Source organism: Narcine bancroftii, chromosome 4 (genome assembly GCF_036971445.1).
Source record: "Narcine bancroftii isolate sNarBan1 chromosome 4, sNarBan1.hap1, whole genome shotgun sequence".
NCBI lineage: Eukaryota > Metazoa > Chordata > Chondrichthyes > Torpediniformes > Narcinidae > Narcine > Narcine bancroftii.
Genome location: NC_091472.1, coordinates 157,354,222 through 157,426,310, shown reverse-complemented (window position 1 = coordinate 157,426,310; position 72,089 = coordinate 157,354,222).

The window sequence follows — 72,089 nt, the reverse complement described above, 5'->3', positions numbered from 1 at the left end:
CAGTGGCAGGGAATCAGACGCGGGGAATCAGAGTCGGGGAATCAGAGGCAGGGAATCAGACACGGGGAATCAGAGGCGGGGAATCAGAGATGGGGAATCAGAGGCGGGGAATCAGAGGCAGGGAATCGGATGCCGGGAATCAGAGGCGGGAAATCAGAGCTGGGGAATTAGAGGCGGGGAATCAGAGTTGGGGAATCAGAGGCGGCGAAGCAGATATGGGGAAATAGAGGCGGGGAATCAGATATGGGGAATCAGAGGCAGGGAATCAGATATGGGGAATCAGAGGCTGGGAATCAGAGGGGGGGAAACAGAGGCGGGGAATAAGATATGGGGAATCAGAGGTGGGGAATCAGGGACGGGGAATCAGTGGCAGGGAATCAGAGGCGGGGAATCAGAGGCGGGGAATCAGAGGCAGGGAATCAGACACGGGGAATCAGAGGTGGGGAATCAGAGATGGGGAATCAGAGGCGGGGAATCAGAGGCAGGGAATCAGACGCGGGGAATCAGAGGCGGGGAATCAGAGCTGGGGAATCAGAGGCGGGGTATCAGAGGCAGGGAATCAGACGCGGGGAATCAGAGGCGGGGAATCAGAGCTGGGGAATCAGAGGTGGGGAATCAGAGTCGGGGAATCAGAGGCAGGGAATCGGATGTGCGGAATAAGAAATGGGGAATCAGAGGTGGGGAATCAGAGGCGGTGAATCAGAGATGGGGAATCAGAGGCGGGGAATCTGAGTCAGCAAATCTGACACGGGGATTCAGAGGCTGGGAATCAGACGGGGGGAATCAAAGGCGGGGAATCAGAGCTGGTGAATCAGAGGCAGGGAATCAGAGTTGGGGATTCAGAGGCGGGGAATCAGATATGGGGAAACAGAGGCGGGGAATCAGAGGCGGGCAAACAGAGGCGGGGAATTAGATATGGGGAATCAGAGGTGGGGAATCAGAGGTGGTGAATCAGAGATGGGGAATCACAGGCGGGGAATCAGAGGCAGGGAATAGAACGCGGGGAATCAGAGGCAGGGAATCAGAGCTGGGGAATCAGAGGCGGGGAATCAGATATGGGGAAACAGAGGCGGGGAATCAGAGGCGGGGAAACAGAGGCGGGGAATCAGACATGGGCAATCGGATGCGGGGAATCAGAGGCGGGGAATCAGAGCTGGGGAATCAGAGGCGGGGAATCAGAGTTGGGGAATCAGAGGTGGGGATTCAGATATGGGGAATCAGAGGTGGCGAATCAAAGGCGGTGAATCAGAGATGGGGAATCAGAGGCGGGGAGTCAGAGGCAGGGAATCAGATGCGGGGATTCAGAGGCGGGGAATCAGAGCTGGCGAATCAGAGGCGGGGAATCAGAGGTGGGCAATGAGAGCCGGGGAATCAGATAAGGGGAATCAGAGGCGGGGAATCAGAGGCGGGGAAACAGAGGCGGGGATTCAGATATGGGGAATCAGAGGTGGGGAATCAGAGGTTGTGAATCAGAGATGGGGAATCAAGGCGGGGAATCAGAGGCAGGGAATCAGACGCGGGGAATCAGAGGCGGGGATTCAGAGCTGGGGAATCAGAGGCGGGGAATCAGATTTGGGGAATCAGAGGCAGTGAATCAGATATGGGACTCCAGAGGCGGGGAATCAGAGGCGGGGAAACAGAGGCGGGGAATCAGATATGGGGAATCAGAGGTGGGGAATCAGGGGCAGGGAATCAGTGGCAGGGAATCAGAGGCGGGGAATCAGAGGCGGGGAATCAGAGGCAGGGAATCAGACACGGGGAATCAGAGGCGGGGAATCAGAGATGGGGAATCAGAGGCGGGGAATCAGAGGCAGGGAATCGGACGCCGGGAATCAGAGGCGGGGAATCAGAGCTGGGGAATCAGAGGCGGGGAATCAGAGTTCGGGAATCAGAGGCGGGGAATCAGATATGGGGAAATAGAGGCGGGGAATCAGATATGGGGAATCAGAGGTGTGGAATCAGAGGTTGGGAATCAGAGGCAGGGAATCAGAGGCGGGGAAACAGAGGCGGGGAATCAGATATGGGGAATCAGAGGTGGCGAATCAAAGGCGGTGAAACAGAGATGGGGAATCAGGGCAGGGAATCAGAGGCAGGGAATCAGAGCTGGGGAATCAGAGGCGGGGAATCAGATATGGGGAAACAGAGGCGGGGAATCAGAGGCGGGGAAACAGAGGCGGGGAATCAGACATGGGGAATCGGATGCGGGGAATCAGAGGTGGGGAATCAGAGCTGGGGAATCAGAGGCGGGGAATCAGAGTTGGGGCATCAGAGCTGGGGAATTAGATATGGGGAAACAGAGGCGGGGAATCAGAGGCGGGGAAACAGAGGCGGGGAATCAGATATGGGGAATCAGAGGTGGGGAATCAGAGGCAGGGAATCAGATGTGCGGAATCAGAGATGGGGAATCAAAGGCGGTGAATCAGAGATGGGGAAACAGAGGCGGGGAATCAGAGGCGGGTAAACAGAGGTGGGGAATCACATATGGGGAATCAGAGGCGGGGAATCAGAGGCGGGGAAACAGAGGCGGGGAATCAGACATGGGCAATCGGATGCGGGGAATCAGAGGCGGGGAATCAGAGCTGGGGAATCAGAGGCGGGGAATCAGAGTTGGGGAATCAGAGGTGGGGATTCAGATATGGGGAATCAGAGGTGGCGAATCAAAGGCGGTGAATCAGAGATGGGGAATCAGAGGCGGGGAGTCAGAGGCAGGGAATCAGATGCGGGGATTCAGAGGCGGGGAATCAGAGCTGGCGAATCAGAGGCGGGGAATCAGAGGTGGGCAATGAGAGCCGGGGAATCAGATATGGGGAATCAGAGGCGGGGAATCAGAGGCGGGGAAACAGAGGCGGGGATTCAGATATGGGGAATCAGAGGTGGGGAATCAGAGGTTGTGAATCAGAGATGGGGAATCAAGGCGGGGAATCAGAGGCAGGGAATCAGACGCGGGGAATCAGAGGCGGGGATTCAGAGCTGGGGAATCAGAGGCGGGGAATCAGATTTGGGGAATCAGAGGCAGTGAATCAGATATGGGGAATCAGAGGCGGGGAATCAGAGGCGGGGAAACAGAGGCGGGGAATCAGATATGGGGAATCAGAGGTGGGGAATCAGGGGCAGGGAATCAGTGGCAGGGAATCAGAGGCGGGGAATCAGAGGCGGGGAATCAGAGGCAGGGAATCAGACACGGGGAATCAGAGGCGGGGAATCAGAGATGGGGAATCAGAGGCGGGGAATCAGAGGCAGGGAATCGGACGCCGGGAATCAGAGGCGGGGAATCAGAGCTGGGGAATCAGAGGCGGGGAATCAGAGTTGGGGAATCAGAGGCGGGGAATCAGATATGGGGAAATAGAGGCGGGGAATCAGATATGGGGAATCAGAGGTGTGGAATCAGAGGTTGGGAATCAGAGGCAGGGAATCAGAGGCGGGGAAACAGAGGCGGGGAATCAGATATGGGGAATCAGAGGTGGCGAATCAAAGGCGGTGAAACAGAGATGGGGAATCAGGGCAGGGAATCAGAGGCAGGGAATCAGAGCTGGGGAAACAGAGGCGGGGAATAAGATATGGGGAATCAGAGGTGGGGAATCAGGGGCGGGGAATCAGTGGCAGGGAATCAGAGCTGGGGAATCACAGGTGGGGAATCAGAGCTGGGGAAACAGAGGCGGGGAATCAGATATGGGGAATCAGAGGTGGGGAATCAGGGGCTGGGAATCAGTGGCAGGGAATCAGAGGCCGGGAATAAAAGGCGGGGAATCAGAGCTGGGGAATCAGAGGCGGGGAATCAGAGTTGGGGAATCAGAGGAGGGGAATCAGATATGGGGAAACAGAGGCCGGGATTCAGAGGCAGGGAAAGAGAGGCGGGGAATCAGATATGGGGAATCAGAGGTGGGGAATTAGAGGTTGCGAATCAGAGGCGGGGAATCAGAGGCGGGGAATCAGAAGCAGGGAATCGGATGTGCGGAATCAGAGATGGGGAATCAGAGGTGGGGATTCAGAGGTGGTGAATCAGAGAAGGGGAATCAGAGGCGGGGAATCAGAGGCCGGGAAACAGAGGCGGGGAATCAGAGGCGGGGAATCAGAGGTGGGGAATCAGGGGCAGGGAATCAGTGGCAGGGAATCAGACGCGGGGAATCAGAGGCGGGGAATCAGAGGCAGGGAATCAGACATGGGGAATCAGAGGCGGGGAATCAGAGATGGGGAATCAGAGGCGGGGAATCAGAGGCAGGGAATCGGATGCCGGAAATCAGAGGCGTGAATTCAGAGCTGGGGAATCAGAGGCGGGGAATCAGAGTTGGGGAATCAGAGGCGGCGAAGCAGATATGGGAAAATAGAGGCGGGGAATCAGATATGGGGAATCAGAGGCGGGGAATCAGATATGGGGAATCAGAGGCTGGGAATCAGAGGGGGGAAACAGAGGCGGGGAATAAGATATGGGGAATCAGAGGTGGGGAATCAGGGGCGGGTAATCAGTGGCAGGGAATCAGAGGCGGGGAATCAGAGGCGGGGATTCAGAGGCAGGGAATTAGACACGGGGAATCAGAGGTGGGGAATCAGAGATGGTGAATCAGAGGCGGGGATTCAGAGGCAGGGAATCAGACGCGGGGAATCAGAGGCGGGGAATCAGAGCTGGGGAATCAGAGGTGGGGAATCAGAGTCGGGGAATCAGAGGCAGGGAATCGGATGTACGGAATCAGAGATGGGGAATCAGAGGTGTGGAATCAGAGGCGGTGAATCAGAGATGGGGAATCAGAGGCGGGGAATCAGAGGCAGGAAATCAGACACGGGGATTCAGAGGCTGGGAATCAGACAGGGGGAATCATAGGCGGGGAATCAGAGCTGGTGAATCAGAGGCAGGGAATCAGAGTTGGGGATTCAGAGGCGGGGAATCAGATATGGGGAAACAGAGGCGGGGAATCAGATGCGGGCAAACAAAGGCGGGGAATTAGATATGGGGAATCAGAGGTGGGGAATCAGAGGTGGTGAATCAGAGATGGGGAATCACAGGCGGGGAATCAGAGGCAGGGAATAGAACGCGGGGAATCAGAGGCAGGGAATCAGAGCTGGGGTATCAGAGGCGGGGAATCAGATATGGGGAAACAGAGGCGGGGAATCAGAGGCGGGGAAACAGAGGCGGGGAATCAGACATGGGGAATCGAATGCGGGGAATCAGAGCTGGGGAATCAGAGCTGGGGAATCAGAGGCGGGGAATCAGAGTTGGGGCATCAGAGGTGGGGAATTAGATATGGGGAAACAGAGGCGAGGAATCAGAACGGGGAAACAGAGGCGGGGAATCAGATATGGGGAATCAGAGGTGGGGAATCAGAGGCAGGGAATCAGATGTGCCGAATCAGAGATGGGGAATCAGAGGCCGGGAATCAGAGGTGGTGAATCAGAGATGGGGAATCAGAGGCGGTGAATCAGAGGCAGGGAATCAGACGCGGGGAATCAGAGGTGGGCAATCAGAGGCGGGGAATCAGATATGGGGAATCAGAGGCGGGGAATCAGAGGCGGGGAAACAGAGGCGAGGAATCAGATATGGGGAATCAGAGGTGGGGCATCAGAGGTTGTGAATCACAGATGGGGAATCAGAGGCGGGGAATCAGAGGCAGGGAATCAGACGCGGGGAATCAGAGGCGGGGATTCAGAGCTGGGGAATCAGAGGCGGGGAATCAGAGTTTGGGAATCAGAGGCGGGGAATCAGATATGGGGAATCAGAGGCAGGGAATCAGAGGCGGGAAAACGGAGGCGGGGAATCAGATATGGGGAATCAGAGGTGGGGAATCAGGCGCAGGGAATCAGTGGCAGGGAATCAGACGCGGGGATTCAGAGGCGGGGAATCAGAGGCGGGCAAACAGAGGCGGGGAATTAGATATGGGGAATCAGAGGTGGGGAATCAGAGGTGGTGAATCAGAGATGGGGAATCACAGGCGGGGAATCAGAGGCAGGGAATAGAACGCGGGGAATCAGAGGCAGGGAATCAGAGCTGGGGAATCAGAGGCGGGGAATCAGATATGGGGAAACAGAGGCGGGGAATCAGAGGCGGGGAAACAGAGGCGGGGAATCAGACATGGGGAATCGGATGCGGGGAATCAGAGGTGGGGAATCAGAGCTGGGGAATCAGAGGCGGGGAATCAGAGTTGGGGCATCAGAGCTGGGGAATTAGATATGGGGAAACAGAGGCGGGGAATCAGAGGCGGGGAAACAGAGGCGGGGAATCAGATATGGGGAATCAGAGGTGGGGAATCAGAGGCAGGGAATCAGATGTGCGGAATCAGAGATGGGGAATCAAAGGCGGTGAATCAGAGATGGGGAAACAGAGGCGGGGAATCAGAGGCGGGTAAACAGAGGTGGGGAATCACATATGGGGAATCAGAGGCGGGGAATCAGAGGCGGGGAAACAGAGGCGGGGAATCAGACATGGGCAATCGGATGCGGGGAATCAGAGGCGGGGAATCAGAGCTGGGGAATCAGAGGCGGGGAATCAGAGTTGGGGAATCAGAGGTGGGGATTCAGATATGGGGAATCAGAGGTGGCGAATCAAAGGCGGTGAATCAGAGATGGGGAATCAGAGGCGGGGAGTCAGAGGCAGGGAATCAGATGCGGGGATTCAGAGGCGGGGAATCAGAGCTGGCGAATCAGAGGCGGGGAATCAGAGGTGGGCAATGAGAGCCGGGGAATCAGATATGGGGAATCAGAGGCGGGGAATCAGAGGCGGGGAAACAGAGGCGGGGATTCAGATATGGGGAATCAGAGGTGGGGAATCAGAGGTTGTGAATCAGAGATGGGGAATCAAGGCGGGGAATCAGAGGCAGGGAATCAGACGCGGGGAATCAGAGGCGGGGATTCAGAGCTGGGGAATCAGAGGCGGGGAATCAGATTTGGGGAATCAGAGGCAGTGAATCAGATATGGGGAATCAGAGGCGGGGAATCAGAGGCGGGGAAACAGAGGCGGGGAATCAGATATGGGGAATCAGAGGTGGGGAATCAGGGGCAGGGAATCAGTGGCAGGGAATCAGAGGCGGGGAATCAGAGGCGGGGAATCAGAGGCAGGGAATCAGACACGGGGAATCAGAGGCGGGGAATCAGAGATGGGGAATCAGAGGCGGGGAATCAGAGGCAGGGAATCGGACGCCGGGAATCAGAGGCGGGGAATCAGAGCTGGGGAATCAGAGGCGGGGAATCAGAGTTGGGGAATCAGAGGCGGGGAATCAGATATGGGGAAATAGAGGCGGGGAATCAGATATGGGGAATCAGAGGTGTGGAATCAGAGGTTGGGAATCAGAGGCAGGGAATCAGAGGCGGGGAAACAGAGGCGGGGAATCAGATATGGGGAATCAGAGGTGGCGAATCAAAGGCGGTGAAACAGAGATGGGGAATCAGGGCAGGGAATCAGAGGCAGGGAATCAGAGCTGGGGAAACAGAGGCGGGGAATAAGATATGGGGAATCAGAGGTGGGGAATCAGGGGCGGGGAATCAGTGGCAGGGAATCAGAGCTGGGGAATCACAGGTGGGGAATCAGAGCTGGGGAAACAGAGGCGGGGAATCAGATATGGGGAATCAGAGGTGGGGAATCAGGGGCTGGGAATCAGTGGCAGGGAATCAGAGGCCGGGAATAAAAGGCGGGGAATCAGAGCTGGGGAATCAGAGGCGGGGAATCAGAGTTGGGGAATCAGAGGAGGGGAATCAGATATGGGGAAACAGAGGCCGGGATTCAGAGGCAGGGAAAGAGAGGCGGGGAATCAGATATGGGGAATCAGAGGTGGGGAATTAGAGGTTGCGAATCAGAGGCGGGGAATCAGAGGCGGGGAATCAGAAGCAGGGAATCGGATGTGCGGAATCAGAGATGGGGAATCAGAGGTGGGGATTCAGAGGTGGTGAATCAGAGAAGGGGAATCAGAGGCGGGGAATCAGAGGCCGGGAAACAGAGGCGGGGAATCAGAGGCGGGGAATCAGAGGTGGGGAATCAGGGGCAGGGAATCAGTGGCAGGGAATCAGACGCGGGGAATCAGAGGCGGGGAATCAGAGGCAGGGAATCAGACATGGGGAATCAGAGGCGGGGAATCAGAGATGGGGAATCAGAGGCGGGGAATCAGAGGCAGGGAATCGGATGCCGGAAATCAGAGGCGTGAATTCAGAGCTGGGGAATCAGAGGCGGGGAATCAGAGTTGGGGAATCAGAGGCGGCGAAGCAGATATGGGAAAATAGAGGCGGGGAATCAGATATGGGGAATCAGAGGCGGGGAATCAGATATGGGGAATCAGAGGCTGGGAATCAGAGGGGGGAAACAGAGGCGGGGAATAAGATATGGGGAATCAGAGGTGGGGAATCAGGGGCGGGTAATCAGTGGCAGGGAATCAGAGGCGGGGAATCAGAGGCGGGGATTCAGAGGCAGGGAATTAGACACGGGGAATCAGAGGTGGGGAATCAGAGATGGTGAATCAGAGGCGGGGATTCAGAGGCAGGGAATCAGACGCGGGGAATCAGAGGCGGGGAATCAGAGCTGGGGAATCAGAGGTGGGGAATCAGAGTCGGGGAATCAGAGGCAGGGAATCGGATGTACGGAATCAGAGATGGGGAATCAGAGGTGTGGAATCAGAGGCGGTGAATCAGAGATGGGGAATCAGAGGCGGGGAATCAGAGGCAGGAAATCAGACACGGGGATTCAGAGGCTGGGAATCAGACAGGGGGAATCATAGGCGGGGAATCAGAGCTGGTGAATCAGAGGCAGGGAATCAGAGTTGGGGATTCAGAGGCGGGGAATCAGATATGGGGAAACAGAGGCGGGGAATCAGATGCGGGCAAACAAAGGCGGGGAATAAGATATGGGGAATCAGAGGTGGGGAATCAGAGGTGGTGAATCAGAGATGGGGAATCACAGGCGGGGAATCAGAGGCAGGGAATAGAACGCGGGGAATCAGAGGCAGGGAATCAGAGCTGGGGTATCAGAGGCGGGGAATCAGATATGGGGAAACAGAGGCGGGGAATCAGAGGCGGGGAAACAGAGGCGGGGAATCAGACATGGGGAATCGAATGCGGGGAATCAGAGCTGGGGAATCAGAGCTGGGGAATCAGAGGCGGGGAATCAGAGTTGGGGCATCAGAGGTGGGGAATTAGATATGGGGAAACAGAGGCGAGGAATCAGAACGGGGAAACAGAGGCGGGGAATCAGATATGGGGAATCAGAGGTGGGGAATCAGAGGCAGGGAATCAGATGTGCGGAATCAGAGATGGGGAATCAGAGGCAGGGAATCAGAATCAGAAGCGGGGAATTAGAGGCTGGGAATCAGAGGCCGGGAATCAGATGCTGGGAATAAGAGGCCGGGAATCAGAGGTGGGGAATCAGAGTCCGGGAATCAGAGATGGGGATTCAGAGGCGGGGAATGAGATATGGAGAATCAGAGGCGGGGAATCAGGGGCGGGGAATCAGTGGCAGGGAATCAGAGCTGGGGAATCACAGGTGGGGAATCAGAGCTGGGGAAACAGAGGCGGGGAATCAGATATGGGGAATCAGAGGTGGGGAATCAGGGGCGGGGAATCAGTGGCAGGGAATCAGAGGCCGGGAATAAAAGGCGGTGTATCAGAGCTGGGGAATCAGAGGCGGGGAATCAGAGTTGGGGAATCAGAGGAGGGGAATCAGATATTGGGAAACAGAGGCCGGGATTCAGAGGCAGGGAAACAGAGGCGGGGAATCAGATATGGGGAATCAGAGGTGGGGAATTAGAGGTTGCGAATCAGAGGCGGGGAATCAGAGGCGGCGAATCAGAGGCAGGGAATCGGACGTGCGGAATCAGAGATGGGGAATCAGAGGTGGGGATTCAGAGGTGGTGAATCAGAGAAGGGGAATCAGAGGCGGGGAATCAGAGGCGGGGAAACAGAGGCGGGGAATCAGAGGCGGGGAATCAGAGGTGGGGAATCAGGGGCAGGGAATCAGTGGCAGGGAATCAGACGCGGGGAATCAGAGGCGGGGAATCAGAGGCAGGGAATCAGACACGGGGAATCAGAGGCGGGGAATCAGAGATGGGGAATCAGAGGCGGGGAATCAGAGGCAGGGAATCGGATGCCGGAAATCAGAGGCGTGAAATCAGAGCTGGGGAATCAGAGGCGGAGAATCAGAGTTGGGGAATCAGATGCGGCGAAGCAGATATGGGGAAATAGAGGCGGGGAATCAGATATGGGGAATCAGAGGCGGGGAATCAGATATGGGGAATCAGAGGCTGGGAATCAGAGGGGGGAAACAGAGGCGGGGAATAAGATATGGGGAATCAGAGGTGGGGAATCAGGGGCGGGTAATCAGTGGCAGGGAATCAGAGGCGGGGAATCAGAGGCGGGGATTCAGAGGCAGGGAATCAGACACGGGGAATCAGAGGTGGGGAATCAGAGGCAGGGAATCAGACGTGGGGAATCAGAGTCGGGGAATCAGAGCTGGGGAATCAGAGGTGGGGAATCAGAGTCGGGGAATCAGAGGCAGGGAATCGGTTGTGCGGAATCAGAGATGGGGAATCAGAGGTGGGGAATCAGAGGCGGTGAATCAGAGATGGGGAATCAGAGGCGGGGAATCAGAGGCAGGAAATCAGACACGGGGATTCAGAGGCTGGGAATCAGACGGGGGGAATCAAAGGCGGGGAATCAGAGCTGGTGAATCAGAGGCAGGGAATCAGAGTTGGGGATTCAGAGGCGGGGAATCAGATATGGGGAAACAGAGGCGGGGAATCAGAGGCGGGCAAACAGAGGCGGGGAATTAGATATGGGGAATCAGAGGTGGGGAATCAGAGGTGGTGAATCAGAGATGGGGAATCACAGGCGGGGAATCAGAGGCAGGGAATAGAACGCGGGGAATCAGAGGCAGGGAATCAGAGCTGGGGAATCAGAGGCGGGGAATCAGATATGGGGAAACAGAGGCGGGGAATCAGAGGCGGGGAAACAGAGGCGGGGAATCAGACATGGGGAATCGGATGCGGGGAATCAGAGGTGGGGAATCAGAGCTGGGGAATCAGAGGCGGGGAATCAGAGTTGGGGCATCAGAGGTGGGGAATTAGATATGGGGAAACAGAGGCGGGGAATCAGAACGGGGAAACAGAGGCGGGGAATCAGATATGGGGAATCAGAGGTGGGGAATCAGAGGCAGGGAATCAGATGTGCGGAATCAGAGATGGGGAATCAGAGGCAGCGAATCAGAATCAGAAGCGGGGAATTAGAGGCCGGGAATCAGAGGCCGGGAATCAGATGCTGGGAATAAGAGGCCGGGAATCAGAGGTGGGGAATCAGAGTCCGGGAATCAGAGATGGGGATTCAGAGGCGGGGAATGAGATATGGAGAATCAGAGGCGGGGAATCAGAGGCGGGGAAACAGAGGTGGGGAATCAGATATGGGGAATCAGAGGCGGGGAAACAGAGGCAGGGAATCAGATATGTGGAATCAGAGGCGGGGAATCAGAGGTGGGGAACCATAGGCAGGGAATCGGATGTGCCGAATCAGAGATGGGGAATCAGAGGCCGGGAATCAGAGGTGGTGAATCAGAGATGGGGAATCAGAGGCGGTGAATCAGAGGCAGGGAATCAGACGCGGGGAATCAGAGGTGGGCAATCAGAGGCGGGGAATCAGATATGGGGAATCAGAGGCGGGGAATCAGAGGCGGGGAAACAGAGGCGAGGAATCAGATATGGGGAATCAGAGGTGGGGCATCAGAGGTTGTGAATCACAGATGGGGAATCAGAGGCGGGGAATCAGAGGCAGGGAATCAGACGCGGGGAATCAGAGGCGGGGATTCAGAGCTGGGGAATCAGAGGCGGGGAATCAGAGTTTGGGAATCAGAGGCGGGGAATCAGATATGGGGAATCAGAGGCAGGGAATCAGAGGCGGGAAAACGGAGGCGGGGAATCAGATATGGGGAATCAGAGGTGGGGAATCAGGCGCAGGGAATCAGTGGCAGGGAATCAGACGCGGGGATTCAGAGGCGGGGAATCAGAGGCGGGCAAACAGAGGCGGGGAATTAGATATGGGGAATCAGAGGTGGGGAATCAGAGGTGGTGAATCAGAGATGGGGAATCACAGGCGGGGAATCAGAGGCAGGGAATAGAACGCGGGGAATCAGAGGCAGGGAATCAGAGCTGGGGAATCAGAGGCGGGGAATCAGATATGGGGAAACAGAGGCGGGGAATCAGAGGCGGGGAAACAGAGGCGGGGAATCAGACATGGGGAATCGGATGCGGGGAATCAGAGGTGGGGAATCAGAGCTGGGGAATCAGAGGCGGGGAATCAGAGTTGGGGCATCAGAGCTGGGGAATTAGATATGGGGAAACAGAGGCGGGGAATCAGAGGCGGGGAAACAGAGGCGGGGAATCAGATATGGGGAATCAGAGGTGGGGAATCAGAGGCAGGGAATCAGATGTGCGGAATCAGAGATGGGGAATCAAAGGCGGTGAATCAGAGATGGGGAAACAGAGGCGGGGAATCAGAGGCGGGTAAACAGAGGTGGGGAATCACATATGGGGAATCAGAGGCGGGGAAACAGAGGCAGGGAATCCGATATGGGGAATCAGAGGCGGGGAATCAGAGGTGGGGAATCATAGGCAGGGAATCGGATGTGCGGAATCAGAGATGGGAATCAGAGGCCGGGAATCAGAGGTGGTGAATCAGAGATGGGGAATCAGAGGCGGTGAATCAGAGGTGCACAATCAGAGGCGGGGAATCAGATATGGGGAATCAGAGGCGGGGAATCAGAGGCGGGGAAACAGAGGCGGGGAATCAGATATGGGGAATCAGAGGTGGGGCATCAGAGGTTGTGAATCACAGATGGGGAATCAGAGGCGGGGAATAAGAGGCAGGGAATCAGACGCGGGGAATCAGAGCCAGGGATTCAGAGCTGCGGAATCAGAGGCGGGGAATCAGAGTTGGGGAATCAGAGGCGGGGAATCAGATATGGGGAATCAGAGGCAGGGAATCAGAGGCGGGAAAACAGAGGCGGGGAATCAGATATGGGGAATCAGAGGTGGGGAATCAGAGGTGGTGAATCAGAGATGGGGAATCAGAGGCGGGGAATCAGAGGCAGGGAATCAGACGTGGGGAATCAGAGTCGGGGAATCAGAGCTGGGGAATCAGAGGTGGGGAATCAGAGTCGGGGAATCAGAGGCAGGGAATCGGATGTGCGGAATCAGAGATGGGGAATCAGAGGTGGGGAATCAGAGGCGGTGAATCAGAGATGGGGAATCAGAGGCGGGGAATCAGAGGCAGGAAATCAGACACGGGGATTCAGAGGCTGGGAATCAGATGGGGGGAATCAAAGGCGGGGAATCAGAGCTGGTGAATCAGAGGCAGGGAATCAGAGTTGGGGATTCAGAGGCGGGGAATCAGATATGGGGAAACAGAGGCGGGGAATCAGAGGCGGGCAAACAGAGGCGGGGAATTAGATATGGGGAATCAGAGGTGGGGAATCAGAGGTGGTGAATCAGAGATGGGGAATCACAGGCGGGGAATCAGAGGCAGGGAATAGAACGCGGGGAATCAGAGGCAGGGAATCAGAGCTGGGGAATCAGAGGCGGGGAATCAGATATGGGGAAACAGAGGCGGGGAATCAGAGGCGGGGAAACAGAGGCGGGGAATCAGACATGGGGAATCGGATGCGGGGAATCAGAGGTGGGGAATCAGAGCTGGGGAATCAGAGGCGGGGAATCAGAGTTGGGGCATCAGAGGTGGGGAATTAGATATGGGGAAACAGAGGCGGGGAATCAGAACGGGGAAACAGAGGCGGGGAATCAGATATGGGGAATCAGAGGTGGGGAATCAGAGGCAGGGAATCAGATGTGCGGAATCAGAGATGGGGAATCAGAGGCAGCGAATCAGAATCAGAAGCGGGGAATTAGAGGCCGGGAATCAGAGGCCGGGAATCAGATGCTGGGAATAAGAGGCCGGTAATCAGAGGTGGGGAATCAGAGTCCGGGAATCAGAGATGGGGATTCAGAGGCGGGGAATGAGATATGGAGAATCAGGGGCGGGGAATCAGAGGCGGGGAAACAGAGGTGGGGAATCAGATATGGGGAATCAGAGGCGGGGAAACAGAGGCAGGGAATCAGATATGGGGAATCAGAGGCGGGGAATCAGAGGTGGGGAACCATAGGCAGGGAATCGGATGTGCCGAATCAGAGATGGGGAATCAGAGGCCGGGAATCAGAGGTGGTGAATCAGAGATGGGGAATCAGAGGCGGTGAATCAGAGGCAGGGAATCAGACGCGGGGAATCAGAGGTGGGCAATCAGAGGCGGGGAATCAGATATGGGGAATCAGAGGCGGGGAATCAGAGGCGGGGAAACAGAGGCGAGGAATCAGATATGGGGAATCAGAGGTGGGGCATCAGAGGTTGTGAATCACAGATGGGGAATCAGAGGCGGGGAATCAGAGGCAGGGAATCAGACGCGGGGAATCAGAGGCTGGGATTCAGAGCTGGGGAATCAGAGGCGGGGAATCAGAGTTTGGGAATCAGAGGCGGGGAATCAGTTATGGGGAATCAGAGGAAGGGAATCAGAGGCGGGAAAACGGAGGCGGGGAATCAGATATGGGGAATCAGAGGTGGGGAATCAGGCGCAGGGAATCAGTGGCAGGGAATCAGACGCGGGGATTCAGAGGCGGGGAATCAGAGGCGGGCAAACAGAGGCGGGGAATTAGATATGGGGAATCAGAGGTGGGGAATCAGAGGTGGTGAATCAGAGATGGGGAATCACAGGCGGGGAATCAGAGGCAGGGAATAAAACGCGGGGAATCAGAGGCAGGGAATCAGAGCTGGGGAATCAGAGGCGGGGAATCAGATATGGGGAAACAGAGGCGGGGAATCAGAGGCGGGGAAACAGAGGCGGGGAATCAGACATGGGGAATCGGATGCGGGGAATCAGAGGTGGGGAATCAGAGCTGGGGAATCAGAGGCGGGGAATCAGAGTTGGGGCATCAGAGCTGGGGAATTAGATATGGGGAAACAGAGGCGGGGAATCAGAGGCGGGGAAACAGAGGCGGGGAATCAGATATGGGGAATCAGAGGTGGGGAATCAGAGGCAGGGAATCAGATGTGCGGAATCAGAGATGGGGAATCAAAGGCGGTGAATCAGAGATGGGGAAACAGAGGCGGGGAATCAGAGGCGGGTAAACAGAGGTGGGGAATCACATATGGGGAATCAGAGGCGGGGAAACAGAGGCAGGGAATCCGATATGGGGAATCAGAGGCGGGGAATCAGAGGTGGGGAATCATAGGCAGGGAATCGGATGTGCGGAATCAGAGATGGGAATCAGAGGCCGGGAATCAGAGGTGGTGAATCAGAGATGGGGAATCAGAGGCGGTGAATCAGAGGTGCACAATCAGAGGCGGGGAATCAGATATGGGGAATCAGAGGCGGGGAATCAGAGGCGGGGAAACAGAGGCGGGGAATCAGATATGGGGAATCAGAGGTGGGGCATCAGAGGTTGTGAATCACAGATGGGGAATCAGAGGCGGGGAATAAGAGGCAGGGAATCAGACGCGGGGAATCAGAGCCAGGGATTCAGAGCTGCGGAATCAGAGGCGGGGAATCAGAGTTGGGGAATCAGAGGCGGGGAATCAGATATGGGGAATCAGAGGCAGGGAATCAGAGGCGGGAAAACAGACACGGGGATTCAGAGGCTGGGAATCAGACGGGGGGAATCAAAGGCGGGGAATCAGAGCTGGTGAATCAGAGGCAGGGAATCAGAGTTGGGGATTCAGAGGCGGGGAATCAGATATGGGGAAACAGAGGCGGGGAATCAGAGGCGGGCAAACAGAGGCGGTGAATTAGATATGGGGAATCAGAGGTGGGGAATCAGAGGTGGTGAATCAGAGATGGGGAATCACAGGCGGGGAATCAGAGGCAGGAATAGAACGCGGGGAATCAGAGGCAGGGAATCAGAGCTGGGGAATCAGAGGCGGGGAATCAGATATGGGGAAACAGAGGCGGGGAATCAGAGGCGGGGAAGCAGAGGCGGGGAATGAGACATGGGGAATTGGATGCGGGGAATCAGAGGTGGGGAATCAGAGCTGGGGAATCAGAGGCGGGGAATAAGAGTTGGGGCATCAGAGGTGGGGAATTAGATATGGGGAAACAGAGGCGGGGAATCAGAACGGGGAAACAGAGGCGGGGAATCAGATATGGGGAATCAGAGGTGGGGAATCAGAGGCAGGGAATCAGATGTGCGGAATCAGAGATGGGGAATCAGAGGCAGGGAATCAGAATCGGAAGCGGGGAATTAGAGGCCGGGAATAAGAGGCCGGGAATCAGAGGTGGGGAATCAGAGTCCGGGAATCAGAGATGGGGATTCAGAGGCGGGGAATGAGATATGGAGAATCAGAGGCGGGGAATCAGAGGCGGGGAAACAGAGGTGGGGAATCAGATATGGGGAATCAGAGGTGGCGAATCACAGGCGGTGAATCAGAGATGGGGAAACAGAGGCGGGGAATCAGAGGCGGGGAAACAGAGGTGGGGAATCACATATGGGGAATCAGAGGCGGGGAAACAGAGGCAGGGAATCAGATATGGGGAATGAGAGGCGGGGAATCAGAGGTGGGGAACCATAGGCAGGGAATCAGATGTGCGGAATCAGAGATGGGGAATCAGAGGCCGGGAATCAGAGGTGGTGAATCAGAGATGGGGAATCAGAGGCGGTGAATCAGAGGCAGGGAATCAGACGCGGGGAATAAGAGGTGGGCAATCAGAGGCGGGGAATCAGATATGGGGAATCAGAGGCGGGGAATCAGAGTCGGGGAAACAGAGGCGGGGAATCAGATATGGGGAATCAGAGGTGGGGCATCAGAGGTTGTGAATCACAGATGGGGAATCAGAGGCGGGGAATCAGAGGCAGGGAATCAGACGCGGGGAATCAGAGGCGGGGATTCAGAGCTGGGGAATCAGAGGCGGGGAATCAGAGTTGGGGAATCAGAGGCGGGGAATCAGATATGGGGAATCAGAGGCAGGGAATCAGAGGCGGGAAAACGGAGGCGGGGAATCAGATATGGGGAATCAGAGGTGGGGAATCAGGCGCAGGGAATCAGTGGCAGGGAATCAGACGCGGGGATTCAGAGGCGGGGAATCAGAGGCGGGCAAACAGAGGCGGGGAATTAGATATGGGGAATCAGAGGTGGGGAATCAGAGGTGGTGAATCAGAGATGGGGAATCACAGGCGGGGAATCAGAGGCAGGGAATAGAACGCGGGGAATCAGAGGCAGGGAATCAGAGCTGGGGAATCAGAGGCGGGAAATCAGATATGGGGAAACAGAGGCGGGGAATCAGAGGCGGGGAAACAGAGGCGGGGAATCAGACATGGGGAATCGGATGCGGGGAATCAGAGGTGGGGAATCAGAGCTGGGGAATCAGAGGCGGGGAATCAGAGTTGGGGCATCAGAGCTGGGGAATTAGATATGGGGAAACAGAGGCGGGGAATAAGAGGCAGGGAAACAGAGGCGGGGAATCAGATATGGGGAATCAGAGGTGGGGAATCAGAGGCAGGGAATCAGATGTGCGGAATCAGAAATGGGGAATCAAAGGCGGTGAATCAGAGATGGGGAAACAGAGGCGGGGAATCAGAGGCGGGTAAACAGAGGTGGGGAATCACATATGGGGAATCAGAGGCGGGGAAACAGAGGCAGGGAATCCGATATGGGGAATCAGAGGCGGGGAATCAGAGGTGGGGAATCATAGGCAGGGAATCGGATGTGCTGAATCAGAGATGGGAATCAGAGGCCGGGAATCAGAGGTGGTGAATCAGAGATGGGGAATCAGAGGCGGTGAATCAGAGGTGCACAATCAGAGGCGGGGAATCAGATATGGGGAATCAGAGGCGGGGAATCAGAGGCGGGGAAACAGAGGCGGGGAATCAGATATGGGGAATCAGAGGTGGGGCATCAGAGGTTGTGAATCTCAGATGGGGAATCAGAGGCGGGGAATAAGAGGGAGGGAATCAGACGCGGGGAATCAGAGCCAGGGATTCAGAGCTGGGGAATCAGAGGCGGGGAATCAGAGTTGGGGAATCAGAGGCGGGGAATCAGATATGGGGAATCAGAGGCAGGGAATCAGAGGCGGGAAAACAGAGGCGGGGAATCAGATATGGGGAATCAGAGGTGGGGAATCAGGGGCAGGGAATCAGTGGCAGGGAATCAGACGCGGGGAATCAGAGGCGGGGAATTAGAGGCAGGGAATCAGACACGGGGAATCAGAGGCGGGGAATCAGAGATGGGGAATCAGAGGCGGGGAATCAGAGGCAGGGAATCGGATGCCGGGAATCAGAGGCGGGAAATCAGAGCTGGGGAATCAGAGGCGGGGAATCAGAGTTGGGGAATCAGAGGCGGCGAAGCAGATATGGGGAAATAGAGGCGGGGAATCAGATATGGGGAATCAGAGGCAGGGAATCAGATATGGGGAATCAGAGGCTGGGAATCAGAGGGGGGGGGAACAGAGGCGGGGAATAAGATATGGGGAATCAGAGGTGGGGAATCAGGGGCGGGGAATCAGTGGCAGGGAATCAGAGGCGGGGAATCAGAGGCGGGGAATCAGAGGCAGGGAATCAGACACGGGGAATCAGAGGTGGGGAATCAGAGATGGGGAATCAGAGGCGGGGAATCAGAGGCAGGGAATCAGACGCGGGGAATCAGAGGCGGGGAATAAGAGCTGGGGAATCAGAGGTGGGGAATCAGAGTCGGGGAATCAGAGGCAGGGAATCGGATGTGCGGAATCAGAAATGGGGAATCAGAGGTGGGGAATCAGAGGCGGTGAATCAGAGATGGGGAATCAGAGGCGGGGAATCAGAGGCAGGAAATCAGACACGGGGATTCAGAGGCTGGGAATCAGACGGGGGGAATCAAAGGCGGGAAATCAGAGCTGGTGAATCAGAGGCAGGGAATCAGAGTTGGGGATTCAGAGGCGGGGAATCAGATATGGGGAAACAGTGGCGGGGAATCAGAGGCGGGCAAACAGAGGCGGGGAATTAGATATGGGGAATCAGAGGTGGGGAATCAGAGGTGGTGAATCAGAGATGGGGAATCACAGGCGGGGAATCAGAGGCAGGGAATGGAACGCGGGGAATCAGAGGCAGGGAATCAGAGCTGGGGAATCAGAGGCGGGGAATCAGAGGCGGGGAAACAGAGGCGGGGAATCAGACATGGGGAATCGGATGCAGGGAATCAGAGGTGGGGAATCAGAGCTGGGGAATCAGAGGCGGGGAATCAGAGTTGGGGCATCAGAGGTGGGGAATTAGATATGGGGAAACAGAGGCGGGGAATCAGAGGCGGGGAAACAGAGGCGGGGAATCAGATATGGGGAATCAGAGGTGGGGAATCAGAGGCAGGGAATCAGATGTGCGGAATCAGAGATGGGGAATCAGAGGCAGGGAATCAGAATCAGAAGCGGGGAATCAGAGGCCGGGAATCAGAGGCCGGGAATCAAATGCTGGGAATAAGAGGCCGGGAATCAGACGTGGGAATCAGAGTCCGGGAATCAGAGATGGGGATTCAAAGGCGGGGAATGAGATATGGAGAATCAGAGGCGGGGAATCAGAGGCGGGGAAACAGAGGTGGGGAATCAGATATGGGGAATCAGAGGTGGCGAATCAAAGGCGGTGAATCAGAGATGGGGAATCAGAGGCGGGGAATCAGAGGCAGGGAATCAGATGCGGGGAATCAGAGGCAGGGAATCAGAGCTGGCGAATCAGAGGCGGGGTGTCAGAGGTGGGCAATCAGAGCCGGGGAATCAGATATGTGGAATCAGAGGCGGGGAATCAGAGGCGGGGAAACAGAGGCGGGGAATCAGATATGGGGAATCAGAGGTGGGGAATCAGAGGTTGTAAATCAGAGCTGGGGAATCAGAGGCGGGGAATCAGAGTTGGGGAATCAGAGGCAGGGAATCAGATATGGGGAATCAGAGGCGGGGAATCAGAGGCGGGGAAACAGAGGCGGGGAATCAGATATGGGGAATCAGAAGTGGGGAATCAGGGGCAGGGAATCAGTGGCAGGGAATCAGAGGCGGGGAATCAGAGGCGGGGAATCAGAGGCAGGGAATCAGACATGGGGAATCAGAGGCGGGGAATCAGAGATGGGGAATCAGAGGCGGGGAATCAGAGGCAGGGAATCGGACGCCGGGAATCAGAGGCGGGGAATCAGAGCTGGGGAATCAGAGGCGGGGAATCAGAGTTGGGGAATCAGAGGCGGGGAATCAGAAATGGGGAAATAGAGGCGGGGAATCAGATATGGGGAATGAGAGGTGTGGAATCAGAGGTTGGGAATCAGAGGCAGGGAATCAGAGGCGGGGAAACAGAGGCGGGGAATCAGATATGGGGAATCAGAGGTGGCGAATCAAAGGCGGTGAAACAGAAATGGGGAATCAGGGCAGGGAATCAGAGGCAGGGAATCAGAGCTGGGGAAACAGAGGCGGGGAATCAGATATGGGGAATCAGAGGTGGGGAATCAGAGCTGGGGAAACAGAGGCGGGGAATCAGATATGGGGAATCAGAGGTGGGGAATCAGGGGCGGGGAATCAGTGGCAGGGAATCAGAGGCCGGGAATCAGAGGCAGGGAAACGGATGTGCGGAATCAGAGATGGGGAATCAGAGGTGGGGATTCAGAGGTGGTGAATCAGAGAAGGGGAATCAGAGGCAGGGAATCAGACGCAGGGAATCAGAGGCGGGGAATCATAGCTGGCGAATTAGAGGAGGGGAATCAAAGTTGGGGAATCAGAGGTGGGGAATCAGATATGGGGAAACAGAGGTGGGGAATCAGAGGCGGGGAAACAGAGGCGGGGAATCATAGGCGGGGAATCAGAGATGGGGAATCAGAGGCGGGGAATCAGAGGCAGGGAATCGGATGCCGGAAATCAGAGGCGGGAAATCAGAGCTGGGGAATCAGAGGCGGGGAATCAGAGTTGGGGAATCAGAGGCGGCGAAGCAGATATGGGGAAAATGAGGCGGGGAATCAGATATGGGGAATCAGAGGCGGGGAATCATATATGGGGAATCAGAGGCTGGGAATCAGAGCGGGGGAAACAGAGGCGGGGAATAAGATATGGGGAATCAGAGGTGGGGAATCAGTGGTGGGGAATCAGTGGCAGGGAATCAGAGGCGGGGAATCAGAGGCGGGGATTCAGAGGCAGGGAATCAGACACGGGGAATCAGAGGTGGGGAATCAGAGATGGGGAATCAGAGGCGGGGAATCAGAGGCAGGGAATCAGACGCGTGGAATCAGAGGCGGGGAATCAGAGCTGGGGAATCAGAGGTGGGGAATCAGAGTCGGGGAATCAGAGGCAGGGAATCGGATGTGCGGAATCAGAGATGGGGAATCAGAGGTGGGGAATCAGAGGCGGTGAATCAGAGATGGGGAATCAGAGGCGGGGAATCAGAGGCAGGAAATCAGACACGGGGATTCAGAGGCTGGGAATCAGACGGGGGGAATCAAAGGCGGGGAATCAGAGCTGGTGAATCAGAGGCAGGGAATCAGAGTTGGGGATTCAGAGGCGGGGAATCAGATATGGGGAAACAGAGGCGGGGAATCAGAGGCGGGCAAACAGAGGCGGGGAATTAGATATGGGGAATCAGAGGTGGGGAATCAGAGGTGGTGAATCAGAGATGGGGAATCACAGGCGGGGAATCAGAGGCAGGGAATAGAACGCGGGGAATCAGAGGCAGGGAATCAGAGCTGGGGAATCAGAGGCGGGGAATCAGATATGGGGAAACAGAGGCGGGGAATCAGAGGCGGGGAAACAGAGTCAGGGAATCAGACATGGGGAATCGGATGCGGGGAATCAGAGGTGGGGAATCAGAGCTGGGGAATCAGAGGCGGGGAATCAGAGTTGGGGCATCAGAGGTGGGGAATTAGATATGGGGAAACAGAGGCGGGGAATCAGAGGCGGGGAAACAGAGGCGGGGAATCAGATATGGGGAATCAGAGGTGGGGAATCAGAGGCAGGGAATCAGATGTGCGGAATCAGAGATGGGGAATCAGAGGCAGGGAATCAGAATCAGAAGCGGGGAATTAGAGGCCGGGAATCAGAGGCCGGGAATCAGATGCTTGGAATAAGAGGCCGGGAATCAGAGGTGGGGAATCAGAGTCCGGGATTCAGAGATGGGGATTCAGAGGCGGGGAATGAGATATGGAGAATCAGAGGCGGGGAAACAGAGGTGGGGAATCAGATATGGGGAATCAGAGGTGGCGAATCAAAGGCGGTGAATCAGAGATGGGGAAACAGAGGCGGGGAATCAGAGGCGTGGAAACAGAGGTGGGGAATCACATATGGGGAATCAGAGGCGGGGAAACAGAGGCAGGGAATCAGATATGGGGAATCAGAGGCGGGGAATCAGAGGTGGGGAATCATAGGCAGGGAATCGGATGTGCGGAATCAGAGATGGGGAATCAGAGGCCGGGAATCAGAGGTGGTGAACCAGAGATGGGGAATCACAGGCGGTGAATCAGAGGCAGGGAATCAGACGCGGGGAATTAGAGGTGGGCAATCAGAGGCGGGGAATCAGATATGGGGAATCAGAGGCGGGGCATCAGAGGTTGTGAATCACAGATGGGGAATCAGAGGCGGGGAATCAGAGGCAGGGAATCAGACGCGGGGAATCAGAGGCGGGGATTCAGAGCTGGGGAATCAGAGGCGGGGAATCAGAGTTGGGGAATCAGAGGCGGGGAATCAGATATGGGGAATCAGAGGCAGGGAATCAGAGGCAGGAAAACAGAGGCGGGGAATCAGATATGGGGAATCAGAGGTGGGGAATCAGGGGCAGGGAATCAGTGGCAGGGAATCAGACGCGGGGAATCAGAGTCGGGGAATCAGAGGCAGGGAATCAGACACGGGGAATCAGAGGCGGGGAATCAGAGATGGGGAATCAGAGGCGGGGAATCAGAGGCAGGGAATCGGATGCCGGGAATCAGAGGCGGGAAATCAGAGCTGGGGAATTAGAGGCGGGGAATCAGAGTTGGGGAATCAGAGGTGGCGAAGCAGATATGGGGAAATAGAGGCGGGGAATCAGATATGGGGAATCAGAGGCAGGGAATCAGATATGGGGAATCAGAGGCTGGGAATCAGAGGGGGGGAAACAGAGGCGGGGAATAAGATATGGGGAATCAGAGGTGGGGAATCAGGGACGGGGAATCAGTGGCAGGGAATCAGAGGCGGGGAATCAGAGGCGGGGAATCAGAGGCAGGGAATCAGACACGGGGAATCAGAGATGGGGAATCAGAGGCGGGGAATCAGAGGCAGGGAATCAGACGCGGGGAATCAGAGGCGGGGAATCAGAGCTGGGGAATCAGAGGCGGGGAATCAGAGGCAGGGAATCAGACGCGGGGAATCAGAGGCGGGGAATCAGAGCTGGGGAATCAGAGGTGGGGAATCAGAGTCGGGGAATCAGAGGCAGGGAATCGGATGTGCGGAATAAGAAATGGGGAATCAGAGGTGGGGAATCAGAGGCGGTGAATCAGAGATGGGGAATCAGAGGCGGGGAATCTGAGGCAGCAAATCTGACACGGGGATTCAGAGGCTGGGAATCAGACGGGGGGAATCAAAGGCGGGGAATCAGAGCTGGTGAATCAGAGGCAGGGAATCAGAGTTGGGGATTCAGAGGCGGGGAATCAGATATGGGGAAACAGAGGCGGGGAATCAGAGGCGGGCAAACAGAGGCGGGGAATTAGATATGGGGAATCAGAGGTGGGGAATCAGAGGTGGTGAATCAGAGATGGGGAATCACAGGCGGGGAATCAGAGGCAGGGAATAGAACGCGGGGAATCAGAGGCAGGGAATCAGAGCTGGGGAATCAGAGGCGGGGAATCAGATATGGGGAAACAGAGGCGGGGAATCAGAGGCGGGGAATCAGAGGCGGGGAATCAGACATGGGCAATCGGATGCGGGGAATCAGAGGCGGGGAATCAGAGCTGGGGAATCAGAGGCGGGGAATCAGAGTTGGGGAATCAGAGGTGGGGATTCAGATATGGGGAATCAGAGGTGGCGAATCAAAGGCGGTGAATCAGAGATGGGGAATCAGAGGCGGGGAGTCAGAGGCAGGGAATCAGATGCGGGGATTCAGAGGCGGGGAATCAGAGCTGGCGAATCAGAGGCGGGGAATCAGAGGTGGGCAATGAGAGCCGGGGAATCAGATATGGGGAATCAGAGGCGGGGAATCAGAGGCGGGGAAACAGAGGCGGGGATTCAGATATGGGGAATCAGAGGTGGGGAATCAGAGGTTGTGAATCAGAGATGGGGAATCAAGGCGGGGAATCAGAGGCAGGGAATCAGACGCGGGGAATCAGAGGCGGGGATTCAGAGCTGGGGAATCAGAGGCGGGGAATCAGATTTGGGGAATCAGATGCAGTGAATCAGATATGGGGAATCAGAGGCGGGGAATCAGAGGCGGGGAAACAGAGGCGGGGAATCAGATATGGGGAATCAGAGGTGGGGAATCAGGGGCAGGGAATCAGTGGCAGGGAATCAGAGGCGGGGAATCAGAGGCGGGGAATCAGAGGCAGGGAATCAGACACGGGGAATCAGAGGTGGGGAATCAGAGATGGGGAATCAGAGGCGGGGAATCAGAGGCAGGGAATCGGACGCCGGGAATCAGAGGCGGGGAATCAGAGCTGGGGAATCAGAGGCGGGGAATCAGAGTTGGGGAATCAGAGGCGGGGAATCAGATATGGGGAAATAGAGGCGGGGAATCAGATATGGGGAATCAGAGGTGTGGAATCAGAGGTTGGGAATCAGAGGCAGGGAATCAGAGGCGGGGAAACAGAGGCGGGGAATCAGATATGGGGAATCAGAGGTGGCGAATCAAAGGCGGTGAAACAGAGATGGGGAATCAGGGCAGGGAATCAGAGGCAGGGAATCAGAGCTGGGGAAACAGAGGCGGGGAATAAGATATGGGGAATCAGAGGTGGGGAATCAGGGGCGGGGAATCAGTGGCAGGGAATCAGAGCTGGGGAATCACAGGTGGGGAATCAGAGCTGGGGAAACAGAGGCGGGGAATCAGATATGGGGAATCAGAGGTGGGGAATCAGGGGCTGGGAATCAGTGGCAGGGAATCAGAGGCCGGGAATAAAAGGCGGGGAATCAGAGCTGGGGAATCAGAGGCGGGGAATCAGAGTTGGGGAATCAGAGGAGGGGAATCAGATATGGGGAAACAGAGGCCGGGATTCAGAGGCAGGGAAAGAGAGGCGGGGAATCAGATATGGGGAATCAGAGGTGGGGAATTAGAGGTTGCGAATCAGAGGCGGGGAATCAGAGGCGGGGAATCAGAAGCAGGGAATCGGATGTGCGGAATCAGAGATGGGGAATCAGAGGTGGGGATTCAGAGGTGGTGAATCAGAGAAGGGGAATCAGAGGCGGGGAATCAGAGGCCGGGAAACAGAGGCGGGGAATCAGAGGCGGGGAATCAGAGGTGGGGAATCAGGGGCAGGGAATCAGTGGCAGGGAATCAGACGCGGGGAATCAGAGGCGGGGAATCAGAGGCAGGGAATCAGACATGGGGAATCAGAGGCGGGGAATCAGAGATGGGGAATCAGAGGCGGGGAATCAGAGGCAGGGAATCGGATGCCGGAAATCAGAGGCGTGAATTCAGAGCTGGGGAATCAGAGGCGGGGAATCAGAGTTGGGGAATCAGAGGCGGCGAAGCAGATATGGGAAAATAGAGGCGGGGAATCAGATATGGGGAATCAGAGGCGGGGAATCAGATATGGGGAATCAGAGGCTGGGAATCAGAGGGGGGAAACAGAGGCGGGGAATAAGATATGGGGAATCAGAGGTGGGGAATCAGGGGCGGGTAATCAGTGGCAGGGAATCAGAGGCGGGGAATCAGAGGCGGGGATTCAGAGGCAGGGAATTAGACACGGGGAATCAGAGGTGGGGAATCAGAGATGGGGAATCAGAGGCGGGGATTCAGAGGCAGGGAATCAGACGCGGGGAATCAGAGGCGGGGAATCAGAGCTGGGGAATCAGAGGTGGGGAATCAGAGTCGGGGAATCAGAGGCAGGGAATCGGATGTACGGAATCAGAGATGGGGAATCAGAGGTGTGGAATCAGAGGCGGTGAATCAGAGATGGGGAATCAGAGGCGGGGAATCAGAGGCAGGAAATCAGACACGGGGATTCAGAGGCTGGGAATCAGACAGGGGGAATCATAGGCGGGGAATCAGAGCTGGTGAATCAGAGGCAGGGAATCAGAGTTGGGGATTCAGAGGCGGGGAATCAGATATGGGGAAACAGAGGCGGGGAATCAGATGCGGGCAAACAAAGGCGGGGAATTAGATATGGGGAATCAGAGGTGGGGAATCAGAGGTGGTGAATCAGAGATGGGGAATCACAGGCGGGGAATCAGAGGCAGGGAATAGAACGCGGGGAATCAGAGGCAGGGAATCAGAGCTGGGGTATCAGAGGCGGGGAATCAGATATGGGGAAACAGAGGCGGGGAATCAGAGGCGGGGAAACAGAGGCGGGGAATCAGACATGGGGAATCGAATGCGGGGAATCAGAGCTGGGGAATCAGAGCTGGGGAATCAGAGGCGGGGAATCAGAGTTGGGGCATCAGAGGTGGGGAATTAGATATGGGGAAACAGAGGCGAGGAATCAGAACGGGGAAACAGAGGCGGGGAATCAGATATGGGGAATCAGAGGTGGGGAATCAGAGGCAGGGAATCAGATGTGCGGAATCAGAGATGGGGAATCAGAGGCAGGGAATCAGAATCAGAAGCGGGGAATTAGAGGCTGGGAATCAGAGGCCGGGAATCAGATGCTGGGAATAAGAGGCCGGGAATCAGAGGTGGGGAATCAGAGTCCGGGAATCAGAGATGGGGATTCAGAGGCGGGGAATGAGATATGGAGAATCAGAGGCGGGGAATCAGAGGCGGGGAAACAGAGGTGGGGAATCAGATATGGGGAATCAGAGGTAGCGAATCACAGGCGGTGAATCAGAGATGGGGAAACAGAGGCGGGGAATCAGAGGCGGGGAAACAGAGGTGGGGAATCACATATGGGGAATCAGAGGCGGGGAAACAGAGGCAGGGAATCAGATATGGGGAATCAGAGGCGGGGAATCAGAGGTGGGAAACCATAGGCAGGGAATCGGATGTGCGGAATCAGAGATGGGGAATCAGAGGCCGGGAATCAGAGGTGGTGAATCAGAGATGGGGAATCAGAGGCGGTGAATCAGAGGCAGGGAATCAGACGCGGGGAATCAGAGGTGGGCAATCAGAGGCGGGGAATCAGATATGGGGAATCAGAGGCGGGGAATCAGAGGCGGGGAAACAGAGGCGGGGAGTCAGATATGGGGAATCAGAGGTGGGGCATCAGAGGTTGTGAATCACAGATGGGGAATCAGAGGCGGGGAATCAGTGGCAGGGAATCAGACACGGGGAATCAGAGGCGGGGAATCAGAGATGGGGAATCAGAGGCGGGGAATCAGAGGCAGGGAATCGGATGCCGGAAATCAGAGGCGTGAATTCAGAGCTGGGGAATCAGAGGCGGGGAATCAGAGTTGTGGAATCAGAGGCGGCGAAGCAGATATGGGAAAATAGAGGCGGGGAATCAGATATGGGGAATCAGAGGCAGGGAATCAGATATGGGGAATCAGAGGCTGGGAATCAGAGGGGGGAAACAGAGGCGGGGAATAAGATATGGGGAATCAGAGGTGGGGAATCAGGGGCGGGTAATCAGTGGCAGGGAATCAGAGGTGGGGAATCAGAGGCGGGGATTCAGAGGCAGGGAATCAGACACGGGGAATCAGAGGTGGGGAATCAGAGATGGGGAATCAGAGGCGGGGATTCAGAGGCAGGGAATCAGACGCGGGGAATCAGAGGCGGGGAATCAGAGCTGGGGAATCAGAGGTGGGGAATCAGAGTCGGGGAATCAGAGGCAGGGAATCGGATGTACGGAATCAGAGATGGGGAATCAGAGGTGTGGAATCAGAGGCGGTGAATCAGAGATGGGGAATCAGAGGCGGGGAATCAGAGGCAGGAAATCAGACACGGGGATTCAGAGGCTGGGAATCAGACAGGGGGAATCAAAGGCGGGGAATCAGAGCTGGTGAATCAGAGGCAGGGAATCAGAGTTGGGGATTCAGAGGCGGGGAATCAGATATGGGGAAACAGAGGCGGGGAATCAGATGCGGGCAAACAAAGGCGGGGAATTAGATATGGGGAATCAGAGGTGGGGAATCAGAGGTGGTGAATCAGAGATGGGGAATCACAGGCGGGGAATCAGAGGCAGGGAATAGAACGCGGGGAATCAGAGGCAGGGAATCAGAGCTGGGGAATCAGAGGCGGGGAATCAGATATGGGGAAACAGAGGCGGGGAATCAGAGGCGGGGAAACAGAGGCGGGGAATCAGAACGGGGAAACAGAGGCGGGGAATCAGATATGGGGAATCAGAGGTGGGGAATCAGAGGCAGGGAATCAGATGTGCGGAATCAGAGATGGGGAATCAGAGGCAGGGAATCAGAATCAGAAGCGGGGAATTAGAGGCTGGGAATCAGAGGCCGGGAATCAGATGCTGGGAATAAGAGGCCGGGAATCAGAGGTGGGGAATCAGAGTCCGGGAATCAGAGATGGGGATTCAGAGGCGGGGAATGAGATATGGAGAATCAGAGGCGGGGAATCAGAGGCGGGGAAACAGAGGTGGGGAATCAGATATGGGGAATCAGAGGTGGCGAATCACAGGCGGTGAATCAGAGATGGGGAAACAGAGGCGGGGAATCAGAGGCGGGGAAACAGAGGTGGGGAATCACATATGGGGAATCAGAGGCGGGGAAACAGAGGCAGGGAATCAGATATGGGGAATCAGAGGCGGGGAATCAGAGGTGGGGAACCATAGGCAGGGAATCGGATGTGCGGAATCAGAGATGGGGAATCAGAGGCCGGGAATCAGAGGTGGTGAATCAGAGATGGGGAATCAGAGGCGGTGAATCAGAGGCAGGGAATCAGACGCGGGGAATCAGAGGTGGGCAATCAGAGGCGGGGAATCAGATATGGGGAATCAGAGGCGGGGAATCAGAGGCGGGGAAACAGAGGCGGGGAGTCAGATATGGGGAATCAGAGGTGGGGCATCAGAGGTTGTGAATCACAGATGGGGAATCAGAGGCGGGGAATCAGTGGCAGGGAATCAGACGCGGGGAATCAGAGGCGGGGATTCAGAGCTGGGGAATCAGAGGCGGGGAATCAGAGTTGGGGAATCAGAGGCGGGGAATCAGATATGGGGAATCAGAGGCAGGGAATCAGAGGCGGGAAAACGGAGGCGGGGAATCAGATATGGGGAATCAGAGTTGGGGAATCAGGCGCAGGGAATCAGTGGCAGGAAATCAGACGCGGGGATTCAGAGGCGGGGAATGAGAGGCAGGCAAACAGAGGCGGGGAATTAGATATGGGGAATCAGAGGTGGGGAATCAGAGGTGGTGAATCAGAGATGGGGAATCACAGGCGGGGAATCAGAGGCAGGGAATAGAACGCGGGGAATCAGAGGCAGGGAATCAGAGCTGGGGAATCAGAGGCGGGGAATCAGATATGGGGAAACAGAGGCGGGGAATCAGAGGCGGGGAAACAGAGGCGGGGAATCAGACATGGGGAATCGGATGCGGGGAATCAGAGGTGGGGAATCAGAGCTGGGGAATCAGAGGCGGGGAATCAGAGTTGGGGCATCAGAGGTGGGGAATTAGATATGGGGAAGCAGAGGCGGGGAATCAGAGGCGGGGAAACAGAGGCGGGGAATCAGATATGGGGAATCAGAGGTGGGGAATCAGAGGCAGGGAATCAGATGTGCGGAATCAGAGATGGGGAATCAGAGGCAGGGAATCAGAATCAGAAGCGGGGAATTAGAGGCCGGGAATCAGAGGCCGGGAATCAGATGCTGGGAATAAGAGGCTGGGAATCAGATGTGGGGAATCAGAGTCCGGGAATCAGAGATGGGGATTCAGAGGCGGGGAATGAGATATGGAGAATCAGAGGCGGGGAATCAGAGGCGGGGAAACAGAGGTGGGGAATCACATATGGGGAATCAGAGGTGGCGAATCAAAGGTGGTGAATCAGAGATGGGGAAACAGAGGCGGGGAATCAGAGGCGTGGAAACAGAGGTGGGGAATCACACATGGGGAATCAGAGGCGGGGAAACAGAGGCAGGGAATCAGATATGGGGAATCAGAGGCGGGGAATCAGAGGTGGGGAATCATAGGCAGGGAATCGGATGTGCGGAATCAAAGATGGGGAATCAGAGGCCTGGAATCAGACGTGGTGAATCAGAGATGGGGAATCAGAGGCGGTGAATCAGAGGCAGGGATTCAGACGCGGGGAATACGAGGTGGGCAATCAGAGGCGGGGAATCAGATATGGGGAATCAGAGGCGGGGAATCAGAGGCGGGGAAACAGAGGCGGGGAATCAGATATGGGGAATCAGAGGTGGGGCATCAGAGGTTGTGAATCACAGATGGGGAATCAGAGGCGGGGAATCAGAGGCAGGGAATCAGACGCGGGGAATCAGAGGCAGGAATTCAGAGCTGGGGAATCAGAGGTGGGGAATCAGAGTTGGGGAATCAGAGGCGGGGAATCAGATATGGGGAATCAGAGGCAGGGAATCAGAGGCGGGAAAACAGAGGCGGGGAATCAGATATGGGGAATCAGAGGTGGGGAATCAGTGGCAGGGAATCAGACGCGGGGAATCAGAGGCGGGGAATCAGAGGCAGGGAATCAGATACGGGGAATCAGAGGCGGGGAATCAGAGATGGGGAATCAGAGGCGGGGAATCAGAGGCAGGGAATCGGATGCCGGGAATCAGAGGCTGGAAATCAGAGCTGGGGAATCAGAGGCGGGGAATCAGAGTTGGGGAACCAGAGGCGGGGAATCAGAGGCAGGAAATCAGACACGGGGATTCAGAGGCTGGGAATCAGACAGGGGGAATCAAAGGCGGGGAATCAGAGCTGGTGAATCAGAGGCAGGGAATCAGAGTTGGGGATTCAGAGGCGGGGAATGAGATATGGAGAATCAGAGGCGGGGAATCAGAGGCGGGGAAACAGAGGCAGGGAATCAGATATGGGGAATCAGAGGTGGGCAATCAGAGGCGGGGAATCAGATATGGGGAATCAGAGGCGGGGAATCAGAGGCGGGGAAACAGAGGCGGGGAGTCAGATATGGGGAATCAGAGGTGGGGCATCAGAGGTTGTGAATCACAGATGGGGAATCAGAGGCGGGGAATCAGTGGCAGGGAATCAGACACGGGGAATCAGAGGCGGGGAATCAGAGATGGGGAATCAGAGGCGGGGAATCAGAGGCAGGGAATCGGATGCCGGAAATCAGAGGCGTGAATTCAGAGCTGGGGAATCAGAGGCGGGGAATCAGAGTTGGGGAATCAGAGGCGGCGAAGCAGATATGGGAAAATAGAGGCGGGGAATCAGATATGGGGAATCAGAGGCGGGGAATCAGATATGGGGAATCAGAGGCTGGGAATCAGAGGGGGGAATCAGAGGCGGGGAATAAGATATGGGGAATCAGAGGTGGGGAATCAGGGGCGGGTAATCAGTGGCAGGGAATCAGAGGCGGGGAATCAGAGGCGGGGATTCAGAGGCAGGGAATCAGACACGGGGAATCAGAGGTGGGGAATCAGAGATGGGGAATCAGAGGCGGGGATTCAGAGGCAGGGAATCAGACGCGGGGAATCAGAGGCGGGGAATCAGAGCTGGGGAATCAGAGGTGGGGAATCAGAGTCGGGGAATCAGAGGCAGGGAATCGGATGTACGGAATCAGAGATGGGGAATCAGAGGTGTGGAATCAGAGGCGGTGAATCAGAGATGGGGAATCAGAGGCGGGGAATCAGAGGCAGGAAATCAGACACGGGGATTCAGAGGCTGGGAATCAGACAGGGTGAATCAAAGGCGGGGAATTAGAGGCTGGGAATCAGAGGCCGGGAATCAGATGCTGGGAATAAGAGGCCGGGAATCAGAGGTGTGGAATCAGAGGCGGTGAATCAGAGATGGGGAATCAGAGGCGGGGAATCAGAGGCAGGAAATCAGACACGGGGATTCAGAGGCTGGGAATCAGACAGGGTGAATCAAAGGCGGGGAATCAGAGCTGGTGAATCAGAGGCAGGGAATCAGAGTTGGGGCATCAGAGGTGGGGAATTAGATATGGGGAAACAGAGGCGAGGAATCAGAACGGGGAAACAGAGGCGGGGAATCAGATATGGGGAATCGGATGCGGGGAATCAGAGGTGGGGAATCAGAGCTGGGGAATCAGAGGCGGGGAATCAGAGTTGGGGCATCAGAGGTGGGGAATTAGATATGGGGAAACAGAGGCGAGGAATCAGAACGGGGAAACAGAGGCGGGGAATCAGATATGGGGAATCAGAGGTGGGGAATCAGAGGCAGGGAATCAGATGTGCGGAATCAGAGATGGGGAATCAGAGGCAGGGAATCAGAATCAGAAGCGGGGAATTAGAGGCTGGGAATCAGAGGCCGGGAATCAGATGCTGGGAATAAGAGGCCGGGAATCAGAGGTGGGGAATCAGAGTCCGGGAATCAGAGATGGGGATTCAGAGGCGGGGAATGAGATATGGAGAATCAGAGGCGGGGAATCAGAGGCGGGGAAACAGAGGTGGGGAATCAGATATGGGGAATCAGAGGTAGCGAATCACAGGCGGTGAATCAGAGATGGGGAAACAGAGGCGGGGAATCAGAGGCGGGGAAACAGAGGTGGGGAATCACATATGGGGAATCAGAGGCGGGGAAACAGAGGCAGGGAATCAGATATGGGGAATCAGAGGCGGGGAATCAGAGGTGGGGAACCATAGGCAGGGAATCGGATGTGTGGAATCAGAGATGGGGAATCAGAGGCCGGGAATCAGAGGTGGTGAATCAGAGATGGGGAATCAGAGGCGGTGAATCAGAGGCAGGGAATCAGACGCGGGGAATCAGAGGTCGGCAATCAGAGGCGCGGAATCAGATATGGGGAATCAGAGGCGGGGAATCAGAGGCGGGGCATCAGAGGTTGTGAATCACAGATGGGGAATCAGAGGCGGGGAATCAGTGGCAGGGAATCAGACACGGGGAATCAGAGGCGGGGATTCAGAGCTGGGGAATCAGAGGCGGGGAATCAGAGTTGGGGAATCAGAGGCGGGGAATCAGATATGGGGAATCAGAGGCAGGGAATCAGAGGCGGGAAAACGGAGGCGGGGAATCAGATATGGGGAATCAGAGGTGAGGAATCAGGCGCAGGGAATCAGTGGCAGGGAATCAGACGCGGGGATTCAGAGGCGGGGAATCAGAGGCGGGCAAACAGAGGCGGGGAATTAGATATGGGGAATCAGAGGTGGGGAATCAGAGGTGGTGAATCAGAGATGGGGAATCACAGGCGTGGAATCAGAGGCAGGGAATAGAACGCGGGGAATCAGAGGCAGGGAATCAGAGCTGGGGAATCAGAGGCGGGGAATCAGATATGGGGAAACAGAGGCGGGGAATCAGAGGCGGGGAAACAGAGGCGGGGAATCAGAACGGGGAAACAGAGGCGGGGAATCAGATATGGGGAATCAGAGGTGGGGAATCAGAGGCAGGGAATCAGATGTGCGGAATCAGAGATGGGGAATCAGAGGCAGGGAATCAGAATCAGAAGCGGGGAATTAGAGGCTGGGAATCAGAGGCCGGGAATCAGATGCTGGGAATAAGAGGCCGGGAATCAGAGGTGGGGAATCAGAGTCCGGGAATCAGAGATGGGGATTCAGAGGCGGGGAATGAGATATGGAGAATCAGAGGCGGGGAATCAGAGGCGGGGAAACAGAGGTGGGGAATCAGATATGGGGAATCAGAGGTGGCGAATCACAGGCGGTGAATCAGAGATGGGGAAACAGAGGCGGGGAATCAGAGGCGGGGAAACAGAGGTGGGGAATCACATATGGGGAATCAGAGGAGGGGAAACAGAGGCAGGGAATCAGATATGGGGAATCAGAGGCGGGGAATCAGAGGTGGGGAACCATAGGCAGGGAATCGGATGTGCGGAATCAGAGATGGGGAATCAGAGGCCGGGAATCAGAGGTGGTGAATCAGAGATGGGGAATCAGAGGCGGTGAATCAGAGGCAGGGAATCAGACGCGGGGAATCAGAGGTGGGCAATCAGAGGCGGGGAATCAGATATGGGTAATCAGAGGCGGGGAATCAGAGGCGGGGAAACAGAGGCGGGGAGTCAGATATGGGGAATCAGAGGTGGGGCATCAGAGGTTGTGAATCACAGATGGGGAATCAGAGGCGGGGAATCAGTGGCAGTGAATCAGACGCGGGGAATCAGAGGCGGGGATTCAGAGCTGGGGAATCAGAGGCGGGGAATCAGAGTTGGGGAATCAGAGGCGGGGAATCAGATATGGGGAATCAGATATGGGGAATCAGAGGCGGGAAAACGGAGGCGGGGAATCAGATATGGGGAATCAGAGTTGGGGAATCAGGCGCAGGGAATCAGTGGCAGGGAATCAGACGCGGGGATTCAGAGGCGGGGAATGAGAGGCGGGCAAACAGAGGCGGGGAATTAGATATGGGGAATCAGAGGTGGGGAATCAGAGGTGGTGAATCAGAGATGGGGAATCACAGGCGGGGAATCAGAGGCAGGGAATAGAACGCGGGGAATCAGAGGCAGGGAATCAGAGCTGGGGAATCAGAGGCGGGGAATCAGATATGGGGAAACAGAGGCGGGGAATCAGAGGCGGGGAAACAGAGGCGGGGAATCAGACATGGGGAATCGGATGCGGGGAATCAGAGGTGGGGAATCAGAGCTGGGGAATCAGAGGCGGGGAATCAGAGTTGGGGCATCAGAGGTGGGGAATTAGATATGGGGAAACAGAGGCGAGGAATCAGAATGGGGAAACAGAGGCGGGGAATCAGATATGGGGAATCAGAGGTGGGGAATCAGAGGCAGGGAATCAGATGTGCGGAATCAGAGATGGGGAATCAGAGGCAGGGAATCAGAATCAGAAGCGGGGAATTAGAGGCTGGGAATCAGAGGCCGGGAATCAGATGCTGGGAATAAGAGGCAGGGAATCAGAGATGGGGATTCAGAGGCGGGGAATGAGATATGGAGAATCAGAGGCGGGGAATCAGAGGCGGGGAAACAGAGGTGGGGAATCAGATATGGGGAATCAGAGGTAGCGAATCACAGGCGGTGAATCAGAGATGGGGAAACAGAGGCGGGGAATCAGAGGCGGGGAAACAGAGGTGGGGAATCACATATGGGGAATCAGAGGCGGGGAAACAGAGGCAGGGAATCAGATATGGGGAATCAGGCGGGGAATCAGAGGTGGGGAACCATAGGCAGGGAATCGGATGTGCGGAATCAGAGATGGGGATTCAGAGGCCGGAAAACAGAGGTGGTGAATCAGAGATGGGGAATCAGAGGCGGTGAATCAGAGGCAGGGAATCAGACGCGGGGAATCAGAGGTGGGCAATCAGAGGTGGGGAATCAGATATGGGGAATCAGAGGCGGGGAATCAGAGGCGGGGAAACAGAGGCGGGGAGTCAGATATGGGGAATCAGAGGTGGGGCATCAGAGGTTGTGAATCACAGATGGGGAATCAGAGGCGGGGAATCAGTGGCAGGGAATCAGACACGGGGAATCAGAGGCGGGGAATCAGAGATGGGGAATCAGAGGCGGGGAATCAGAGGCAGGGAATCGGATGCCGGAAATCAGAGGCGTGAATTCAGAGCTGGGGAATCAGAGGCGGGGAATCAGAGTTGGGGAATCAGAGGCGGCGAAGCAGATATGGGAAAATAGAGGCGGGGAATCAGATATGGGGAATCAGAGGCGGGGAATCAGATATGGGGAATCAGAGGCTGGGAATCAGAGGGGGGAAACAGAGGCGGGGAATAAGATATGGGGAATCAGAGGTGGGGAATCAGGGGCGGGTAATCAGTGGCAGGGAATCAGAGGCGGGGAATCAGAGGCGGGGATTCAGAGGCAGGGAATCAGACACGGGGAATCAGAGGTGGGGAATCAGAGATGGGGAATCAGAGGCGGGGATTCAGAGGCAGGGAATCAGACGCGGGGAATCAGAGGCGGGGAATCAGAGCTGGGGAATCAGAGGTGGGGAATCAGAGTCGGGGAATCAGAGGCAGGGAATCGGATGTACGGAATCAGAGATGGGGAATCAGAGGTGTGGAATCAGAGGCGGTGAATCAGAGATGGGGAATCAGAGGCGGGGAATCAGAGTCCGGGAATCAGAGATGGGGATTCAGAGGCGGGGAATGAGATATGGAGAATCAGAGGCGGGGAATCAGAGGCGGGGAAACAGAGGTGGGGAATCAGATATGGGGAATCAGAGGTAGCGAATCACAGGCGGTGAATCAGAGATGGGGAAACAGAGGCGGGGAATCAGAGGCGGGGAAACAGAGGTGGGGAATCACATATGGGGAATCAGAGGCGGGGAAACAGAGGCAGGGAATCAGATATGGGGAATCAGAGGCGGGGAATCAGAGGTGGGGAACCATAGGCAGGGAATCGGATGTGTGGAATCAGAGATGGGGAATCAGAGGCCGGGAATCAGAGGTGGTGAATCAGAGATGGGGAATCAGAGGCGGTGAATCAGAGGCAGGGAATCAGACGCGGGGAATCAGAGGTCGGCAATCAGAGGCGCGGAATCAGATATGGGGAATCAGAGGCGGGGAATCAGAGGCGGGGCATCAGAGGTTGTGAATCACAGATGGGGAATCAGAGGCGGGGAATCAGTGGCAGGGAATCAGACACGGGGAATCAGAGGCGGGGATTCAGAGCTGGGGAATCAGAGGCGGGGAATCAGAGTTGGGGAATCAGAGGCGGGGAATCAGATATGGGGAATCAGAGGCAGGGAATCAGAGGCGGGAAAACGGAGGCGGGGAATCAGATATGGGGAATCAGAGGTGAGGAATCAGGCGCAGGGAATCAGTGGCAGGGAATCAGACGCGGGGATTCAGAGGCGGGGAATCAGAGGCGGGCAAACAGAGGCGGGGAATTAGATATGGGGAATCAGAGGTGGGGAATCAGAGGTGGTGAATCAGAGATGGGGAATCACAGGCGGGGAATCAGAGGCAGGGAATAGAACGCGGGGAATCAGAGGCAGGGAATCAGAGCTGGGGAATCAGAGGCGGGGAATCAGATATGGGGAAACAGAGGCGGGGAATCAGAGGCGGGGAAACAGAGGCGGGGAATCAGAACGGGGAAACAGAGGCGGGGAATCAGATATGGGGAATCAGAGGTGGGGAATCAGAGGCAGGGAATCAGATGTGCGGAATCAGAGATGGGGAATCAGAGGCAGGGAATCAGAATCAGAAGCGGGGAATTAGAGGCTGGGAATCAGAGGCCGGGAATCAGATGCTGGGAATAAGAGGCCGGGAATCAGAGGTGGGGAATCAGAGTCCGGGAATCAGAGATGGGGATTCAGAGGCGGGGAATGAGATATGGAGAATCAGAGGCGGGGAATCAGAGGCGGGGAAACAGAGGTGGGGAATCAGATATGGGGAATCAGAGGTGGCGAATCACAGGCGGTGAATCAGAGATGGGGAAACAGAGGCGGGGAATCAGAGGCGGGGAAACAGAGGTGGGGAATCACATATGGGGAATCAGAGGAGGGGAAACAGAGGCAGGGAATCAGATATGGGGAATCAGAGGCGGGGAATCAGAGGTGGGGAACCATAGGCAGGGAATCGGATGTGCGGAATCAGAGATGGGGAATCAGAGGCCGGGAATCAGAGGTGGTGAATCAGAGATGGGGAATCAGAGGCGGTGAATCAGAGGCAGGGAATCAGACGCGGGGAATCAGAGGTGGGCAATCAGAGGTGGGGAATCAGATATGGGTAATCAGAGGCGGGGAATCAGAGGCGGGGAAACAGAGGCGGGGAGTCAGATATGGGGAATCAGAGGTGGGGCATCAGAGGTTGTGAATCACAGATGGGGAATCAGAGGCGGGGAATCAGTGGCAGGGAATCAGACGCGGGGAATCAGAGGCGGGGATTCAGAGCTGGGGAATCAGAGGCGGGGAATCAGAGTTGGGGAATCAGAGGCGGGGAATCAGATATGGGGAATCAGATATGGGGAATCAGAGGCGGGAAAACGGAGGCGGGGAATCAGATATGGGGAATCAGAGTTGGGGAATCAGGCGCAGGGAATCAGTGGCAGGGAATCAGACGCGGGGATTCAGAGGCGGGGAATGAGAGGCGGGCAAACAGAGGCGGGGAATTAGATATGGGGAATCAGAGGTGGGGAATCAGAGGTGGTGAATCAGAGATGGGGAATCACAGGCGGGGAATCAGAGGCAGGGAATAGAACGCGGGGAATCAGAGGCAGGGAATCAGAGCTGGGGAATCAGAGGCGGGGAATCAGATATGGGGAAACAGAGGCGGGGAATCAGAGGCGGGGAAACAGAGGCGGGGAATCAGACATGGGGAATCGGATGCGGGGAATCAGAGGTGGGGAATCAGAGCTGGGGAATCAGAGGCGGGGAATCAGAGTTGGGGCATCAGAGGTGGGGAATTAGATATGGGGAAGCAGAGGCGGGGAATCAGAGGCGGGGAAACAGAGGCGGGGAATCAGATATGGGGAATCAGAGGTGGGGAATCAGAGGCAGGGAATCAGATGTGCGGAATCAGAGATGGGGAATCAGAGGCAGGGAATCAGAATCAGAAGCTGGGAATTAGAGGCCGGGAATCAGAGGCCGGGAATCAGATGCTGGGAATAAGAGGCTGGGAATCAGATGTGGGGAATCAGAGTCCGGGAATCAGAGATGGGGATTCAGAGGCGGGGAATGAGATATGGAGAATCAGAGGCGGGGAATCAGAGGCAGGGAAACAGAGGTGGGGAATCACATATGGGGAATCAGAGGTGGCGAATCAAAGGCGGTGAATCAGAGATGGGGAAACAGAGGCGGGGAATCAGAGGCGTGGAAACAGAGGTGGGGAATCACATATGGGGAATCAGAGTCGGGGAAACAGAGGCAGGGAATCAGATATGGGGAATCAGAGGCGGGGAATCAGAGGTGGGGAATCATAGGCAGGGAATCGGATGTGCGGAATCAAAGATGGGGAATCAGAGGCCGGGAATCAGAGGTGGTGAATCAGAGATGGGGAATCAGAGGCGGTGAATCAGAGGCAGGGATTCAGACGCGGGGAATACGAGGTGGGCAATCAGAGGCGGGGAATCAGATATGGGGAATCAGAGGCGGGGAATCAGAGGCAGGAAATCAGACACGGGGATTCAGAGGCTGGGAATCAGACAGGGGGAATCAAAGGCGGGGAATCAGAGCTGGTGAATCAGAGGCAGGGAATCAGAGTTGGGGATTCAGAGGTTGGGAATCAGATATGGGGAAACAGAGGCGGGGAATCAGATGCGGGCAAACAAAGGCGGGGAATTAGATATGGGGAATAAGAGGTGGGGAATCAGAGGTGGTGAATCAGAGATGGGGAATCACAGGCGGGGAATCAGAGGCAGGGAATAGAACGCGGGGAATCAGAGGCAGGGAATCAGAGCTGGGGAATCAGAGGCGGGGAATCAGATATGGGGAAACAGAGGCGGGGAATCAGAGGCGGGGAAACAGAGGCGGGGAATCAGACATGGGGAATCGGATGCGGGGATTCAGAGGTGGGGAATCAGAGCTGGGGAATCAGAGGCGGGGAATCAGAGTTGGGGCATCAGAGGTGGGGAATTAGATATGGGGAAACAGAGGCGAGGAATCAGAACGGGGAAACAGAGGCGGGGAATCAGATATGGGGAATCAGAGGTGGGGAATCAGAGGCAGGGAATCAGATGTGCGGAATCAGAGATGGGGAATCAGAGGCAGGGAATCAGAATCAGAAGCGGGGAATTAGAGGCTGGGAATCAGAGGCCGGGAATCAGATGCTGGGAATAAGAGGCCGGGAATCAGAGGTGGGGAATCAGAGTCCGGGAATCAGAGATGGGGATTCAGAGGCGGGGAATGAGATATGGAGAATCAGAGGCGGGGAATCAGAGGCGGGGAAACAGAGGTGGGGAATCAGATATGGGGAATGAGAGGTAGCGAATCACAGGCGGTGAATCAGAGATGGGGAAACAGAGGCGGGGAATCAGAGGCGGGGAAACAGAGGTGGGGAATCACATATGGGGAATCAGAGGCGGGGAAACAGAGGCAGGGAATCAGATATGGGGAATCAGAGGCGGGGAATCAGAGGTGGGGAACCATAGGCAGGGAATCGGATGTGCGGAATCAGAGATGGGGAATCAGAGGCCGGGAATCAGAGGTGGTGAATCAGAGATGGGGAATCAGAGGTGGTGAATCAGAGGCAGGGAATCAGACGCGGGGAATCAGAGGTGGGCAATCAGAGGCGGGGAATCAGATGTGGGGAATCAGAGGCGGGGAATCAGAGGCGGGGCATCAGAGGTTGTGAATCACAGATGGGGAATCAGAGGCGGGGAATCAGTGGCAGGGAATCAGACACGGGGAATCAGAGGCGGGGATTCAGAGCTGGGGAATCAGAGGCGGGGAATCAGAGTTGGGGAATCAGAGGCGGGGAATCAGATATGGGGAATCAGAGGCAGGGAATCAGAGGCGGGAAAACGGAGGCGGGGAATCAGATATGGGGAATCAGAGGTGGGGAATCAGGCGCAGGGAATCAGTGGCAGGGAATCAGACGCGGGGATTCAGAGGCGGGGAATCAGAGGCGGGCAAACAGAGGCGGGGAATTAGATATGGGGAATCAGAGGTGGGGAATCAGAGGTGGTGAATCAGAGATGGGGAATCACAGGCGGGGAATCAGAGGCAGGGAATAGAACGCGGGGAATCAGAGGCAGGGAATCAGAGCTGGGGAATCAGAGGCGGGGAATCAGATATGGGGAAACAGAGGCGGGGAATCAGAGGCGGGGAAACAGAGGCGGGGAATCAGAACGGGGAAACAGAGGCGGGGAATCAGATATGGGGAATCAGAGGTGGGGAATCAGAGGCAGGGAATCAGATGTGCGGAATCAGAGATGGGAAATCAGAGGCAGGGAATCAGAATCAGAAGCGGGGAATTAGAGGCTGGGAATCAGAGGCCGGGAATCAGATGCTGGGAATAAGAGGCCGGGAATCAGAGGTGGGGAATCAGAGTCCGGGAATCAGAGATGGGGATTCAGAGGCGGGGAATGAGATATGGAGAATCAGAGGCGGGGAATCAGAGGCGGGGAAACAGAGGTGGGGAATCAGATATGGGGAATCAGAGGTGGCGAATCACAGGCGGTGAATCAGAGATGGGGAAACAGAGGCGGGGAATCAGAGGCGGGGAAACAGAGGTGGGGAATCACATATGGGGAATCAGAGGCGGGGAAACAGAGGCAGGGAATCAGATATGGGGAATCAGAGGCGGGGAATCAGAGGTGGGGAACCATAGGCAGGGAATCGGATGTGCGGAATCAGAGCTGGGGAATCAGAGGCGGGGAATCAGAGTCCGGGAATCAGAGATGGGGATTCAGAGGCGGGGAATGAGATATGGAGAATCAGAGGCGGGGAATCAGAGGCGGGGAAACAGAGGTGGGGAATCAGATATGGGGAATCAGAGGTGGCGAATCACAGGCGGTGAATCAGAGATGGGGAAACAGAGGCGGGGAATCAGAGGCGGGGAAACAGAGGTGGGGAATCACATATGGGGAATCAGAGGCGGGGAAACAGAGGCAGGGAATCAGATATGGGGAATCAGAGGCGGGGAATCAGAGGTGGGGAACCATAGGCAGGGAATCGGATGTGCGGAATCAGAGATGGGGAATCAGAGGCCGGGAATCAGAGGTGGTGAATCAGAGATGGGGAATCAGAGGCGGTGAATCAGAGGCAGGGAATCAGACGCGGGGAATCAGAGGTGGGCAATCAGAGGCGGGGAATCAGATATGGGGAATCAGAGGCGGGGAATCAGAGGCGGGGAAACAGAGGCGGGGAGTCAGATATGGGGAATCAGAGGTGGGGCATCAGAGGTTGTGAATCACAGATGGGGAATCAGAGGCGGGGAATCAGTGGCAGGGAATCAGACGCGGGGAATCAGAGGCGGGGATTCAGAGCTGGGGAATCAGAGGCGGGGAATCAGAGTTGGGGAATCAGAGGCGGGGAATCAGATATGGGGAATCAGAGGCAGGGAATCAGAGGCGGGAAAACGGAGGCGGGGAATCAGATATGGGGAATCAGAGTTGGGGAATCAGGCGCAGGGAATCAGTGGCAGGGAATCAGACGCGGGGATTCAGAGGCGGGGAATGAGAGGCGGGCAAACAGAGGCGGGGAATTAGATATGGGGAATCAGAGGTGGGGAATCAGAGGTGGTGAATCAGAGATGGGGAATCACAGGCGGGGAATCAGAGGCAGGGAATAGAACGCGGGGAATCAGAGGCAGGGAATCAGAGCTGGGGAATCAGAGGCGGGGAATCAGATATGGGGAAACAGAGGCGGGGAATCAGAGGCGGGGAAACAGAGGCGGGGAATCAGACATGGGGAATCGGATGCGGGGAATCAGAGGTGGGGAATCAGAGCTGGGGAATCAGAGGCGGGGAATCAGAGTCCGGGAATCAGAGATGGGGATTCAGAGGCGGGGAATGAGATATGGAGAATCAGAGGCGGGGAATCAGAGGCGGGGAAACAGAGGTGGGGAATCACATATGGGGAATCAGAGGTGGCGAATCAAAGGTGGTGAATCAGAGATGGGGAAACAGAGGCGGGGAATCAGAGGCGTGGAAACAGAGGTGGGGAATCACATATGGGGAATCAGAGGCGGGGAAACAGAGGCAGGGAATCAGATATGGGGAATCAGAGGCGGGGAATCAGAGGTGGGGAATCATAGGCAGGGAATCGCATGTGCGGAATCAAAGATGGGGAATCAGAGGCCGGGAATCAGAGGTGGTGAATCAGAGATGGGGAATCAGAGGCGGTGAATCAGAGGCAGGGATTCAGACGCGGGGAATACGAGGTGGGCAATCAGAGGCGGGGAATCAGATATGGGGAATCAGAGGCGGGGAATCAGAGGCGGGGCATCAGAGGTTGTGAATCACAGATGGGGAATCAGAGGCGGGGAATCAGAGGCAGGGAATCAGACGCGGGGAATCAGAGGCAGGGATTCAGAGCTGGGGAATCAGAGGTGGGGAATCAGAGTTGGGGAATCAGAGGCGGGGAATCAGATATGGGGAATCAGAGGCAGGGAATCAGAGGCGGGAAAACAGAGGCGGGGAATCAGATATGGGGAATCAGAGGTGGGGAATCAGTGGCAGGGAATCAGACGCGGGGAATCAGAGGCGGGGAATCAGAGGCAGGGAATCAGATACGGGGAATCAGAGGCGGGGAATCAGAGATGGGGAATCAGAGGCGGGGAATCAGAGGCAGGGAATCGGATGCCGGGAATCAGAGGCTGGAAATCAGAGCTGGGGAATCAGAGGCGGGGAATCAGAGTTGGGGAACCAGAGGCGGGGAATCAGAGGCAGGAAATCAGACACGGGGATTCAGAGGCTGGGAATCAGACAGGGGGAATCAAAGGCGGGGAATCAGAGCTGGTGAATCAGAGGCAGGGAATCAGAGTTGGGGATTCAGAGGCGGGGAATCAGATATGGGGAAACAGAGGCGGGGAATCAGATGCGGGCAAACAAAGGCGGGGAATTAGATATGGGGAATCAGAGGTGGGGAATCAGAGGTGGTGAATCAGAGATGGGGAATCACAGGCGGGGAATCAGAGGCAGGGAATAGAACGCGGGGAATCAGAGGCAGGGAATCAGAGCTGGGGAATCAGAGGCGGGGAATCAGAAATGGGGAAACAGAGGCGGGGAATCAGAGGCGGGGAAACAGAGGCGGGGAATCAGACATGGGGAATCGGATGCGGGGAATCAGAGGTGGGGAATCAGAGCTGGGGAATCAGAGGCGGGGAATCAGAGTTGGGGCATCAGAGGTGGGGAATTAGATATGGGGAAACAGATGCGAGGAATCAGAATGGGGAAACAGAGGCGGGGAATCAGATATAGGGAATCAGAGGTGGGGAATCAGAGGCAGGGAATCAGATGTGCGGAATCAGAGATGGGGAATCAGAGGCAGGGAATCAGAATCAGAAGCGGGGAATTAGAGGCTGGGAATCAGAGGCCGGGAATCAGATGCTGGGAATAAGAGGCCGGGAATCAGAGATGGGGATTCAGAGGCGGGGAATGAGATATGGAGAATCAGAGGCGGGGAATCAGAGGCGGGGAAACAGAGGTGGGGAATCAGATATGGGGAATCAGAGGTAGCGAATCACAGTCGGTGAATCAGAGATGGGGAAACAGAGGCGGGGAATCAGAGGCGGGGAAACAGAGGTGGGGAATCACATATGGGGAATCAGAGGCGGGGAAACAGAGGCAGGGAATCAGATATGGGGAATCAGAGGCGGGGAATCAGAGGTGGGGAACCATAGGCAGGGAATCGGATGTGCGGAATCAGAGATGGGGATTCAGAGGCCGGGAATCAGAGGTGGTGAATCAGAGATGGGGAATCAGAGGCGGTGAATCAGAGGCAGGGAATCAGACGCGGGGAATCAGAGGTGGGCAATCAGAGGCGGGGAATCAGATATGGGGAATCAGAGGCGGGGAATCAGAGGCGGGGAAACAGAGGCGGGGAGTCAGATATGGGGAATCAGAGGTGGGGCATCAGAGGTTGTGAATCACAGATGGGGAATCAGAGGCGGGGAATCAGTGGCAGGGAATCAGACACGGGGAATCAGAGGCGGGGAATCAGAGATGGGGAATCAGAGGCGGGGAATCAGAGGCAGGGAATCGGATGCCGGAAATCAGAGGCGTGAATTCAGAGCTGGAGAATCAGAGGCGGGGAATCAGAGTTGGGGAATCAGAGGCGGCGAAGCAGATATGGGAAAATAGAGGCGGGGAATCAGATATGGGGAATCAGAGGCGGGGAATCAGATATGGGGAATCAGAGGCTGGGAATCAGAGGGGGGAAACAGAGGCGGGGAATAAGATATGGGGAATCAGAGGTGGGGAATCAGGGGCGGGTAATCAGTGGCAGGGAATCAGAGGCGGGGAATCAGAGGCGGGGATTCAGAGGCAGGGAATCAGACGCGGGGAATCAGAGGCGGGGAATCAGAGCTGGGGAATCAGAGGTGGGGAATCAGAGTCGGGGAATCAGAGGCAGGGAATCGGATGTACGGAATCAGAGATGGGGAATCAGAGGTGTGGAATCAGAGGCGGTGAATCAGAGATGGGGAATCAGAGGCGGGGAATCAGAGGCAGGGAAACAGAGGTGGGGAATCACATATGGGGAATCAGAGGTGGCGAATCAAAGGCGGTGAATCAGAGATGGGGAAACAGAGGCGGGGAATCAGAGGCGTGGAAACAGAGGTGGGGAATCACATATGGGGAATCAGAGTCGGGGAAACAGAGGCAGGGAATCAGATATGGGGAATCAGAGGCGGGGAATCAGAGGTGGGGAATCATAGGCAGGGAATCGGATGTGCGGAATCAAAGATGGGGAATCAGAGGCCGGGAATCAGAGGTGGTGAATCAGAGATGGGGAATCAGAGGCGGTGAATCAGAGGCAGGGATTCAGACGCGGGGAATACGAGGTGGGCAATCAGAGGCGGGGAATCAGATATGGGGAATCAGAGGCAGGGAATCAGAATCAGAAGCGGGGAATTAGAGGCTGGGAATCAGAGGCCGGGAATCAGATGCTGGGAATAAGAGGCCGGGAATCAGAGGTGGGGAATCAGAGTCCGGGAATCAGAGATGGGGATTCAGAGGCGGGGAATGAGATATGGAGAATCAGAGGCGGGGAATCAGAGGCGGGGAAACAGAGGTGGGGAATCAGATATGGGGAATCAGAGGTGGCGAATCACAGGCGGTGAATCAGAGATGGGGAAACAGAGGCGGGGAATCAGAGGCGGGGAAACAGAGGTGGGGAATCACATATGGGGAATCAGAGGCGGGGAAACAGAGGCAGGGAATCAGATATGGGGAATCAGAGGCGGGGAATCAGAGGTGGGGAACCATAGGCAGGGAATCGGATGTGCGGAATCAGAGCTGGGGAATCAGAGGCGGGGAATCAGAGTCCGGGAATCAGAGATGGGGATTCAGAGGCGGGGAATGAGATATGGAGAATCAGAGGCGGGGAATCAGAGGCGGGGAAACAGAGGTGGGGAATCAGATATGGGGAATCAGAGGTGGCGAATCACAGGCGGTGAATCAGAGATGGGGAAACAGAGGCGGGGAATCAGAGGCGGGGAAACAGAGGTGGGGAATCACATATGGGGAATCAGAGGCGGGGAAACAGAGGCAGGGAATCAGATATGGGGAATCAGAGGCGGGGAATCAGAGGTGGGGAACCATAGGCAGGGAATCGGATGTGCGGAATCAGAGATGGGGAATCAGAGGCCGGGAATCAGAGGTGGTGAATCAGAGATGGGGAATCAGAGGCGGTGAATCAGAGGCAGGGAATCAGACGCGGGGAATCAGAGGTGGGCAATCAGAGGCGGGGAATCAGATATGGGGAATCAGAGGCGGGGAATCAGAGGCGGGGAAACAGAGGCGGGGAGTCAGATATGGGGAATCAGAGGTGGGGCATCAGAGGTTGTGAATCACAGATGGGGAATCAGAGGCGGGGAATCAGTGGCAGGGAATCAGACGCGGGGAATCAGAGGCGGGGATTCAGAGCTGGGGAATCAGAGGCGGGGAATCAGAGTTGGGGAATCAGAGGCGGGGAATCAGATATGGGGAATCAGAGGCAGGGAATCAGAGGCGGGAAAACGGAGGCGGGGAATCAGATATGGGGAATCAGAGTTGGGGAATCAGGCGCAGGGAATCAGTGGCAGGGAATCAGACGCGGGGATTCAGAGGCGGGGAATGAGAGGCGGGCAAACAGAGGCGGGGAATTAGATATGGGGAATCAGAGGTGGGGAATCAGAGGTGGTGAATCAGAGATGGGGAATCACAGGCGGGGAATCAGAGGCAGGGAATAGAACGCGGGGAATCAGAGGCAGGGAATCAGAGCTGGGGAATCAGAGGCGGGGAATCAGATATGGGGAAACAGAGGCGGGGAATCAGAGGCGGGGAAACAGAGGCGGGGAATCAGACATGGGGAATCGGATGCGGGGAATCAGAGGTGGGGAATCAGAGCTGGGGAATCAGAGGCGGGGAATCAGAGTCCGGGAATCAGAGATGGGGATTCAGAGGCGGGGAATGAGATATGGAGAATCAGAGGCGGGGAATCAGAGGCGGGGAAACAGAGGTGGGGAATCACATATGGGGAATCAGAGGTGGCGAATCAAAGGTGGTGAATCAGAGATGGGGAAACAGAGGCGGGGAATCAGAGGCGTGGAAACAGAGGTGGGGAATCACATATGGGGAATCAGAGGCGGGGAAACAGAGGCAGGGAATCAGATATGGGGAATCAGAGGCGGGGAATCAGAGGTGGGGAATCATAGGCAGGGAATCGCATGTGCGGAATCAAAGATGGGGAATCAGAGGCCGGGAATCAGAGGTGGTGAATCAGAGATGGGGAATCAGAGGCGGTGAATCAGAGGCAGGGATTCAGACGCGGGGAATACGAGGTGGGCAATCAGAGGCGGGGAATCAGATATGGGGAATCAGAGGCGGGGAATCAGAGGCGGGGCATCAGAGGTTGTGAATCACAGATGGGGAATCAGAGGCGGGGAATCAGAGGCAGGGAATCAGACGCGGGGAATCAGAGGCAGGGATTCAGAGCTGGGGAATCAGAGGTGGGGAATCAGAGTTGGGGAATCAGAGGCGGGGAATCAGATATGGGGAATCAGAGGCAGGGAATCAGAGGCGGGAAAACAGAGGCGGGGAATCAGATATGGGGAATCAGAGGTGGGGAATCAGTGGCAGGGAATCAGACGCGGGGAATCAGAGGCGGGGAATCAGAGGCAGGGAATCAGATACGGGGAATCAGAGGCGGGGAATCAGAGATGGGGAATCAGAGGCGGGGAATCAGAGGCAGGGAATCGGATGCCGGGAATCAGAGGCTGGAAATCAGAGCTGGGGAATCAGAGGCGGGGAATCAGAGTTGGGGAACCAGAGGCGGGGAATCAGAGGCAGGAAATCAGACACGGGGATTCAGAGGCTGGGAATCAGACAGGGGGAATCAAAGGCGGGGAATCAGAGCTGGTGAATCAGAGGCAGGGAATCAGAGTTGGGGATTCAGAGGCGGGGAATCAGATATGGGGAAACAGAGGCGGGGAATCAGATGCGGGCAAACAAAGGCGGGGAATTAGATATGGGGAATCAGAGGTGGGGAATCAGAGGTGGTGAATCAGAGATGGGGAATCACAGGCGGGGAATCAGAGGCAGGGAATAGAACGCGGGGAATCAGAGGCAGGGAATCAGAGCTGGGGAATCAGAGGCGGGGAATCAGAAATGGGGAAACAGAGGCGGGGAATCAGAGGCGGGGAAACAGAGGCGGGGAATCAGACATGGGGAATCGGATGCGGGGAATCAGAGGTGGGGAATCAGAGCTGGGGAATCAGAGGCGGGGAATCAGAGTTGGGGCATCAGAGGTGGGGAATTAGATATGGGGAAACAGATGCGAGGAATCAGAATGGGGAAACAGAGGCGGGGAATCAGATATAGGGAATCAGAGGTGGGGAATCAGAGGCAGGGAATCAGATGTGCGGAATCAGAGATGGGGAATCAGAGGCAGGGAATCAGAATCAGAAGCGGGGAATTAGAGGCTGGGAATCAGAGGCCGGGAATCAGATGCTGGGAATAAGAGGCCGGGAATCAGAGATGGGGATTCAGAGGCGGGGAATGAGATATGGAGAATCAGAGGCGGGGAATCAGAGGCGGGGAAACAGAGGTGGGGAATCAGATATGGGGAATCAGAGGTAGCGAATCACAGTCGGTGAATCAGAGATGGGGAAACAGAGGCGGGGAATCAGAGGCGGGGAAACAGAGGTGGGGAATCACATATGGGGAATCAGAGGCGGGGAAACAGAGGCAGGGAATCAGATATGGGGAATCAGAGGCGGGGAATCAGAGGTGGGGAACCATAGGCAGGGAATCGGATGTGCGGAATCAGAGATGGGGATTCAGAGGCCGGGAATCAGAGGTGGTGAATCAGAGATGGGGAATCAGAGGCGGTGAATCAGAGGCAGGGAATCAGACGCGGGGAATCAGAGGTGGGCAATCAGAGGCGGGGAATCAGATATGGGGAATCAGAGGCGGGGAATCAGAGGCGGGGAAACAGAGGCGGGGAGTCAGATATGGGGAATCAGAGGTGGGGCATCAGAGGTTGTGAATCACAGATGGGGAATCAGAGGCGGGGAATCAGTGGCAGGGAATCAGACACGGGGAATCAGAGGCGGGGAATCAGAGATGGGGAATCAGAGGCGGGGAATCAGAGGCAGGGAATCGGATGCCGGAAATCAGAGGCGTGAATTCAGAGCTGGAGAATCAGAGGCGGGGAATCAGAGTTGGGGAATCAGAGGCGGCGAAGCAGATATGGGAAAATAGAGGCGGGGAATCAGATATGGGGAATCAGAGGCGGGGAATCAGATATGGGGAATCAGAGGCTGGGAATCAGAGGGGGGAAACAGAGGCGGGGAATAAGATATGGGGAATCAGAGGTGGGGAATCAGGGGCGGGTAATCAGTGGCAGGGAATCAGAGGCGGGGAATCAGAGGCGGGGATTCAGAGGCAGGGAATCAGACGCGGGGAATCAGAGGCGGGGAATCAGAGCTGGGGAATCAGAGGTGGGGAATCAGAGTCGGGGAATCAGAGGCAGGGAATCGGATGTACGGAATCAGAGATGGGGAATCAGAGGTGTGGAATCAGAGGCGGTGAATCAGAGATGGGGAATCAGAGGCGGGGAATCAGAGGCAGGGAAACAGAGGTGGGGAATCACATATGGGGAATCAGAGGTGGCGAATCAAAGGCGGTGAATCAGAGATGGGGAAACAGAGGCGGGGAATCAGAGGCGTGGAAACAGAGGTGGGGAATCACATATGGGGAATCAGAGTCGGGGAAACAGAGGCAGGGAATCAGATATGGGGAATCAGAGGCGGGGAATCAGAGGTGGGGAATCATAGGCAGGGAATCGGATGTGCGGAATCAAAGATGGGGAATCAGAGGCCGGGAATCAGAGGTGGTGAATCAGAGATGGGGAATCAGAGGCGGTGAATCAGAGGCAGGGATTCAGACGCGGGGAATACGAGGTGGGCAATCAGAGGCGGGGAATCAGATATGGGGAATCAGAGGCGGGGAATCAGAGGCAGGAAATCAGACACGGGGATTCAGAGGCTGGGAATCAGACAGGGGGAATCAAAGGCGGGGAATCAGAGCTGGTGAATCAGAGGCAGGGAATCAGAGTTGGGGATTCAGAGGTTGGGAATCAGATATGGGGAAACAGAGGCGGGGAATCAGATGCGGGCAAACAAAGGCGGGGAATTAGATATGGGGAATAAGAGGTGGGGAATCAGAGGTGGTGAATCAGAGATGGGGAATCACAGGCGGGGAATCAGAGGCAGGGAATAGAACGCGGGGAATCAGAGGCAGGGAATCAGAGCTGGGGAATCAGAGGCGGGGAATCAGATATGGGGAAACAGAGGCGGGGAATCAGAGGCGGGGAAACAGAGGCGGGGAATCAGACATGGGGAATCGGATGCGGGGATTCAGAGGTGGGGAATCAGAGCTGGGGAATCAGAGGCGGGGAATCAGAGTTGGGGCATCAGAGGTGGGGAATTAGATATGGGGAAACAGAGGCGAGGAATCAGAACGGGGAAACAGAGGCGGGGAATCAGATATGGGGAATCAGAGGTGGGGAATCAGAGGCAGGGAATCAGATGTGCGGAATCAGAGATGGGGAATCAGAGGCAGGGAATCAGAATCAGAAGCGGGGAATTAGAGGCTGGGAATCAGAGGCCGGGAATCAGATGCTGGGAATAAGAGGCCGGGAATCAGAGGTGGGGAATCAGAGTCCGGGAATCAGAGATGGGGATTCAGAGGCGGGGAATGAGATATGGAGAATCAGAGGCGGGGAATCAGAGGCGGGGAAACAGAGGTGGGGAATCAGATATGGGGAATGAGAGGTAGCGAATCACAGGCGGTGAATCAGAGATGGGGAAACAGAGGCGGGGAATCAGAGGCGGGGAAACAGAGGTGGGGAATCACATATGGGGAATCAGAGGCGGGGAAACAGAGGCAGGGAATCAGATATGGGGAATCAGAGGCGGGGAATCAGAGGTGGGGAACCATAGGCAGGGAATCGGATGTGCGGAATCAGAGATGGGGAATCAGAGGCCGGGAATCAGAGGTGGTGAATCAGAGATGGGGAATCAGAGGTGGTGAATCAGAGGCAGGGAATCAGACGCGGGGAATCAGAGGTGGGCAATCAGAGGCGGGGAATCAGATGTGGGGAATCAGAGGCGGGGAATCAGAGGCGGGGCATCAGAGGTTGTGAATCACAGATGGGGAATCAGAGGCGGGGAATCAGTGGCAGGGAATCAGACACGGGGAATCAGAGGCGGGGATTCAGAGCTGGGGAATCAGAGGCGGGGAATCAGAGTTGGGGAATCAGAGGCGGGGAATCAGATATGGGGAATCAGAGGCAGGGAATCAGAGGCGGGAAAACGGAGGCGGGGAATCAGATATGGGGAATCAGAGGTGGGGAATCAGGCGCAGGGAATCAGTGGCAGGGAATCAGACGCGGGGATTCAGAGGCGGGGAATCAGAGGCGGGCAAACAGAGGCGGGGAATTAGATATGGGGAATCAGAGGTGGGGAATCAGAGGTGGTGAATCAGAGATGGGGAATCACAGGCGGGGAATCAGAGGCAGGGAATAGAACGCGGGGAATCAGAGGCAGGGAATCAGAGCTGGGGAATCAGAGGCGGGGAATCAGATATGGGGAAACAGAGGCGGGGAATCAGAGGCGGGGAAACAGAGGCGGGGAATCAGAACGGGGAAACAGAGGCGGGGAATCAGATATGGGGAATCAGAGGTGGGGAATCAGAGGCAGGGAATCAGATGTGCGGAATCAGAGATGGGAAATCAGAGGCAGGGAATCAGAATCAGAAGCGGGGAATTAGAGGCTGGGAATCAGAGGCCGGGAATCAGATGCTGGGAATAAGAGGCCGGGAATCAGAGGTGGGGAATCAGAGTCCGGGAATCAGAGATGGGGATTCAGAGGCGGGGAATGAGATATGGAGAATCAGAGGCGGGGAATCAGAGGCGGGGAAACAGAGGTGGGGAATCAGATATGGGGAATCAGAGGTGGCGAATCACAGGCGGTGAATCAGAGATGGGGAAACAGAGGCGGGGAATCAGAGGCGGGGAAACAGAGGTGGGGAATCACATATGGGGAATCAGAGGCGGGGAAACAGAGGCAGGGAATCAGATATGGGGAATCAGAGGCGGGGAATCAGAGGTGGGGAACCATAGGCAGGGAATCGGATGTGCGGAATCAGAGCTGGGGAATCAGAGGCGGGGAATCAGAGTCCGGGAATCAGAGATGGGGATTCAGAGGCGGGGAATGAGATATGGAGAATCAGAGGCGGGGAATCAGAGGCGGGGAAACAGAGGTGGGGAATCAGATATGGGGAATCAGAGGTGGCGAATCACAGGCGGTGAATCAGAGATGGGGAAACAGAGGCGGGGAATCAGAGGCGGGGAAACAGAGGTGGGGAATCACATATGGGGAATCAGAGGCGGGGAAACAGAGGCAGGGAATCAGATATGGGGAATCAGAGGCGGGGAATCAGAGGTGGGGAACCATAGGCAGGGAATCGGATGTGCGGAATCAGAGATGGGGAATCAGAGGCCGGGAATCAGAGGTGGTGAATCAGAGATGGGGAATCAGAGGCGGTGAATCAGAGGCAGGGAATCAGACGCGGGGAATCAGAGGTGGGCAATCAGAGGCGGGGAATCAGATATGGGGAATCAGAGGCGGGGAATCAGAGGCGGGGAAACAGAGGCGGGGAGTCAGATATGGGGAATCAGAGGTGGGGCATCAGAGGTTGTGAATCACAGATGGGGAATCAGAGGCGGGGAATCAGTGGCAGGGAATCAGACGCGGGGAATCAGAGGCGGGGATTCAGAGCTGGGGAATCAGAGGCGGGGAATCAGAGTTGGGGAATCAGAGGCGGGGAATCAGATATGGGGAATCAGAGGCAGGGAATCAGAGGCGGGAAAACGGAGGCGGGGAATCAGATATGGGGAATCAGAGTTGGGGAATCAGGCGCAGGGAATCAGTGGCAGGGAATCAGACGCGGGGATTCAGAGGCGGGGAATGAGAGGCGGGCAAACAGAGGCGGGGAATTAGATATGGGGAATCAGAGGTGGGGAATCAGAGGTGGTGAATCAGAGATGGGGAATCACAGGCGGGGAATCAGAGGCAGGGAATAGAACGCGGGGAATCAGAGGCAGGGAATCAGAGCTGGGGAATCAGAGGCGGGGAATCAGATATGGGGAAACAGAGGCGGGGAATCAGAGGCGGGGAAACAGAGGCGGGGAATCAGACATGGGGAATCGGATGCGGGGAATCAGAGGTGGGGAATCAGAGCTGGGGAATCAGAGGCGGGGAATCAGAGTCCGGGAATCAGAGATGGGGATTCAGAGGCGGGGAATGAGATATGGAGAATCAGAGGCGGGGAATCAGAGGCGGGGAAACAGAGGTGGGGAATCACATATGGGGAATCAGAGGTGGCGAATCAAAGGTGGTGAATCAGAGATGGGGAAACAGAGGCGGGGAATCAGAGGCGTGGAAACAGAGGTGGGGAATCACATATGGGGAATCAGAGGCGGGGAAACAGAGGCAGGGAATCAGATATGGGGAATCAGAGGCGGGGAATCAGAGGTGGGGAATCATAGGCAGGGAATCGCATGTGCGGAATCAAAGATGGGGAATCAGAGGCCGGGAATCAGAGGTGGTGAATCAGAGATGGGGAATCAGAGGCGGTGAATCAGAGGCAGGGATTCAGACGCGGGGAATACGAGGTGGGCAATCAGAGGCGGGGAATCAGATATGGGGAATCAGAGGCGGGGAATCAGAGGCGGGGCATCAGAGGTTGTGAATCACAGATGGGGAATCAGAGGCGGGGAATCAGAGGCAGGGAATCAGACGCGGGGAATCAGAGGCAGGGATTCAGAGCTGGGGAATCAGAGGTGGGGAATCAGAGTTGGGGAATCAGAGGCGGGGAATCAGATATGGGGAATCAGAGGCAGGGAATCAGAGGCGGGAAAACAGAGGCGGGGAATCAGATATGGGGAATCAGAGGTGGGGAATCAGTGGCAGGGAATCAGACGCGGGGAATCAGAGGCGGGGAATCAGAGGCAGGGAATCAGATACGGGGAATCAGAGGCGGGGAATCAGAGATGGGGAATCAGAGGCGGGGAATCAGAGGCAGGGAATCGGATGCCGGGAATCAGAGGCTGGAAATCAGAGCTGGGGAATCAGAGGCGGGGAATCAGAGTTGGGGAACCAGAGGCGGGGAATCAGAGGCAGGAAATCAGACACGGGGATTCAGAGGCTGGGAATCAGACAGGGGGAATCAAAGGCGGGGAATCAGAGCTGGTGAATCAGAGGCAGGGAATCAGAGTTGGGGATTCAGAGGCGGGGAATCAGATATGGGGAAACAGAGGCGGGGAATCAGATGCGGGCAAACAAAGGCGGGGAATTAGATATGGGGAATCAGAGGTGGGGAATCAGAGGTGGTGAATCAGAGATGGGGAATCACAGGCGGGGAATCAGAGGCAGGGAATAGAATGCGGGGAATCAGAGGCAGGGAATCAGAGCTGGGGAATCAGAGGCGGGGAATCAGAAATGGGGAAACAGAGGCGGGGAATCAGAGGCGGGGAAACAGAGGCGGGGAATCAGACATGGGGAATCGGATGCGGGGAATCAGAGGTGGGGAATCAGAGCTGGGGAATCAGAGGCGGGGAATCAGAGTTGGGGCATCAGAGGTGGGGAATTAGATATGGGGAAACAGATGCGAGGAATCAGAATGGGGAAACAGAGGCGGGGAATCAGATATAGGGAATCAGAGGTGGGGAATCAGAGGCAGGGAATCAGATGTGCGGAATCAGAGATGGGGAATCAGAGGCAGGGAATCAGAATCAGAAGCGGGGAATTAGAGGCTGGGAATCAGAGGCCGGGAATCAGATGCTGGGAATAAGAGGCCGGGAATCAGAGATGGGGATTCAGAGGCGGGGAATGAGATATGGAGAATCAGAGGCGGGGAATCAGAGGCGGGGAAACAGAGGTGGGGAATCAGATATGGGGAATCAGAGGTAGCGAATCACAGTCGGTGAATCAGAGATGGGGAAACAGAGGCGGGGAATCAGAGGCGGGGAAACAGAGGTGGGGAATCACATATGGGGAATCAGAGGCGGGGAAACAGAGGCAGGGAATCAGATATGGGGAATCAGAGGCGGGGAATCAGAGGTGGGGAACCATAGGCAGGGAATCGGATGTGCGGAATCAGAGATGGGGATTCAGAGGCCGGGAATCAGAGGTGGTGAATCAGAGATGGGGAATCAGAGGCGGTGAATCAGAGGCAGGGAATCAGACGCGGGGAATCAGAGGTGGGCAATCAGAGGCGGGGAATCAGATATGGGGAATCAGAGGCGGGGAATCAGAGGCGGGGAAACAGAGGCGGGGAGTCAGATATGGGGAATCAGAGGTGGGGCATCAGAGGTTGTGAATCACAGATGGGGAATCAGAGGCGGGGAATCAGTGGCAGGGAATCAGACACGGGGAATCAGAGGCGGGGAATCAGAGATGGGGAATCAGAGGCGGGGAATCAGAGGCAGGGAATCGGATGCCGGAAATCAGAGGCGTGAATTCAGAGCTGGAGAATCAGAGGCGGGGAATCAGAGTTGGGGAATCAGAGGCGGCGAAGCAGATATGGGAAAATAGAGGCGGGGAATCAGATATGGGGAATCAGAGGCGGGGAATCAGATATGGGGAATCAGAGGCTGGGAATCAGAGGGGGGAAACAGAGGCGGGGAATAAGATATGGGGAATCAGAGGTGGGGAATCAGGGGCGGGTAATCAGTGGCAGGGAATCAGAGGCGGGGAATCAGAGGCGGGGATTCAGAGGCAGGGAATCAGACGCGGGGAATCAGAGGCGGGGAATCAGAGCTGGGGAATCAGAGGTGGGGAATCAGAGTCGGGGAATCAGAGGCAGGGAATCGGATGTACGGAATCAGAGATGGGGAATCAGAGGTGTGGAATCAGAGGCAGTGAATCAGAGATGGGGAATCAGAGGCGGGGAATCAGAGGCAGGAAATCAGACACGGGGATTCAGAGGCTGGGAATCAGACAGGGTGAATCAAAGGCGGGGAATCAGAGCTGGTGAATCAGAGGCAGGGAATCAGAGTTGGGGATTCAGAGGCGGGGAATCAGATATGGGGAAACAGAGGCGGGGAATCAGATGCAGGCAAACAAAGGCGGGGAATTAGATATGGGGAATCAGAGGTGGGGAATCAGAGGTGGTGAATCAGAGATGGGGAATCACAGGCGGGGAATCAGAGGCAGGGAATAGAACGCGGGGAATCAGAGGCAGGGAATCAGAGCTGGGGAATCAGAGGCGGGGAATCAGATATGGGGAAACAGAGGCGGGGAATCAGAGGCGGGGAAACAGAGGCGGGGAATCAGACATGGGGAATCGGATGCGGGGAATCAGAGGTGGGGAATCAGAGCTGGGGAATCAGAGGCGGGGAATCAGAGTTGGGGCATCAGAGGTGGGGAATTAGATATGGGGAAACAGAGGCGAGGAATCAGAACGGGGAAACAGAGGCGGGGAATCAGATATGGGGAATCAGAGATGGGGAATCAGAGGCAGGGAATCAGATGTGCGGAATCAGAGATGGGGAATCAGAGGCAGGGAATCAGAATCAGAAGCGGGGAATTAGAGGCTGGGAATCAGAGGCCGGGAATCAGATGCTGGGAATAAGAGGCCAGGAATCAGAGGTGGGGAATCAGAGTCCGGGAATCAGAGATGGGGATTCAGAGGCGGGGAATGAGATATGGAGAATCAGAGGCGGGGAATCAGAGGCGGGGAAACAGAGGTGGGGAATCAGATATGGGGAATCAGAGGTAGCGAATCACAGGCGGTGAATCAGAGATGGGGAAACAGAGGCGGGGAATCAGAGGCGGGGAAACAGAGGTGGGGAATCACATATGGGGAATCAGAGGCGGGGAAACAGAGGCAGGGAATCAGATATGGGGAATCAGAGGCGGGGAATCAGAGGTGGGGAACCATAGGCAGGGAATCGGATGTGTGGAATCAGAGATGGGGAATCAGAGGCCGGGAATCAGAGGTGGTGAATCAGAGATGGGGAATCAGAGGCGGTGAATCAGAGGCAGGGAATCAGACGCGGGGAATCAGAGGTGGGCAATCAGAGGCGCGGAATCAGATATGGGGAATCAGAGGCGGGGAATCAGAGGCGGGGCATCAGAGGTTGTGAATCACAGATGGGGAATCAGAGGCGGGGAATCAGTGGCAGGGAATCAGACACGGGGAATCAGAGGCGGGGATTCAGAGCTGGGGAATCAGAGGCGGGGAATCAGAGTTGGGGAATCAGAGGCGGGGAATCAGATATGGGGAATCAGAGGCAGGGAATCAGAGGCGGGAAAACGGAGGCGGGGAATCAGATATGGGGAATCAGAGGTGAGGAATCAGGCGCAGGGAATCAGTGGCAGGGAATCAGACGCGGGGATTCAGAGGCGGGGAATCAGAGGCGGGCAAACAGAGGCGGGGAATTAGATATGGGGAATCAGAGGTGGGGAATCAGAGGTGGTGAATCAGAGATGGGGAATCACAGGCGGGGAATCAGAGGCAGGGAATAGAACGCGGGGAATCAGAGGCAGGGAATCAGAGCTGGGGAATCAGAGGCGGGGAATCAGATATGGGGAAACAGAGGCGGGGAATCAGAGGCGGGGAAACAGAGGCGGGGAATCAGAACGGGGAAACAGAGGCGGGGAATCAGATATGGGGAATCAGAGGTGGGGAATCAGAGGCAGGGAATCAGATGTGCGGAATCAGAGATGGGGAATCAGAGGCAGGGAATCAGAATCAGAAGCGGGGAATTAGAGGCTGGGAATCAGAGGCCGGGAATCAGATGCTGGGAATAAGAGGCCGGGAATCAGAGGTGGGGAATCAGAGTCAGGGAATCAGAGATGGGGATTCAGAGGCGGGGAATGAGATATGGAGAATCAGAGGCGGGGAATCAGAGGCGGGGAAACAGAGGTGGGGAATCAGATATGGGGAATCAGAGGTGGCGAATCACAGGCGGTGAATCAGAGATGGGGAAACAGAGGCGGGGAATCAGAGGCGGGGAAACAGAGGTGGGGAATCACATATGGGGAATCAGAGGCGGGGAAACAGAGGCAGGGAATCAGATATGGGGAATCAGAGGCGGGGAATCAGAGGTGGGGAACCATAGGCAGGGAATCGGATGTGCGGAATCAGAGATGGGGAATCAGAGGCCGGGAATCAGAGGTGGTGAATCAGAGATGGGGAATCAGAGGCGGTGAATCAGAGGCAGGGAATCAGACGCGGGGAATCAGAGGTGGGCAATCAGAGGCGGGGAATCAGATATGGGGAATCAGAGGAGGGGAATCAGAGGCGGGGAAACAGAGGCGGGGAGTCAGATATGGGGAATCAGAGGTGGGGCATCAGAGGTTGTGAATCACAGATGGGGAATCAGAGGCGGGGAATCAGTGGCAGGGAATCAGACGCGGGGAATCAGAGGCGGGGATTCAGAGCTGGGGAATCAGAGGCGGGGAATCAGAGTTGGGGAATCAGAGGCGGGGAATCAGATATGGGGAATCAGAGGCAGGGAATCAGAGGCGGGAAAACGGAGGCGGGGAATCAGATATGGGGAATCAGAGTTGGGGAATCAGGCGCAGGGAATCAGTGGCAGGGAATCAGACGCGGGGATTCAGAGGCGGGGAATGAGAGGCGGGCAAACAGAGGCGGGGAATTAGATATGGGGAATCAGAGGTGGGGAATCAGAGGTGGTGAATCAGAGATGGGGAATCACAGGCGGGGAATCAGAGGCAGGGAATAGAACGCTGGGAATCAGAGGCAGGGAATCAGAGCTGGGGAATCAGAGGCGGGGAATCAGATATGGGGAAACAGAGGCGGGGAATCAGAGGCGGGGAAACAGAGGCGGGGAATCAGACATGGGGAATCGGATGCGGGGAATCAGAGGTGGGGAATCAGAGCTGGGGAATCAGAGGCGGGGAATCAGAGTTGGGGCATCAGAGGTGGGGAATTAGATATGGGGAAGCAGAGGCGGGGAATCAGAGGCGGGGAAACAGAGGCGGGGAATCAGATATGGGGAATCAGAGGTGGGGAATCAGAGGCAGGGAGATCAGATGTGCGGAATCAGAGATGGGGAATCAGAGGCAGGGAATCAGAATCAGAAGCGGGGAATTAGAGGCCGGGAATCAGAGGCCGGGAATCAGATGCTGGGAATAAGAGGCTGGGAATCAGATGTGGGGAATCAGAGTCCGGGAATCAGAGATGGGGATTCAGAGGCGGGGAATGAGATATGGAGAATCAGAGGCGGGGAATCAGAGGCGGGGAAACAGAGGTGGGGAATCACATATGGGGAATCAGAGGTGGCGAATCAAAGGCGGTGAATCAGAGATGGGGAAACAGAGGCGGGGTCTCAGAGGCGTGGAAACAGAGGTGGGGAATCACATATGGGGAATCAGAGGCGGGGAAACAGAGGCAGGGAATCAGATATGGGGAATCAGAGGCGGGGAATCAGAGGTGGGGAATCATAGGCAGGGAATCGGATGTGCGGAATCAAAGATAGGGAATCAGAGGCCGGGAATCAGAGGTGGTGAATCAGAGATGGGGAATCAGAGGCGGTGAATCAGAGGCAGGGATTCAGACGCGGGGAATACGAGGTGGGCAATCAGAGGCGGGGAATCAGATATGGGGAATCAGAGGCGGGGAATCAGAGGCGGGGAAACAGAGGCGGGGAATCAGATATGGGGAATCAGAGGTGGGGCATCAGAGGTTGTGAATCACAGATGGGGAATCAGAGGCGGGGAATCAGAGGCAGGGAATCAGACGCGGGGAATCAGAGGCAGGGATTCAGAGCTGGGGAATCAGAGGTGGGGAATCAGAGTTGGGGAATCAGAGGCGGGGAATCAGATATGGGGAATCAGAGGCAGGGAATCAGAGGCGGGAAAACAGAGGCGGGGAATCAGATATGGGGAATCAGAGGTGGGGAATCAGTGGCAGGGAATCAGACGCGGGGAATCAGAGGCGGGGAATCAGAGGCAGGGAATCAGATACGGGGAATCAGAGGTGGGGAATCAGAGATGGGGAATCAGAGGCGGGGAATCAGAGGCAGGGAATCGGATGCCGGGAATCAGAGGCTGGAAATCAGAGCTGGGGAATCAGAGGCGGGGAATCAGAGTTGGGGAATCAGAGGCGGCGAAGCAGATATGGGGAAACAGAGGCGGGGAATCAGATATGGGGAATCAGAGGCAGGGAATCAGATATGGGGAATCAGAGGCTGGGAATCAGAGGCGGAGAATCAGAGGCGGGGAATCAGAGGCAGGGAATCAGACACGGGGAATCAGAGGTGGGGAATCAGAGATGGGTAATCAGAGGCGGGGAATCAGAGGCAGGGAATCAGACGCGGGGAATCAGAGGCGGGGAATCAGAGCTGGGGAATCAGAGGCGGGGAATCAGAGGCAGGGAATCAGACGCGGGGAATCAGAGGCGGGGAATCAGAGCTGGGGAATCAGAGGTGGGGAATCAGAGTCAGGGAATCAGAGGCAGGGAATCGGATGTGCGGAATTAGAAATGGGGAATCAGAGGTGGGGAATCAGAGGCGGTGAATCAGAGATGGGGAATCAGACGCGGGGAATCAGAGGCAGGAAATCAGACACGGGGATTCAGAGGCTGGGAATCAGACGGGGGGAATCAAAGGCGGGGAATCAGAGCTGGTGAATCAGAGGCAGGGAATCAGAGTTGGGGATTCAGAGGCGGGGAATCAGATATGGGGAAACAGAGGCGGGGAATCAGAGGCGGGCAAACAGAGGCGGGGAATTAGATATGGGGAATCAGAGGTGCGGAATCAGAGGTGGTGAATCAGAGATGGGGAATCACAGGCGGGGAATCAGAGGCAGGGAATAGAACGCGGGGAATCAGAGGCAGGGAATCAGAGCTGGGGAATCAGAGGCGGGGAATCAGATATGGGGAAACAGAGGCGGGGAATCAGAGGCGGGGAAACAGAGGCGGGGAATCAGAACGGGGAAACAGAGGCGGGGAATCAGATATGGGGAATCAGAGGTGGGGAATCAGAGGCAGGGAATCAGATGTGCGGAATCAGAGATGGGGAATCAGAGGCAGGGAATCAGAATCAGAAGCGGGGAATTAGAGGCTGGGAATCAGAGGCCGGGAATCAGATGCTGGGAATAAGAGGCCGGGAATCAGAGGTGGGGAATCAGAGTCCGGGAATCAGAGATGGGGATTCAGAGGCGGGGAATGAGATATGGAGAATCAGAGGCGGGGAATCAGAGGCGGGGAAACAGAGGTGGGGAATCAGATATGGGGAATCAGAGGTGGCGAATCACAGGCGGTGAATCAGAGATGGGGAAACAGAGGCGGGGAATCAGAGGCGGGGAAACAGAGGTGGGGAATCACATATGGGGAATCAGAGGCGGGGAAACAGAGGCAGGGAATCAGATATGGGGAATCAGAGGCGGGGAATCAGAGGTGGGGAACCATAGGCAGGGAATCGGATGTGCGGAATCAGAGATGGGGAATCAGAGGCCGGGAATCAGAGGTGGTGAATCAGAGATGGGGAATCAGAGGCGGTGAATCAGAGGCAGGGAATCAGACGCGGGGAATCAGAGGTGGGCAATCAGAGGCGGGGAATCAGATATGGGGAATCAGAGGAGGGGAATCAGAGGCGGGGAAACAGAGGCGGGGAGTCAGATATGGGGAATCAGAGGTGGGGCATCAGAGGTTGTGAATCACAGATGGGGAATCAGAGGCGGGGAATCAGTGGCAGGGAATCAGACGCGGGGAATCAGAGGCGGGGATTCAGAGCTGGGGAATCAGAGGCGGGGAATCAGAGTTGGGGAATCAGAGGCGGGGAATCAGATATGGGGAATCAGAGGCAGGGAATCAGAGGCGGGAAAACGGAGGCGGGGAATCAGATATGGGGAATCAGAGTTGGGGAATCAGGCGCAGGGAATCAGTGGCAGGGAATCAGACGCGGGGATTCAGAGGCGGGGAATGAGAGGCGGGCAAACAGAGGCGGGGAATTAGATATGGGGAATCAGAGGTGGGGAATCAGAGGTGGTGAATCAGAGATGGGGAATCACAGGCGGGGAATCAGAGGCAGGGAATAGAACGCTGGGAATCAGAGGCAGGGAATCAGAGCTGGGGAATCAGAGGCGGGGAATCAGATATGGGGAAACAGAGGCGGGGAATCAGAGGCGGGGAAACAGAGGCGGGGAATCAGACATGGGGAATCGGATGCGGGGAATCAGAGGTGGGGAATCAGAGCTGGGGAATCAGAGGCGGGGAATCAGAGTTGGGGCATCAGAGGTGGGGAATTAGATATGGGGAAGCAGAGGCGGGGAATCAGAGGCGGGGAAACAGAGGCGGGGAATCAGATATGGGGAATCAGAGGTGGGGAATCAGAGGCAGGGAGATCAGATGTGCGGAATCAGAGATGGGGAATCAGAGGCAGGGAATCAGAATCAGAAGCGGGGAATTAGAGGCCGGGAATCAGAGGCCGGGAATCAGATGCTGGGAATAAGAGGCTGGGAATCAGATGTGGGGAATCAGAGTCCGGGAATCAGAGATGGGGATTCAGAGGCGGGGAATGAGATATGGAGAATCAGAGGCGGGGAATCAGAGGCGGGGAAACAGAGGTGGGGAATCACATATGGGGAATCAGAGGTGGCGAATCAAAGGCGGTGAATCAGAGATGGGGAAACAGAGGCGGGGAATCAGAGGCGTGGAAACAGAGGTGGGGAATCACATATGGGGAATCAGAGGCGGGGAAACAGAGGCAGGGAATCAGATATGGGGAATCAGAGGCGGGGAATCAGAGGTGGGGAATCATAGGCAGGGAATCGGATGTGCGGAATCAAAGATAGGGAATCAGAGGCCGGGAATCAGAGGTGGTGAATCAGAGATGGGGAATCAGAGGCGGTGAATCAGAGGCAGGGATTCAGACGCGGGGAATACGAGGTGGGCAATCAGAGGCGGGGAATCAGATATGGGGAATCAGAGGCGGGGAATCAGAGGCGGGGAAACAGAGGCGGGGAATCAGATATGGGGAATCAGAGGTGGGGCATCAGAGGTTGTGAATCACAGATGGGGAATCAGAGGCGGGGAATCAGAGGCAGGGAATCAGACGCGGGGAATCAGAGGCAGGGATTCAGAGCTGGGGAATCAGAGGTGGGGAATCAGAGTTGGGGAATCAGAGGCGGGGAATCAGATATGGGGAATCAGAGGCAGGGAATCAGAGGCGGGAAAACAGAGGCGGGGAATCAGATATGGGGAATCAGAGGTGGGGAATCAGTGGCAGGGAATCAGACGCGGGGAATCAGAGGCGGGGAATCAGAGGCAGGGAATCAGATACGGGGAATCAGAGGTGGGGAATCAGAGATGGGGAATCAGAGGCGGGGAATCAGAGGCAGGGAATCGGATGCCGGGAATCAGAGGCTGGAAATCAGAGCTGGGGAATCAGAGGCGGGGAATCAGAGTTGGGGAATCAGAGGCGGCGAAGCAGATATGGGGAAACAGAGGCGGGGAATCAGATATGGGGAATCAGAGGCAGGGAATCAGATATGGGGAATCAGAGGCTGGGAATCAGAGGCGGAGAATCAGAGGCGGGGAATCAGAGGCAGGGAATCAGACACGGGGAATCAGAGGTGGGGAATCAGAGATGGGTAATCAGAGGCGGGGAATCAGAGGCAGGGAATCAGACGCGGGGAATCAGAGGCGGGGAATCAGAGCTGGGGAATCAGAGGCGGGGAATCAGAGGCAGGGAATCAGACGCGGGGAATCAGAGGCGGGGAATCAGAGCTGGGGAATCAGAGGTGGGGAATCAGAGTCAGGGAATCAGAGGCAGGGAATCGGATGTGCGGAATTAGAAATGGGGAATCAGAGGTGGGGAATCAGAGGCGGTGAATCAGAGATGGGGAATCAGACGCGGGGAATCAGAGGCAGGAAATCAGACACGGGGATTCAGAGGCTGGGAATCAGACGGGGGGAATCAAATGCGGGGAATCAGAGCTGGTGAATCAGAGGCAGGGAATCAGAGTTGGGGATTCAGAGGCGGGGAATCAGATATGGGGAAACAGAGGCGGGGAATCAGAGGCGGGCAAACAGAGGCGGGGAATTAGATATGGGGAATCAGAGGTGGGGAATCAGAGGTGGTGAATCAGAGATGGGGAATCACAGGCGGGGAATCAGAGGCAGGGAATAGAACGCGGGGAATCAGAGGCAGGGAATCAGAGCTGGGGAATCAGAGGCGGGGAATCAGATATGGGGAAACAGAGGTGGGGAATTAGATATGGGGAAACAGAGGCGGGAAATGAGAGGCGGGGAAACAGAGGCGGGGAATCAGATATGGGGAATCAGAGGTGGGGAATCAGAGGCAGGGAATCAGATGTGCGGAATCAGAGATGGGGAATCAGAGGCAGGGTATCAGAATCAGAAGCGGGGAATCAGAGGCCGGGAATCAGAGGCCGGGAATCAGATGCTGGGAATAAGAGGCCCGGAATCAGAGGTGGGGAATCAGAGTCCGGGAATCAGAGATGGGGATTCAGAGGCGGGGAATGAGATATAGAGAATCAGAGGCGGGGAATCAGAGGCGGGGAAACAGAGGTGGGGAATCAGATATGGGGAATCAGAGGTGGCGAATCAAAGGCGGTGAATCAGAGATGGGGAATCAGAGGCGGGGAATCAGAGGCAGGGAATCAGATGCGGGGATTCAGAGGCGGGGAATCAGAGCTGGCGAATCAGAGGTGGGGAATCAGAGGTGGGCAATCAGAGCCGGGGAATCAGATATGGGGAATCAGAGGCGGGGAATCAGAGGCGGGGAAACAGAGGCGGGGATTCAGATATGGGGAATCAGAGGTGGGGAATCAGAGGTTGTGAATCAGAGATGGGGAATCAAGGCGGGGAATGAGAGGCAGGGAATCAGACGCGGGGAATCAGAGGCGGGGATTCAGAGCTGGGGAATCAGAAGCGGGGAATCAGAGTTGGGGAATCAGAGGCAGGGAATCAGATATGGGGAATCAGAGGCGGGGAATCAGAGGCGGGGAAACAGAGGCGGGGAATCAGAGGTGGGGAATCAGGGGCAGGGAATCAGTGGCAGGGAATCAGAGGTGGGGAATCAGAGGCGGGGAATCAGAGGCAGGGAATCAGACACGGGGAATCAGAGGCGGGGAATCAGAGATGGGGAATCAGAGGTGGGGAATCAGAGGCAGGGAATCGGACGCCGGGAATCAGAGGCGGGGAATCGGAGCTGGGGAATCAGAGGCGGGGAATCAGAGTTGGGGAATCAGAGGCGGGGAATCAGATATGGGGAAATAGAGGCGGGGAATCAGATATTGGGAATCAGAGGTGTGGAATCAGAGGTTGGGAATCAGAGGCAGGGAATCAGAGGCGGGGAAACAGAGGCGGGGAATCAGATATGGGGAATCAGAGGTGGAGAAACAAAGGCGGTGAAACAGAGATGGGGAATCAGGGCAGGGAATCAGAGGCAGGGAATCAGAGCTGGGGAAACAGAGGCGGGGAATCAGATATGGGGAATCAGAGGTGGGGAATCATGGGCGGGGAATCAGTGGCAGGGAATCAGAGCTGGGGAATCAGAGGTGGGGAATCAGAGTTGGGGAATCAGAGGAGGGGAATCAGATATTGGGAAACAGAGGCCGGGATTCAGAGGCAGGGAAACAGAGGCGGGGAATCAGATATGGGGAATCAGAGGTGGGGAATTAGAGGTTGCGAATCAGAGGCGGGGAATCAGAGGCGGGGAATCAGAGGCAGGGAATCGGACGTGCGGAATCAGAGATGGGGAATCAGAGGTGGGGATTCAGAGGTGGTGAATCAGAGAAGGGGAATCAGAGGCGGGGAATCAGAGGCGGGGAAACAGAGGCGGGGAATCAGAGGCGGGGAATCAGAGGTGGGGAATCAGGGGCAGGGTATCAGTGGCAGGGAATCAGACGCCGGGAATCAGAGGCGGGGAATCAGAGGCAGGGAATCAGACACGGGGAATCAGAGGCGGGGAATCAGAGATGGGGAATCAGAGGCGGGGAATCAGAGGCAGGGAATCGGATGCCGGAAATCAGAGGCGTGAAATCAGAGCTGGGGAATCAGAGGCGGGGAATCAGAGTTGGGGAATCAGATGCGGCGAAGCAGATATGGGGAAATAGAGGCGGGGAATCAGATATGGGGAATCAGAGGCGGGGAATCAGATATGGGGAATCAGAGGCTGGGAATCAGAGCTGGGGAATCAGAGGTGGGGAATCAGAGTTGGGGAATCAGAGGAGGGGAATCAGATATTGGGAAACAGAGGCCGGGATTCAGAGGCAGGGAAACAGAGGCGGGGAATCAGATATGGGGAATCAGAGGTGGGGAATTAGAGGTTGCGAATCAGAGGCGGGGAATCAGAGGCGGGGAATCAGAGGCAGGGAATCGGACGTGCGGAATCAGAGATGGGGAATCAGAGGTGGGGATTCAGAGGTGGTGAATCAGAGAAGGGGAATCAGAGGCGTGGAAACAGAGGTGGGGAATCACATATGGGGAATCAGAGGCGGGGAAACAGAGGTGGGGAATCACATATGGGGAATCAGAGGCGGGGAAACAGAGGCAGGGAATCAGATATGGGGAATCAGAGGCGGGGAATCAGAGGTGGGGAATCATAGGCAGGGAATCGGATGTGCGGAATCAAAGATGGGGAATCAGAGGCCGGGAATCAGAGGTGGTGAATCAGAGATGGGGAATCAGAGGCGGTGAATCAGAGGCAGGGATTCAGACGCGGGGAATACGAGGTGGGCAATCAGAGGCGGGGAATCAGATATGGGGAATCAGAGGCGGGGAATCAGAGGCAGGAAATCAGACACGGGGATTCAGAGGCTGGGAATCAGACAGGGGGAATCAAAGGCGGGGAATCAGAGCTGGTGAATCAGAGGCAGGGAATCAGAGTTGGGGATTCAGAGGTGGGGAATCAGATATGGGGAAACAGAGGCGGGGAATCAGATGCGGGCAAACAAAGGCGGGGAATTAGATATGGGGAATCAGAGGTGGGGAATCAGAGGTGGTGAATCAGAGATGGGGAATCACAGGCGGGGAATCAGAGGCAGGGAATAGAACGCGGGGAATCAGAGGCAGGGAATCAGAGCTGGGGAATCAGAGGCGGGGAATCAGATATGGGGAAACAGAGGCGGAGAATCAGAGGCGGGGAAACAGAGGCGGGGAATCAGACATGGGGAATCGGATGCGGGGATTCAGAGGTGGGGAATCAGAGCTGGGGAATCAGAGGCGGGGAATCAGAGTTGGGGCATCAGAGGTGGGGAATTAGATATGGGGAAACAGAGGCGAGGAATCAGAACGGGGAAACAGAGGCGGGGAATCAGATATGGGGAATCAGAGGTGGGGAATCAGAGGCAGGGAATCAGATGTGCGGAATCAGAGATGGGGAATCAGAGGCAGGGAATCAGAATCAGAAGCGGGGAATTAGAGGCTGGGAATCAGAGGCCGGGAATCAGATGCTGGGAATAAGAGGCCGGGAATCAGAGGTGGGGAATCAGAGTCCGGGAATCAGAGATGGGGATTCAGAGGCGGGGAATGAGATATGGAGAATCAGAGGCGGGGAATCAGAGGCGGGGAAACAGAGGTGGGGAATCAGATATGGGGAATCAGAGGTAGCGAATCACAGGCGGTGAATCAGAGATGGGGAAACAGAGGCGGGGAATCAGAGGCGGGGAAACAGAGGTGGGGAATCACATATGGGGAATCAGAGGCGGGGAATCAGAGGTGGGGAACCATAGGCAGGGAATCGGATGTGCGGAATCAGAGATGGGGAATCAGAGGCCGGGAATCAGAGGTGGTGAATCAGAGATGGGGAATCAGAGGCGGTGAATCAGAGGCAGGGAATCAGACGCGGGGAATCAGAGGTGGGCAATCAGAGGCGGGGAATCAGATATGGGGAATCAGAGGCGGGGAATCAGAGGCAGGGAAACAGAGGCGGGGAGTCAGATATGGGGAATCAGAGGTGGGGCATCAGAGGTTGTGAATCACAGATGGGGAATCAGAGGCGGGGAATCAGTGGCAGGGAATCAGACGCGGGGAATCAGAGGCGGGGATTCAGAGATGGGGAATCAGAGGCGGGGAATCAGAGTTGGGGAATCAGAGGCGGGGAATCAGATATGGGGAATCAGAGGCAGGGAATCAGAGGCGGGAAAACGGAGGCGGGGAATCAGATATGGGGAATCAGAGTTGGGGAATCAGGCGCAGGGAATCAGTGGCAGGGAATCAGACGCGGGGATTCAGAGGCGGGGAATGAGAGGCGGGCAAACAGAGGCGGGGAATTAGATATGGGGAATCAGAGGTGGGGAATCAGAGGTGGTGAATCAGAGATGGGGAATCACAGGCGGGGAATCAGAGGCAGGGAATAGAACGCGGGGAATAAGAGGCAGGGAATCAGAGCTGGGGAATCAGAGGCGGGGAATCAGATATGGGGAAACAGAGGCGGGGAATCAGAGGCGGGGAAACAGAGGCGGGGAATCAGACATGGGGAATCGGATGCGGGGAATCAGAGGTGGGGAATCAGAGCTGGGGAATCAGAGGCGGGGAATCAGAGTTGGGGCATCAGAGGTGGGGAATTAGATATGGGGAAGCAGAGGCGGGGAATCAGAGGCGGGGAAACAGAGGCGGGGAATCAGATATGGGGAATCAGAGGTGGGGAATCAGAGGCAGGGAATCAGATGTGCGGAATCAGAGATGGGGAATCAGAGGCAGGGAATCAGAATCAGAAGCGGGGAATTAGAGGCCGGGAATCAGAGGCCGGGAATCAGATGCTGGGAATAAGAGGCTGGGAATCAGATGTGGGGAATCAGAGTCCGGGAATCAGAGATGGGGATTCAGAGGCGGGGAATGAGATATGGAGAATCAGAGGCGGGGAATCAGAGGCGGGGAAACAGAGGTGGGGAATCACATATGGGGAATCAGAGGTGGCGAATCAAAGGTGGTGAATCAGAGATGGGGAAACAGAGGCGGGGAATCAGAGGCATGGAAACAGAGGTGGGGAATCACATATGGGGAATCAGAGGCGGGGAAACAGAGGCAGGGAATCAGATATGGGGAATCAGAGGCGGGGAATCAGAGGTGGGGAATCATAGGCAGGGAATCGCATGTGCGGAATCAAAGATGTGGAATCAGAGGCCGGGAATCAGAGGTGGTGAATCAGAGATGGGGAATCAGAGGCGGTGAATCAGAGGCAGGGATTCAGACGCGGGGAATACGGGGTGGGCAATCAGAGGCGGGGAATCAGATATGGGGAATCAGAGGCGGGGAATCAGAGGCGGGGAAACAGAGGCGGGGAATCAGATATGGGGAATCAGAGGTGGGGCATCAGAGGTTGTGAATCACAGATGGGGAATCAGAGGCGGGGAATCAGAGGCAGGGAATCAGACGCGGGGAATCAGAGGCAGGGATTCAGAGCTGGGGAATCAGAGGTGGGGAATCAGAGTTGGGGAATCAGAGGCGGGGAATCAGATATGGGGAATCAGAGGCAGGGAATCAGAGGCGGGAAAACAGAGGCGGGGAATCAGATATGGGGAATCAGAGGTGGGGAATCAGTGGCAGGGAATCAGACGCGGGGAATCAGAGGCGGGGAATCAGAGGCAGGGAATCAGATACGGGGAATCAGAGGCGGGGAATCAGAGATGGGGAATCAGAGGCGGGGAATCAGAGGCAGGGAATCGGATGCCGGGAATCAGAGGCTGGAAATCAGAGCTGGGGAATCAGAGGCGGGGAATCAGAGTTGGGGAACCAGAGGCGGGGAATCAGAGGCAGGAAATCAGACACGGGGATTCAGAGGCTGGGAATCAGACAGGGGAAATCAAAGGCGGGGAATCAGAGCTGGTGAATCAGAGGCAGGGAATCAGAGTTGGGGATTCAGAGGCGGGGAATCAGATATGGGGAAACAGAGGCGGGGAATCAGATGCGGGCAAACAAAGGCGGGGAATTAGATATGGGGAATCAGAGGTGGGGAATCAGAGGTGGTGAATCAGAGATGGGGAATCACAGGCGGGGAATCAGAGGCAGGGAATAGAACGCGGGGAATCAGAGGCAGGGAATCAGAGCTGGGGAATCAGAGGCGGGGAATCAGAAATGGGGAAACAGAGGCGGGGAATCAGAGGCGGGGAAACAGAGGCGGGGAATCAGACATGGGGAATCGGATGCGGGGAATCAGAGGTGGGGAATCAGAGCTGGGGAATCAGAGGCGGGGAATCAGAGTTGGGGCATCAGAGGTGGGGAATTAGATATGGGGAAACAGATGCGAGGAATCAGAATGGGGAAACAGAGGCGGGGAATCAGATATGGGGAATCAGAGGTGGGGAATCAGAGGCAGGGAATCAGATGTGCGGAATCAGAGATGGGGAATCAGAGGCAGGGAATCAGAATCAGAAGCGGGGAATTAGAGGCTGGGAATCAGAGGCCGGGAATCAGATGCTGGGAATAAGAGGCCGGGAATCAGAGATGGGGATTCAGAGGCGGGGAATGAGATATGGAGAATCAGAGGCGGGGAATCAGAGGCGGGGAAACAGAGGTGGGGAATCAGATATGGGGAATCAGAGGTAGCGAATCACAGGCGGTGAATCAGAGATGGGGAAACAGAGGCGGGGAATCAGAGGCGGGGAAACAGAGGTGGGGAATCACATATGGGGAATCAGAGGCGGGGAAACAGAGGCAGGGAATCAGATATGGGGAATCAGAGGCGGGGAATCAGAGGTGGGGAACCATAGGCAGGGAATCGGATGTGCGGAATCAGAGATGGGGATTCAGAGGCCGGGAATCAGAGGTGGTGAATCAGAGATGGGGAATCAGAGGCGGTGAATCAGAGGCAGGGAATCAGACGCGGGGAATCAGAGGTGGGCAATCAGAGGCGGGGAATCAGATATGGGGAATCAGAGGCGGGGAATCAGAGGCGGGGAAACAGAGGCGGGGAGTCAGATATGGGGAATCAGAGGTGGGGCATCAGAGGTTGTGAATCACAGATGGGGAATCAGAGGCGGGGAATCAGTGGCAGGGAATCAGACACGGGGAATCAGAGGCGGGGAATCAGAGATGGGGAATCAGAGGCGGGGAATCAGAGGCAGGGAATCGGATGCCGGAAATCAGAGGCGTGAATTCAGAGCTGGGGAATCAGAGGCGGGGAATCAGAGTTGGGGAATCAGAGGCGGCGAAGCAGATATGGGAAAATAGAGGCGGGGAATCAGATATGGGGAATCAGAGGCGGGGAATCAGATATGGGGAATCAGAGGCTGGGAATCAGAGGGGGGAATCAGAGGCGGGGAATAAGATATGGGGAATCAGAGGTGGGGAATCAGGGGCGGGTAATCAGTGGCAGGGAATCAGAGGCGGGGAATCAGAGGCGGGGATTCAGAGGCAGGGAATCAGACACGGGGAATCAGAGGTGGGGAATCAGAGATGGGGAATCAGAGGCGGGGATTCAGAGGCAGGGAATCAGACGCGGGGAATCAGAGGCGGGGAATCAGAGCTGGGGAATCAGAGGTGGGGAATCAGAGTCGGGGAATCAGAGGCAGGGAATCGGATGTACGGAATCAGAGATGGGGAATCAGAGGTGTGGAATCAGAGGCGGTGAATCAGAGATGGGGAATCAGAGGCGGGGAATCAGAGGCAGGAAATCAGACACGGGGATTCAGAGGCTGGGAATCAGACAGGGTGAATCAAAGGCGGGGAATCAGAGCTGGTGAATCAGAGGCAGGGAATCAGAGTTGGGGATTCAGAGGCGGGGAATCAGATATGGGGAAACAGAGGCGGGGAATCAGATGCAGGCAAACAAAGGCGGGGAATTAGATATGGGGAATCAGAGGTGGGGAATCAGAGGTGGTGAATCAGAGATGGGGAATCACAGCGGGGAATCAGAGGCAGGGAATAGAACGCGGGGAATCAGAGGCA